Source organism: Triticum urartu, chromosome 5A (assembly GCF_056163025.1).
Source record: "Triticum urartu cultivar PI428250 chromosome 5A, HENAU_Tu73, whole genome shotgun sequence".
Taxonomy (NCBI): domain Eukaryota; kingdom Viridiplantae; phylum Streptophyta; class Magnoliopsida; order Poales; family Poaceae; genus Triticum; species Triticum urartu.
The window spans coordinates 239,757,800-239,829,888 of NC_141877.1; positions in this window are offsets into that span (position 1 = coordinate 239,757,800).

Consider the following 72,089-nt stretch of genomic DNA (forward strand, 5'->3'; position numbering starts at 1 on the left):
GCGCGACCACGGGAGGTCGCGGGCGCGACGATCACGTCCCCGGAGCGAGGCAGGGCGCGGCCACGGCGCGCACGGGCCGCGGGGACACGTGGGCAGGGCGAACAGAGGAAGGCCCGGGGCGCGGGCGGGCGGCTTGCAGGGCGCGACCGGCGCGGGTGTAGGTGCGCGAGCACGCGCGCGCTTCGTTGCGGGGAGGCCCGGTGAGCACGGTGCGATCGACGTGGAGCAGGCGGAGCGGAGGACCGAGCGGCGCGGTGGCGACAACGGGCGAGGCCAGCGAAGCCAGCGGGCGGCGCGCGCGCGGTGGCTGCCGGGGCGACGCACGGGTGCGGGGAGGGAGAGAGAGAGGAGGGAGGGGCGCGCGCTCACGGGGGGTTTGTAGGGCTCGGGGCAACGGGAGGGGGGCGAGGAGGAGGACGGAGACGGGTGCAGGGGAGGAAGCAGGCCGGCGAGGCCGTCCGGCGAGGCGAGCTCCAGGCGCGGGGCGGCGTCAGGCATCAAGGCGACCTCCTCCTCTCGATCCCGATCCAATCGGGGGAGAGGGAGGAGGAAGGAGATATTTTGCGGGGGGAGTGTGGGGGTGTCGGTGGAGTGGGAGGGGGAAGTGGATAAGGAGGAGTGGGGGAGTGGCCGGCTGGGCCTAATGAGTCAGCTAGCTGGGCCTTCTGGCTCAGTTGACCAGGGGGCCTTTTCTTTAGTTTAGTTTTTTTCTTTTGTATTTTCTTTTCTTTTATTTATTTACTTTTCTGTTTTAAATTATTTTAAATTATTTAGGCCTTTTATAAAAATGTGTTCACTACACCATAAATTCCTAGGCATTTATTTGCACACATCGAACATTTTTGTTTTAGTTTTTGAAAACTTTTATTATTTAACCTTATTTTAAATTTGAATTTGAATCGGTTTTGAACTAGTGATAGGTTAGCAACAGTAACCATGGTGACGTGGCTTGATTAGCGTTGGATTACTGTAGCACGATTATCCGGGCGTTACAACTTCTTATAGCCGACCCTTGGCTGTATTATTAACCATGCTCTTAGTGAGGTAGCTAGCATATCATAGACGACTAGCTAGTATCAGACTAGCCACAGTGGGAGTAATACTTCAGCAGTAACATCGACTCCAACTAAGCAAACTTTCTTATGTGGCAATAAGTTAATGAGGAGAGAGATAGTTTCAGTAACTTAGCTAGTTAATTTAACATCACATGTCCCAATGCAATATGAGTCTATAACCTAATAAATAAAGCTTTGCATGACACTACACTTACGTTACTACCCACTATGAAGATAGTAACATAGTTTAGGGATATGTGTATGTTACTCTCCGTTGTGGCTAGTCTCACACTCCCTCCTTTCCGGTTTAGGCTGGTTGTAATGGTAGCATCATAAGCGGTATCATGCATGCCAACTAGACTTTCTGGATGATATGGCACACAATTAAATGAGGAAAGAGAGGATGTGGTATCATATCATGATACCGTGTCATATTAACTGTTGTACTACTACTTTGTGTGATGCATGACAATTAATAAGGCAACCTAAGATACTAACTTATGATACTATGCATTATGGAAGTAGCTAGTATCATACACTATCATATGCATGATACTAGTATACTATGATACTCCCCATTACAACCAGTCTTATAGGGCTCAATTCAAAAATCTCACTAACCAAGGTAGATGGTGAGTGGTGGAATACTTGGTAGTTTGCAAAAACACCCAATTAATGCTTTTGGTTTCCTCAAAAAATTATGTTTTTCAATGTATTAATTGCAATACATGCATGCATATAGTACATGCATTGGTCAACTTTCTCTTAATACTTGCATGCAATGATATAATGCACCTTGGAATCTGGACATGTGATGGAGAACAACCAAATTAAGCCTTATAAAATGGAAAAACTAAAATTTTGAGATAAGCCTATAAACTGGAAAGGAGGGAGTATATATGCATGATACTAGTATATGATCGGCAATACCTCCGTAATGCGCGCATGCATAGTATCATAAGTTAGTATATTAGGTTGCCTTATTAATTGCCATGCATGACACAAAGTAGTACACCATTTAATATGATACGGTATCATGATATGATACCACACCCTCTCTTTCCTCATTTAACTGTGTGCCACATCATCCAAAAAGTCTAGTTGGCATGCATCATACCACTTGATACTCCCATATTACGACCAGCCTTATTAGGGTGGCCATAGTGGGGGTATCATAGCCGGTATCATGCACTCGAGAATAGAAAATATGATGATGTGGCAAAGAAGCAGTAACATAGGTAGATACCGTAACGTATATATATAATAAATGCTATACTACTTTGTGTCATGCATGGGCATAAATACGGTCATCTATTATATATACTACTCTATGATACTATATATGCACTATGAAGGTACGTACGTAGTATCATATACTAGTATCATATGCATGATACTATATATATAGTATATGATACTCCCCACTATATAAGGCTGGCCATAGTGGTGGTATCATAGTCGACGATGTCATGCACTCGGAAATAGCAAGTATGCTGATGTGGCAAAAAATTAAATATATATAAAGAGGGTTAGAGTAACCTATAGGTAGATACCGTATCATGTTAACTGCGATGCTAATTTGTGTCATGCATGGCAATAAATATGACCAATATATGATACTATACTCTATGTATTATACTATGCGCTATAATTAATTAAAGGTAGTATCATACATTAGTATCATATATACTGTATATTCATGATACTAGTATATGACACTCTCCACTATACTTGTGATTTCTTACTGTGGGAAAAAATTGGAGGCGAAACGATGAACTCATGTTTTCATTCGAACAAAAATATAATGTTAGGTAATGTAGATGTTTTCAAAGAGCCCACGGTTCACTCAGGAAAGCCGTGTGTCCACTAAACCGTGGCCGATGCACCCCCACCCCTCTGCCACATGCACGATCTAAGTCGTGCGTTCTGATTGGCCAGAACCCAAACCCCACGGATCGTACGTCTGCATCGTTGGATTCTCCTTGATCGAACGACAATCCTCATCCCTTTCGACAACACATGTAAATGTTTTCAAATAGCCCCTCCCAAAAATGTTTTCAAAGAGCACATGGTTCACACACGAAAGCCATGTGCCTACCAAACCGTGGCCGATGCCCCCCTACTGCGCGCGTGATCTAAGTCGTGTGTTATGATTGGCCAGAACCCAAACCCCACGGATCGTTCGTCTACACGGTTGGATGCTCCTAGATCGAACGACAATCCCCATCCCTTTCGACAGCAAATGCAGTACGTCTAGGAATTGATTTATATGCCAACATGCATGGTAAATGCCAAAAAATGTCTTACATATAGCACACGAGACCTGAAATGCGCCAGAAAATCAAATCCGTGGTAAAATTGTGATTGGTTTACGTGGGAAAAATTTAGAGGCGAAACGATGAACTCACGTCTTCATTTCAAAATTAGTACATCTTCATTTCAAACGAAATTATTCTGTTTGTGCACATGAGCGCTAAGAGGCAACCGTTGGCATAGGCCTTTCCGCGCGCGCGGCGACCGGGGATATTTTTCACCCTTTTCACCTAGGCCGCCAATACCCGGAGTCCCCAACACCCCCACCGTCCGCCCGCATTTCACTCAACTAGTCCACCCAATCTCCTTCGCCAGCTCCCCCTCCCCTAGATCAACATCAGAACCCTCTCCGGCGCCGCTGTGCTCAGCCCGACCGTGTTCCCGCTCTTCGGGGTCAAGCCTACCTCCACTGCCGTTCCCAACACACGGCGGCCCATGCCTCATCATCTTCGTTTGCTCACCAGCCACCCTCGAGCATATCGATGTAGTAACCCTCTGTAACGCCCACGATGCAGCTATATCTCCCACGTGTCGAAGCACGACTTAGAGGCATAACCGCATTGTAAGCAATGTCGCAAGTGGGGTAATCTTCACACAACCCATGTAATGAATAAGGAAAAGAGGTACATAGTTGGCTTACAATCGCCACTTCACACAATACACGAATAAGGCATTACAACATCCAGATACAATCAAGGTCCGACTACGGAACCAAAATAAAGAAGACTACCCCTAATGCTACAGATCCCCGATCGCCCCAACTGGGCTCCACTACTGAACAACTAGAAAATGAAACAACATAATGAACACGAACTTCATCGAGCTCCTCCTTGAGCTTGGTTGCATCACTTGCACGGTATCATCGGCACCTGCAATCTGGTTTTGGAGTAATCTGTGAGTCACGGGGACTTAGCAATCTCACACCCTCGTGATCTAGACTATTTAAGCTTATAGGTAGGGAAAAGGTATGTGAGGTGGAGCTGCAACAAGCACTAGCATATATGGTGGCTAACTTACGCAAATGAGAGCGAGAAGAGAAGGCAAAGCACGTTCGAGAATCTATGATCAAGAAGTGATCCTAGAACAACCTACGTCAAGCATAACTCCAACACCGTGTTCACTTCCTGAACTCCGCTGAAAAGAGACCATCACGGTAACACACGCGGTTGATCCATTTTAATTAGGTTAGGTTTCAGGTTTTCTACAACCGGAAATTAACAAATTCCCATCTGCCCATAACCGCGGACACAACTTTCAAAAGTTCAAAACCCTGCAGGGGTGTCCCAACTTAGCCCATCACAAGCTCTCACGGTCAATGAAGGATATTCCTTCTAGCGGGAAGACCCGATCAGTCTCGGAATCCCGGTTACAAGACATTTCGAGAATGGTAAAACAAGTCCAGCAAGACCGCCCAATGCACCGACATCCTGATAGGAGCTGCACATATCTCGTTCTCAGGGCAACACCGGATGAACACTATGTATAGCTAAAACCAGCCCTCAAGTTTCTCCGAGGTGGCGCCGCAAGTGGCTCTGTTTCGGACCAACACTTAGACAAGCACTGGCCTGGGGGGGAGGGGGGTTAAAATAAAGATGACCCTTGGGATGCGTGACTCCCAAGGGAAAAGGCTAGGTGGCAAATGGTAAAACCAAGGTTGGGCCTTGCTAGAGGAGTTTTATTCAAAGCAAACTGTCAAGGGGTTCCCATTATAACCCGACCGTGTAAGGAACACAAAATCAAGGAACATAACACCGGTATGACGGAAACTAGGGCGGCAAGAGTGGAACAAAACACCAGGCATAAGGCCGAGCCTTCCACCCTTTACCAAGTATATAGATGCATTAATTAAATAAGAGATATTGTGATATCCCGACAAAATAACCATGTTCCAACAAGGAACGAACTCCAATCTTCACCTGCAACTAACAACGCTATAAGAGGGGCTGAGCAAAGCGGTAACATAGCCAAACAACGGTTTGCTAGGACAAGGTGGGTTAGAGGCTCATGTCAATATGGGAGGCATGATAAGCAAGTGGTAGGTATCACAGCATAGACATAACAATAGAGCGAGCAACTAGCAAGCAAAGATAGAAGTGATTTCGAGGGTATGGTCATCTTGCCTGCAAAGTTCTCCGAGAAGACGAAAGCTTGATCCTCGTAAACATACTCAACGGATCCTCGAACACGAACTCGTCTCCCGGCTCTATCCAAAGCAAGAACACAAGAAAAGGGAGACACAATCAAACACGTGCAATGCACAAACAACATGATGCAAAACATGGCATGATATGCAGGATGCGAGATGCAATGCATATGCATGTTTCGGAAAGGGAAGATTGAACCTGGCATCAACTTGGAAATCCAAGAGTGCCACCGGAAATAGGAGTTGATTTCGGTCGAAATCGATATAAAGATCACCGGAAACGGATGCATGGTCTGGAAATGACAAGCAGAACAAATATGGCACAAAGCTGCGATTAACAACACGAGACCATCTAAATGCATCAAGAACAACAAGCTACTGCACTCTAACTTAGCAAAAAAATACATGGCAGGGATCCACTCAAGATGCTTGGCAAAAGATGAACACCGAGCTACGGCTAATTCACTCAATAGCAGGTTCAAACAAGCATGGCAAAAGTGCAAAGGATATCAGGTTACAGACTTTGTGAAAATAACATGTCAGGAATTTAACATTAGGAAGCAATGTTTAGAGCAAGATAACAACATGCTACAGGAACATATCATGGCAAGGCAAGGCATGGCATGAAGCTACTCAAAGCATACAACAAAAGTCCCTTACTGACCATAAGCCAAAAGGGATCAGAAAATACAATGGCAAGCATGCGAACATAGCAATTATCGTTAACAGATGCAGACTTAGTAGAAAACTGGAACATGGCAAAACAGATATTAAGTAGGCATGTTTACGAGCTCGATGCACTCACCACAAGTCATTGCATGACAAACTAAGCATACACCCAGCAAGTAGACATGGCATGGAAGCTAAACATGGCAAGAGTAACATCATAGCATGCATGGATCAATTACAACAAGCTCGGCAAAAATGCTTAACATGTAAACATTCTGCCAGAACATTTTATAGCAAAAGTAGAGCTAGATTGAGTCAAGCTAGGGTTCTCCATAATGCAAACAAAGACATGGATGGATAGAGCACAACAATATCTACAAAACATCCTTACTGATCATGCTCAAAAGAGGCATGGATCACTCTGTAGCAACATGAATACATGGCATAAAAATATTAACAGGTCTGAAAGTGCATTATATCGACTAGAGGGGGGGGGGTGAATAGGAGATTTTTATGAAAGTCTTCAAAACGTGGAAGTTATGAAGACAAACGATAGAAATAAACCTATTACCCTGCAGCAGAAGGTAGACTACACTAGGCAAGCCATAGTCAAGTATTCAATAGAGTGAAAGCACAATGACTAATAGCAGCAATGTAGTAAGGATCAGGTAGGAAGATATTATGAAGCCAAACAGAACACGCAGTCACTCAGTGAAGATAAAAGATAGTGCAATCATATAATGACTTCACAAGGAGTAACAATACGTAAAGAGAAGGGAAGGATGAAACCAGTGACTCGTTGAAGACAATGATGTGTTGGACCAGTTCCAGTTGCTGTGACAACTGTACGTCTGGTTAGGGCGGCTAGGTATTTAAACCTGAGGACACACAGTCCCGGACACCCAGTCCTGAACACGCAGCTCAGGACACCCAGTCCTCACCGTATTTCCCTTGAGCTAAGGTCACACAGACCTCGCCCAATCACTCCGGTAAGTCTTCAAGGTAGACTCCCAAACCTTCACAGACTTCGTTCACCGGCGATCCACAATGTCTCTTGGATGCTCAGAATGTGACGCCTAACCGGCTGGAGGATTCACAGTCCTCAAGTGTAATAAGTCTACAGATCACACAGACAAGAAGACTTAAGTGATGCCTAATTCTCTTTGGCTCTAGGTGGTTAGGGCTTTATCCTCGCAAGGGATTCTCTCTCAAGGGCTTCGAGGTGGGTTGCTCTCAAACGACAAAAGCCGTACACTAACTCTGAGCAGCCAACCGTTTTTGGTTGTAGGGGGTGGGCTATTTATAGCCACTAGGCAACCCAACCTGATTTGTCCGAAATGACCCTGGGTCACTAAGGAACTGACACGTGTTCCAACGGTCAGATTTCAAACTCACACGGCAACTTTACTTGGGCTACAAGCAAAGCTGACTTGTCCGACTCTGGATAAGATTCGCTCTCATAGTCTTCACTCGAAGACATAGGTTTTGGTTAAGCATCACTTCAGTCATTCTGACTGGTTCTCTTGGACCCCACTTAACAGTACGGTGGTTCCTATGACTCAACAAAGAAGAAAAAAAAGAACTATGAAAGATCTAAGTCTTCGAGCTCCATAGGCTTCATGCGATGTCTTCTCTTGTCATAGTCTTCAATGTGAATATCTTCATATACCACCTTTGACTTCAATGTCTTCATACATTTTTAGGGGTCATCTCTGGTAGGAAAACCGAATCAATGAGGGACTTCTACCTGTGTTATCCTGCAATTCTCACAAACACATTAGTCCCCCAACTAGGTTTGTCGTTAATACTCCAAAACCAACTAGGGGTGACATCTGATATTGCTCTTGCATCATATATCCAAACTCTTCACTGTACTTCTGATTGGTGCAGTCGAAGATAATGTCATCCACATATATTTGGCACACAAACAGTTCGCCATCATATGTCTTCGTGAAGAGAGTGGGGTCTAGGGAACCAGGTATGAAGACTTTGCTCTTCAGGAAGTATTTGAGTGTGTCATACCAGGCCCGAGGGGCTTGTTTGAGGCCATACAGTTCCTTGTTGAGCTTGTATACCATGTCAAGATGTTTTGGATCTTCAAAGCCAGGCGGTTGTGCAACATACACTTCTTCTTCAATCTTGCCATTGAGAAAGGCGCTCTTCACATCCATTTGATATAGAAGTATGTTGTGATGATTGGCATAGGCCAGCAGTATGCGTATGGCTTCAAGTCTAGCCACATGAGCAAATGTTTCATCGAAGTCAATGCTTTCCACTTGAGTATATCCTTGAGCAACGAGACGAGCTTTGTTTCTGACAACTTGACCATGCTCATCTTGCTTGTTGCGGCATATCCATTTGGTGCCTATTATGTTGTGCTTCCGAGGATCAGGACGCTTAACCAGTTCCCATACATTATTCAGCTCAAACTGTTGAAGCTCTTCTTGCATAGCTTGAATCCATTCAGGTTCCATGAAGGCTTCTTCAACTTTCTTGGGTTCTGTTATTGAGACGAATGCGAGGTGCCCACAGAAATTTGCCAGCTGAGTTGCCCTTGATCGAGTGAGCGGACCGGGTGCATTGATGCTGTCAATTATTCTCTCAATCTACACTTCATTGGCAACACGAGGATGTACAGGGCGAAGGTTTTGCTCTTGCTGATCATTGTCATTGTTAGTGGGATTGTCTTCAGGCTGAGCATTGTCTTCAGGTTGATCAGGTGCGGAGATGATAAGTTCCTCTTCAGGTTGAGCTTCAGAGGGTATGATTTCTCCAGTTCCCATAAGCTTGATTGATTCGCTGGATGGAACTTCATCTAGCATATTTGGGAGGTGCTCTCTTTGTGAACCGTTAGTCTCATCAAACCGCACATCCACTGTTTCAACCACTTTATAATGAAAGAGATTGAAGACTCTATAGCAGTGCGAATCCTTTCCATATCCAAGCATAAAACCCTCATGTGCTTTTGGTGCAAATTTTGAAGTGTGATGTGGATCCTTGATCCAGCACCTGGCACCAAATACTCTGAAGTAACTGACATTTGGCTTCTTGCTAGTAAGGAGCTCATAAGATGTCTTGTTCAGAAGCTTGTGAAGATAAACACGATTGATTGTATGGCATGCAGTATCAATGGCTTCAAGCCAGAATTTTCTTGGAGTCTTGTATTCATCAAGCATCATTCGGGCCATCTCAATGAGTGTTCTGTTCTTGCGTTCAACGACGCCATTTTGCTGTGGCGTGTATGGGGCTGAGAATTCATGTGTGATGCCCAAGGTATCAAGATATGTATCAAGGCTAGTATTCTTGAATTCAGTGCCATTGTCACTTCTGATGTGCTTTATCTTGGCGCCATAGTTGTTCATTGCTCGATTGGCGAAGAGTTTGAAGACATCCTGCACTTCAGTCTTGTAGAGGATTATGTGCACCCAAGTATATCTAGAATAATCATCAACAATAACAAATCCATAGAGGCAAGCAGTAGTAGTAAGAGTTGAGTAATGAGTGGGACCGAAAAGATCCATGTGGAGCAGTTCGAAGGTTCGAGTGGTTGTCATGATTGTCTTCGAGGGATGTTTGGCCCTCGTCATCTTCCCTGCTTCACAGGCACCGCATAAGTGATCTTTCTTGAACTTGACGCCCTCGATGCCTATGACATGCTTCTTCTTTCAAGGGTGTGGAGGTTCCTCATGCCGGCATGCCCTAGCCTCCGATGCCAGAGCCAGCATTCTGAAGCCTTTGCTAGAAGACATACGGCAAGCTGTGGTCCTGCCGAAAAATCTACCACGTACAAATCATCTTTCCGATACCCTTCAAACACTAGAGACTTGTCAGATTCCATTAGTACAAGGCAACAATATTTTCCAAATATTACGATCATGTTCAAATCGCAAAGCATTGAGACAGACATTAAGTTGAAGCCAAGGGATTCAACAAGCATGACTTTATCCATGTGTTGATCCTTTGAGATTGCAACTCTACCTAGACCCAATACCTTACTTTTACCAGTGTCAGCAAATGTGATGTGACTCTTGTCGGATGGACGTAAGGTTGAGTCCATAAGAAGGCTTCTTTTGCCAGTCATGTGGTTGGTACACCCACTATCAATAATCCATTCTGAAGACGCTGGTGTCATACCCTACAGTGCAGTTAGGGGGATAGGCTTCACGAAGAGAATTGTGAAGCAAAAACATTTGACGATCCAGTGGGTTATGAAAGCTTAGATCTAGATTAGGACTGATAGGGAGAGTAGCAAGCGATTCAGGAACGAAGTACATAGTAAGACCATTCGGGCATTTGATCTTGCGCCCTACAAGATGTTTAAGGTCCCCAACAATAGCGTCAGACGATTTTGGTTTTCTGCTGGAGACCTTTCCCTGCAAAAGAGAGTTAAGCTTTCTTAGCCACCCACATCTTCAAGGGTGGCTTAGAAGCAATAAGTCTAAGTGCTGCGTCTGAGAACTTTGGCTTTGGAGCCCTAGCAAAAAGTCTTGCAGGCGGACAATAGTACTCATAAGAATAAGCAGAATAGTTCTTGGTCTTATGAACATGGCGGTTTGATGAACCGCGCTCATATTCATAGGCCTGAGTATGGTTTTCCTGCAAAACATTTGCGTTAGTGCAACTCAGGTGTGTCCTCTGTCTGTATGAAGCCTTTGGACTGTATGAAGCCTGTGGTCTGAAGTTTGTCTTCACGTGTGGTGTCATGATGACATTCACAGGAAGATTCTCCAGACACTTTTTCGGAACCCAAATCTTCTTCATAGGCGGTCCATTCCTGCAGTTAGTACCAATGTACCTGGCAAACACTTCACCATTCTGATTCTTAAACAGTTTATAGTTTGCATCAAAGGATTCATCAATGACAATGGGATTTGCACAAGAGAAGCCAGATAGATTGGATAGATCTGCTGAAGATTCCTTTGCAGCAACCCTTGTGGTTTTGGGGTACTGCTCAGGTTTCCAGTAAGAGCCATCAGCATTCATTTTCCTTACGAACCCAACACCCTCTTTCCTCGGGTTTCGGTTCAAGATCTGCTTTTTGAGGACATCACATAGTGTCTGATGCCCTTTAAGACTTTTGTACATCCCTGTTTCAAGCAATGTCTTCAACCTAGCATTCTCATCAGCAATAGCAGTGGTATCCTCAGCAGAGGGGTTAGTTACCACATCAACACTTGAAGATATTGCAACAGTAGCAGCAGTAGAACATTTAGCAACAGAAGTAGCATTATCACGCTCAATGCATTTAAGACATGGTGGTTCAAATCCTTCCTGAGCAGAACTGATCTGTTCGGCGTGAAGTGACTCGTTTTCCTTTTGAAGATCTTCATGAGCCGCTCTCAATTTCTCAAGATCTTGCTTCCTTTGAAGATAATCATAGGAAAGCTTTTCATGAGTTGTTGAGAGCGTTTCATGACGACTTTCAAGTTCCTCATACTTAACGTGAAGATTTTTTATGTCTTCAATTAAGGACTCAGATCGAGTCATTTCAGCGCCCGACAGATCATCGCTTTTGTCTAACAGTTTTTGAATATGTTCCATGGCTTTCTGTTGTTCAGTTGCAATTTTAGCAAGTGTTTTGTAGCTGGGTCTTGAACCACAATCAGAGTCATCGTCACTAGATGTTTGATAGTGAGTAGTGCGTGTGTTTACCTTGGCACCGCGTGCCATGAAGCAGTAGGTAGGAGCGGAGTAGTCCTTGTCATTTGCATCGGTGTCGGTGATGAAGTCATTGTCTTCAGTGTTGAAGATGGACTTGGCAACGTATGCTGTAGCCAGACTTGCGATGCCAGAATCGGACTCCTCCTCAGACTCCACCTCCGCCTCCTCAGAAGAGGACTCCTCCTCTGAATCCATTTCCTTGCCAACAAATGCACGTGCCTTGCCAGATGAGCTCTTCTTGTGTGATGAAGACTTTGAAGAAGACTTGGAAGAAGACTTTGAGTATTTCTTCTTCTTCTTCTTCTTCTTGTCGTCAGAGTCATATTCCTTGCTCTTCTTCTTCTTTTTGTTCTCATTGTCCCACTGTGGACACTCAGAGATGAAGTGGCCAGGTTTCTTGCACTTGTGACATGTTTTCTTCTTGTAGTCATTAGCAGAAGCTTCATCATTCCTTGAGCTTGATCGGGAAGACTTTCTGAAGCCTTTCTTCTTGGTGAATTTTTGGAACTTCTTCACAAGCATAGCAAGTTCCCTTCCAATGTCTTCAGGATCACCAGAACTGCTGTCAGATTCTTCTTCAGATGAGGAGACAACTTTTGCCTTCAAGGCACGAGTTCGCCCATAGTTTGGACCGTAGATATCTCTTTTCTCAGAAAGCTGAAACTCATGTGTGTTGAGCCTCTCAAGTATGTTAGACGAATCGAGTGTCTTGAAATCAGGACGTTCTTGAATCATCAGGGCTAGGGTGTCAAACGAACTGTCAAGTGATCTCAGTAGTGTCTTGACGACTTCATGCTTGGTGATCTCAGTAGCGCCAAGGGCTTGAAGCTCATTCGTGATGTCAGTGAGTCGATCAAATGTGAGCTGGACATTCTCATTGTCATTTCTCTTGAAGCGGTTGAAGAGGTTGCGAAGGACACTGATTCTCTGATCTCTCTGGGTTGAGACGCCTTCGTTGACCTTGGAGAGCCAGTCCCAGACTAGCTTAGATGTTTCCAAAGCACTCACGCGGCCATACTGTCCTTTGGTCAGATGACCACAGATGATATTCTTGGCAGTAGAGTCCAGTTGAACGAACTTCTTGACGTCAGCAGCAGTGACACCTTCTCCAGCCTTGGGAACGCCGTTCTTGACGACATACCATAGGTCAACGTCAATGGCTTCAAGATGCATGCGCATATTATTCTTCCAGTAGGGATATTCAGTTCCATCGAAGACGGGGCACGCAGCGGAGACTTTGATTATCCCTGCAGTCGACATAGCTAAAACTCCAGGTGGTTAAACCGAATCACACAGAACAAGGGAGTACCTTGCTTTGATACCAATTGAAAGTGCGTTATATCAACTAGAGGGGGGGGTTGGTGAATAGGCGATTTTATGAAAGTCTTCAAAATGTGGAAGTTATGAAGACAAACGATAGAAATAAACCTATTACCCTACAACGGAAGGTAGACTACACTAGGCAAGCCATAGTCAAGTATTCAATAGAGTGAAAGCACAATGACTAATAGCAGCAATGTAGTAAGGATCAGGTAGGAATATATTATGAAGCCAAACAGAACACGCAGTCACTCAGTGAAGATAAAAGATAGTGCAATCATACAATGACTTCACAAGGAGTAACAGTACGTAAAGAGAAGGGAAGGATGAAACCAGTGACTCGTTGAAGACAATGATGTGTTGGACCAGTTCCAGTTGCTGTGACAACTGTACGTCTGGTTAGGGCGGCTAGGTATTTAAACCTGAGGACACACAGTCCCAGACACCCAGTCCTGAACACGCAGCTCAGGACACCCAGTCCTCACCGTATTCCCCTTGAGCTAAGGTCACACAGACCTCGCCCAATCACTCCGGTAAGTCTTCAAGGTAGACTCCCAAACCTTCACAGACTTCGTTCACCGGTGATCCACAATGTCTCTTGGATGCTCAGAACGCGACGCCTAACCGGCTGGAGGATTCACAGTCCTCAAGTGTAATAAGTCTTCAGATCACACAGACAAGAAGACTTAAGTGATGCCTAATTCTCTGTGGCTCTGGGTGGTTAGGGCTTTATCCTCGCAAGGGATTCTCTCTCAAGGGCTTCGAGGTGGGTTGCTCTCAAACGACAAAAGCCGTACACTAACTCTGAGCAGCCAACCGTTTTTGGTTGTAGGGGGTGGGCTATTTATAGCCACTAGGCAACCCGACCTGATTTGTTCGAAATGACCCTGGGTCACTAAGGAACTAACACGTGTTCCAACGGTCAGATTTCAAACTCACACGGCAACTTTACTTGGGCTACAAGCAAAGCTGACTTGTCCGACTCTGGACAAGATTCGCTCTCATAGTCTTCACTCGAAGACATAGGTTTTGGTTAAGCATCACTTCAGTCATTCTGACTGGTTCTCTTGGACCCCACTTAATAGTACGGTGGTTCCTATGACTCAACAAAGAAGAAGAAAAAGAACTACGAAAGATCTAAGTCTTCGAGCTCCATAGGCTTCATGCGATGTCTTCTCTTGTCATAGTCTTCATTGTGAATATCTTCATATACCACCTTTGACTTCAATGTCTTCATACATTTTTAGGGGTCATCTCTGGTAGGAAAACCGAATCAATGAGGGACTTCTACCCGTGTTATCCTGCAATTCTCACAAACACATTAGTCCCTCAATTAGGGGTGGCACTAGATGCACTTACAAGGTCAGAGACTTAGAATATTTCTAAGTCCCTGGAATCAGCAACATTACGAGGGCTACTTTGCATGCTTGTGCTAGTCACCACAGAGATCACAACCATACATGGCAGACACCCCTGTAAAGATGGCATGGCATACTTCAAAACACATGCAGGGCTCAAGTTCATAGGAGGCACACAACAATCATGGCAAAAATGACAAATGCCCAATTACTGATATGAATCTGGAACTAATATAAACTAGCACTCTTGCAACAACATTTAGTGCATCAAGATGAGCTCAAATGAACATGGTGCAATGGAATCAAATGAAGTACTCGTCGAGACAAACAATTTGATATGCTAAACGCCCGAAACCGAGCCACAGATGCAAAGTTATGATGCAATGAACAAGGCATAAAATTACTGAGATCTGGGGACTTAGAGAAATCCGGGGTCAACCTCGAGCTGGATCTGGGGCGCGGAAACCGAGGACGGCCGGAGCTGCTCATCAGAGAACTCACCAGTGAGGAGGATGGGGTCGCCGGGGGAGGTCGAGCTCGCTGGAGGAGGGCTGGGGCCGGCGCCGGCGAAGGGCGAGGCGGCGGAGGGGCGCCGGGGTTGCCGGCACGGCGACGTGGAGCGCGGATGGCGGCGCCGGCGGGAGCCCGTGCGGCGGAGCAGCGGTCGGCGAAGGCGCTCGGGGCGGCTGGCGGCGGTGTCAGCGGGCGGAGGGCGCGGGGAGGCGCGGGCCGGCGCTCGGGGCAGGCGCGCGGAGTGCGGGCCGGGAGGGCCGGCCGTGGGCTCGCGGGCCCGTGGCAGCGTGCGGCGGCGCTTGCCACATGGCGGCCCAGGAGAGGCTGGGAGCGGCGGCGCGGGGACGGGCGGACATGTCCGTCGGCGCGGGAAAAGTGTCCGACGGAGGAAGGTGGAAGATTGCTAGGGTTTCGCCCGAATTTTTGGAGGGGATCACCTATATATAGGTAGAGGGAGCTAGGAGAGTCCAAATGAGGTGCGGTTTTCGGCCACGCGATCGTGATCGAACGACCAAGATGATGGAGGGGGTTTAGGTGAGTTTTGGGCCACTTTGGAGGGGTGTTGGGCTGCAACACACACGAGGCCTTTACGGTTCCTCGGTTAACCGTTGGAGTATCAAACGAAGTCCAAATGGCACGAAACTTGACAGGAGGTCTACCGGTAGTAAACCAAGGCCGCTTGGCAAGTCTTGGTCCAATCCAAAAACGTTTAATGCCCGCACACGAAAAGAGGTAGAAAGGGACACCGGGTGACATAGGAGCGCCGGATTGCAAAACGGACAACGGGGAAAAAGCTCGGATGCATGAGATGAACATGTATGCAAATGAAATGCACATGATGACATGATATGAAATGCATGACACGCAAGCAAATGACAAGGCAACAACAGCGAATAACTGGAAGACACCTGGCACATCGGTCTCGGGGCGTTACACCCTCGCCTCTCCTGTGGTCCGGCCGGGTTTGCATTAAGAAGCATGTTAGTTACTGCTCTCCATCACGGTGAGGCATATTTCCTTGCAATCCCTCTTCTAATTTCGTTCCGTTTGTTCCCAAATTGGCTATAAAATAATGAAGAGCGTATATATGTTCATTATCTACCTTCCTTACTACATATAAGCTATATTTGTTCCAATAAGTTACTGCCTATTTATAGATCGCGGGCGCCCGAGTCACACAAACTTAACAAATTAGCCATACATTTTCTAAATTATTGCATGGCATGTTTAGAAAGCTTGATACCAAGTTGTTAGTTTTATGCTTATCCTCCTTTCCTGAGTTTCGCATGTGTTCTCTATAGATGCCGAGTAGTAGCGACAACACTCATTGAAGCCATGTATCTTTATCTGATTCGGACAACCCTAGGTCTTCATCAGATTGTGAGGGATCAAGTAGTCTTGAACGGGATAGAGCTGCAGCAATTACCCTTCCGGTCAGGACATGGAGGAACGCTCCAAGGAAGCCCACACACCAGCCTAAATGTGTATATGAAGTAACCGAGATTGATTTAAAGTCCTGGGCTCCAACTAAACTAGATAAAGCACACATGAGGTTCAGGAGTGTGTGTGGATTTGTTTGTAGGGCAAGGCTCAACATTAATCTGCCGGGGTTTCGGAAGGCTGACGCAGATCACTTCAACGTTCCAGAGCAGTGGAGAATGCAGGTGGAACACGCTGCACTGAAGAATGCTAGGGATGCTTGGAGAAACTAGAAGCACGTGCTATACAAGAAGTACTTGAGTGAAGGCAAGGACCCAATCCCCGCATACCCCCAAATTACAAAGGAAGATTGGGCAGAATTCAAAAGGTTCAGGGTAACTAAAGAGTTTGCTGAGAAGAGTTTCAAGCAATCGGAACTTCAGAAGAAGAACATACACCCCCACTGTATGGGTGTGGCAGGATACTACAACATGAAACTGATATGGGAACAGGAGGACAAAGAAGCAGTAGCGGCGGGAGGGAATCCGACCTTTAGTGAAATCAGGGGAGAGCACGCTAGAGACTACTTGCGGGCACGTGCAAAGAGGCGTGATGACGGAACTTATTACTTTGAAAATGCACGTGACGCCAAACTGTATGAAGTGATGTTAGAGGCTTCCAAGATCCCTGGAAGGTTCTACAGGAACTCAGGGCCATGTGACATTCTGTCGATTGCTCTGGACACAAAAGAGCCCCCTGGTCGTGCAAGGGGAATAGGTGTTAATGTCCCGCACAAGAGGGCGTTCACACTCAGCAAAGAAGAGAGGCTCAGCATGAAAAAAGTGAGGAGTGAAATGAATCAGAATGCATTGTATGGAAGGTTGAAGAAGGAGATTTATCCGGCTGTTTGAAAGGATGTTGAGGAGTCAATGATGATGCAGAAGAGTCTAACATTGACAGATAGCCAGCAGATGGGAGGGGAGCCGGCATGGAGGATGCTACTTATTGCGCAACAACACTGCACAAGAGTAGCTATGCATCAGCTGACCCCAGCGACACTGAGACTGCAGCTGCTCGTGATGATGCTATATCTGATCTATCTGGAATGAAAGACAGATTGGAGGGCGTGCTTACACATTATGAAGGTACATTAAAATGTGGAACAGCCTGGGTTTGCCCACCCTTCTTGGAAGATGGTCTCTTCTTGGACAATGTGCCATTGAAGCCGGGCTGTGTGAAGTGCTACGTGACTGAAGTAAAGCCTGGATTCAATGAATTTGCCCTGAAGAATGTCCTAGGAGACTTCAACAAGCAAAGGACCTTGGGAGAAACACGGTTACATCAAATCCAGTGGCCACGAAAGGAAATAGAGTTCATTGATGAGATTCCTGGAGCCCCGCCAAGAGCAACCACTGTCGCCCCTCAACCGGTGATGCTCTCCTTGCCACAACAGCTCTTGCGGGCTGATGCATCAACCTGTGATCAGCCGGCCCGAATTTGTGGCGTACAAGCCATGTCATCCTCCACCCCAAAGCAGCCAGTGGCAAGGCCTACAACTGCTAATGACGCACCACCGGTTCAGATGCCGGCCACTGAAGCAGTGGGGGGAGACTCAGCTGCAGCACATGCTCAGCATACCAACATGGTGGAATAGACTGCTAAGCAGTCTGATGCTTCAGAACTGCCTGCTAAGTAGTCTGTAGGTCCAGAACCAACTGCTCATCAGTCTGTCAGCCCACAGGCGCGTGATTAGCATACCAATGCGTCAACACTTCCTGCTCAGCAAACCAATGGGTTGGCATGGCCTGCTCAGCACACCCACAAGTTGGCACCACCTGCGCAGAAACCCGACATAGCTTCAATGCATGGTCAGCAGTCCGATGCCTCTGCTCCTACAGCCCAGCTGTCCGTCACAGCAGCACCACCAGCTCAGGGGTCCAGCATTGATAAACCGTCTGCTAAGCAGTCCGTCCAAGCTTCACCGCCTGCTCGGCAGTCTACCTTGCAGCCAACCAGGCATTCTGCCAGAAATGCTTCAAGTACCAAGAAGGAAGTGGCCAAAAAGGCTACACCCATGAGGAAGCGCAGCGGGAGAGTGAAGAGGAAAGAGAACGATTGCCTCTTATTTAAAGCACTCATCGCCCAGAACCAAATTAGCAGCAGCTTGTTCGAATCGGGGAGTAATATTATTCTGATGCCATGGATGATGAAGAAGTAGAATTGTTGCTTGCTAAAAGTAAAGCAGCTATACTTCAAGCATGAAAGTACGTCCATGGCCAGCCATTTCTTGTTGGTGAATACTTTGATGAGTGCAACTCCAGTTGCCGCGAGTTACATGAATATTGCATGTATCAAATGTCAGAAGGTCATCATGGTTTGCTAGTCCACTACAACAGAGATCATTTCTGACACGATGCTGGGTCCATCAATATGAGTTTCGAGGACTTACATCTCTTCTTCAACTTCAATGTGCTCGATGCCACTCTTGTTAGATGCCTGATTTTGTAAGTACTTAACAAACTCTGATCAACTTCTCCACACAAGGCTGTAAATGATAAACATCTAACTGCATTTTATTCCTCTCAGGTGATTGAACGAGCAGAGAAGAAAAAGGGAGAGTGTGTATTTCATAGATTCTGCATTAGTAAATGGCGCAACATTAGATGGTAAGGACTGACGGGACTGGGCTATTAACACGGTCGTCCGTATCTTCGAAAACACGTCCCATGCACAATCATTTCTCTGGCCATATCATGAACGGTAAGTCAAGTAAACAACCACACATGCACTGATTGTCTTTCAGATTTTGACATCATTTGTAAGTTCATGGCTTTCTTAATATGTAGCAATCATTGGATATTGGTATTCATTGTTCCAAACAAGAACACAGTTTACTACATCGATTCTCTCAGAGAGTGAACAAACACTCAGGATCTGACGCATGTTCAGCAATTCTTGGATAGGCATTGAATTCTATGATGTTGAAATTAATTTGCATTCATATCTGGTTCAATAATTGATGTTGTCAAAATTCATCATCATTTGCAGTGTGCTCGCATTGTGGAAAACTAAACTAGGGAACATGTTCAAGACGAAACAACCTCTGCAGCACGAGATCGTTTCTCCGTTAACACACCGAAATCCACTATTTTCAGAAAAATTTATCCAATAGTCTGCAAATACCTTTCCTTACACTAGTCAAATGTTCAAGCTTCTAAATAAACCTCTTTCTATTTTGTCCAAAGAAAAAATAATACATCTAACACCGGTTAGGTTGTTCCCAACAGGACAAATACATGACTAATTTTGTACAAAAAATTTCAGTCTCCTCAGCAAGAAGCTGGGACCAACCTTTGTGGATACTATGTTTGTAGACACATGATCTCCATTTGCAAATCCGCTGATAGTTGTGACGATCCTCGCGAATTAGTACGAGTAAGTCTATCTTAATTAATATCTTCTACTCCACTCATATGGCACATTCTGATTTTAAAAATACTGCAGCTCATCTTAAAACCGAGGACCCCTGAACCGCTCCAGACTGGTGAATTGCTGATGGTTCGAAGATTTATCAGCGACTTCTTCCCGGATCACTACATCAATCCCACTGGAGATAATGAAGATTCCAACATGCGTTCTCCTGAAACATTGAGTAAGAGTTAGCTGCTAAACATATAACGCATGGATCCATTGTTTTCCATCTGATGAGGTCTTCGTACTTCGTACACTATGATTAATTATGTAATGCATATATGTGTGGACAAATCATTGGAATTTAGCTACCATATGTTCAATTGCAATTGTTGCAAAATCTGATGAATGTTCTTCCTGTGGACACTATTTGTTCAATTGAATATTGTGGTGAATTTTCTTTTTGCGTGCCGATTCAAAATGAGATATTTTTGTTTATTTGTTCAATTGAATATTGTGGCGAATTTGCTTTTTGCGTGCCGATTCAAAATGGTATATTTTTGTTTTAACCTGGCAATTGCTCCGCACACAGTTCAACTAAATGAGTGTGTGCAATCCACATTCGAAAGCATACGTCAATCGTAGCAGAACCGTCGGTGATACACAGCAGATCGCAAACAATTTGCAGCGCTACTACGTGTGCGTAGGGTCTCCGGAACCATTTGTGATATCGCGTTATCGCACACGAGAACTGGGAGTAAACCGTGCCCAATGCAAAACACAATCCCAGTCGTAATTTTTTAAGGAAACGTGTGGGATCCCAAATGAAAAGCACACGTCACTCTTGCGGCAATCGTCGATGATACCCAACAAATCACAAACAGTCTGTAGCACTTGTATGTGTGCGAAGGGGCTCCTGAACCGTTTGTGATAGGACATTATGGCAGACGGTAATTGTTGGCAAACATGTGCGATAGACTCTAGCATGGCAGACGGGTTACGCAAAAAACTCGTGTGCGATGGGGCACAAATCACACATAGTTCATATATTGGCCCGTGTGCCTTACATACTGTTTCCCAAACGGTTCGTTACAACACAGCGTATGGTTTCACTGCGTCATTAGAAATGCTTAATCACCGATACCATACATGCGAAATAATTTAGTGTGTGCTGCATCGCACACGATTACATTTTGGAAGGCCTCTGGATCACTGCTCCATATCCCCGACGGTTTCTGGGTCGTGTGGGAACGACACCCTATCGCGCACACTCACTTGGCGACTGTTCCAAATGCCATCTCGGAAAGGGGTTAAAAACCGTTTGTTTAGGACCGACGCGCACCAGTGATAGCTAGTAGCTAGATGGCTTCTTCTCTCTCTCTTTGATCTTCAATTCAATGTTCTCCTCGATGTTCTTGGAGTTCTATCCGATGTAATATTCTTTTGTGGTGTGTTTGTCGAGATCCGATGAATTGTGGATTTATGATCAGATTATCTATGAATATTATTTGAGTCTTTACTAAATTCTTATATGCTTGATTTGATATCTTTGTATTTCTCTTCGAATTATCGGTTAGGTTTGGCCAACTAGATTGGTTTTTCTTGCAATAGGAGAGGTGCTTAGTTTTGGGTTCAATCTTGCTGTTTCCTCACCTAGTGACAAAGTAGGGGTAGCGAGGCACATATTGTATTGTTTCCATCAAGGGTAAAAAGATGGGGTTTTCATCATATTGCTTGAGTTTATCCCTCTACATCATGCCATGTTACTTAAGGCGTTACTCCGTTCTTATGAACTTAATAGTCTAGATGCATGCTGGATAGCGGTCAATGTGTGGAGTAATAGTAGTAGATGCAGGCTGGAGTTGGTCTACTTGACATGGACGTGATGCCTATATTCATAATCATTGCCTTGGATATCATCATAACTTTGCATTTTTCTATCAATTGCTCGGCAGTAATTTGTTCACCCACCATATTATTTTCCTTAAGAGAGAAGCCTCTAGTGAAACCTATGGCCCCCAGGTCTATTTTCCATCATACATTTTCAGATCTATAAACCAAAAAACCCAAAAATACCTTGCTGCAATTAATTTACTTTTAATTTGTTTTACGTTGTAGTAATCTTTTATATCTATCTCTACCAGATCTCATCCTTTCAAGTGACCGTGAAGGGATTGACAACCCTTTTATTGCGTTGGGTGTAGGTGTTTGATTGTTTGTGTAGGTGCCTAGATTGGAGACTTGCCTGTATCTCCTAGTGGATTGATACCTTGGTTCTCAAAACTGAGGGAAATACTTATCTCTACTTTGCTGCATCACCCTTTCCTTTTCAAGGAAAAAACCAACGCAAGCTCAAGAAGTAGCAAGCATGCGTTGGTTTTACACCGATGCTGATCTCCACAAAAGAATACTCCCATGAGGCAACCCCTTTTGTACCCCGATGAAGCCGCTATATCGTTAAGAAGTCCAAGCCAAGCAGGACCCATGCTACTCCAACATCGATTACATCAATGTTGTCAACACCGACGAGGCGCGACGACAAGGGCGGACTTGGCTAGCACAAAGCGGCATGCGTACCGACAAGGACACGAGATTTGCTGCTGCCCACACCTACACACACCATCATCATCATGCATGGAGAATGTGAAGCGAAGACGACGAAGACGACCACATGGCTTAGTCAGAGGTATCTCGTGGAGCAACACAAGGGAGTAATGAACCGGGAGTCTTTCGAGGCCCTAGGAACCAGGAGACCGCACATCACTAGTCGGGCTGGCCACACTAGTAGGCCACGGAGCGCATATTGATAACCCGCAAGTATAGGGGATCGCAATAGTTTTCGAGGGTAGGGTATTCAACCCAAATTTATTGATTCGACACAAGGGGAGCCAAAGAATATTTGCAAGTAATAGCAGCTGAGTTGTCAATTCAACCACACCTGGAAATTAATTATCTGCAGCGAAGTGATCAGTAGCGAAGTAATATGATAGTTTTGATAGTAGTAGCAACAACAATAGTAACGGTAACAGTGATAGCAATGATTTTGTAGCAAGTGTAACAGTAACAATAGTAGTAGTAACTTAGCAAGAACAATATAAGGGAAATTCGTAGGCATTGGATCGGTGCATTCGTTGGATGATATTCATCATATAACAGTCATAACCTAGGGCTATACGGCACTAGCTCCATCTTATAAATATAATGGAGGCATGTATTCCGTAAATAGTCATACGTGCTTATGGAAAGAACTTGCATGACATCTTTTGTCCTAATCTCCTGTGGCAGCGGGGTCCATATGGAAACTAATGGATATTAAGGCCTCCTTTTAATAGAGAATCGGAACAAAGCATTAACACATAGTGAATACATGAAATCCTCAAACTACGGTCGTCACCGGGAAGTATCCTGACTATTGTCACTCCGGGGTTTACGGATCATAACATGTAATAGGTGAATATAACTTGCAAGATCGGGTCTAGAACATGGATATAATGGTGATAACATAAACGGTTTATATCTCAAATCATGGCACCCGGGCCCAAAGTGACAAGCATTAAGCATGGCAAAGTCATATCAACATCAATCAACTCGATTACATGATGAATCTCATCCAACTCTGATGTCCACTACGCAACTTTATTCTTGTAGACTCGTGTTGGGCCTGCAAGCACAGAGTTTTGTAGAACAGTAGCAATTTTCCCTCAAGTGGATGACCTAAGGTTTATCAATCCGCGGGAGGTGCAGGATGAAGATGGTCTCTCTCAAACAACCCTGCAACCAAATACAAGAAATCTCTTGTGTCCCCAAAACACCCAATACAATGGCAAATTGTATAGGTGCACTAGTTCGACGAAGAGATGGTGATAGAAGTGTAATATTGATGGTAGAAATATATTTTTATAATCTGAATAAATAAAAACAACAAGGTAGCAAATAGTAAACGGGCACAAAAACGGTATTGCAATGCTTGAAAATGAGGCTTAGGGTCCGTAATTTCACTAGTGCAACCTCTCAACAATGCTAATATAATTGGATCATATAACCATCCCTCAACGTGCAACGAAGAATCACTCTGAAGTTCCTATATAGCGGAGAACATAAGACGTAATTGTTTCCAGGGTACGAAACCACCTCAATGCTATTCTTTCCGATCAATCTATCCTAGAGTTCGTACTAAAATAACATGAAGCTATTCTTTCCGATCGATCTAATCAAGAGTTCATACTGAAATAACAGCAAAGCAAATTCAGATTCATAATACTCGATCCAACACAAAGAACCTCAAAGAGTGCCCCAAGATTTCTACCGGAGAAACAAAAGACGACAACGTGCATCAACCCCTATGTGTAGATTACCCCAATGTCACCTCGGGAATCCGCGAGTTGAGTGCCAAAACACATATCAAGTGAATCAATATGATACCCCATTGTCACCACGAGTATTCATATGCAAGACATATATCAAGTGCTCTCAAATCCATAAAAGTATTCAATTCAATAACAACGAAATCTCAAAGGGAAAAACTCAGTTCATCACAACAAGATAGAGAGGGGAAAACACCATATGATTCGACTCTATTAACAAAGCCCGCGATACATCAAGATCATGACATCTCAAGAACATGAGAGAGAGAGAGATTAAACACATATCTACTGGTACAAACCCTCAGCCCTGAGGGTGGACTACTCCCTCCTCATTGTGGTGGCCGCCGGGATGATGAAGATGGCCACCGGAGATGATTCCCCCCTCCGACAGGGTGCCGGAACGGGGTCTAGATTGGTTTTCGGTGGCTACAGAGCCTTGCGGTGGTGGAACTTCTGATCTTGGTTAACCCCGAGGGTTTTCGGAATATTTGTGAATTTATAGGGTAAATAGGGGGTGCAGAAGGCCACCGAGGTGGGCACAACCCACCTGGGCGCGCCTGGGGGGCCTGGTGGGTTGTGCCCCCTCGGGGCACCCCCCAGGTGCTGCTCTGGCCCATCCTGGGTTTCTGGTCCATAAAAATTCTCCAAAAAGTTTCGCGGTGTTTGGACTCCGTTTGATATTGATTTTCTGTGATGTAAAAAACAAGCAAAAACCAGCAACTGGCTCTTGGTGAATAGGTTAGTCCCAAAAAATGATATAAAGTTGCTATAAAATGATTGTAAAACATCCAAGAACGATAATAAAACAACATGAATACTTCATAAATTATAGATATGTTGGAGATGTATCAGCATCCCCAAGCTTAATTCCTACTCGTCCTCGAGTAGGTAAATGATAAAAGAAATAATTTATGAAGTGAGAATGCTAGCAAAGTGCATAAGTTTGATCAATGACAATTTCAATCACTTTTCCTATCATCATACCATCAATTTTTTTCTTATAAAACTTCTCATGTTTTAGTAGCAACCAATTCACATGTCAAGGTTCAAACAATGAACGCTCTTGAAACTCAACAACCTATGTTCTTAGTCACCAAGCAATTACAATTCAACTTATTCAATGGAGTTTAAGTAAGAGCTCCACATACTCAACCATCATATAGTCTTCTATGATTGCTAACACTCACTGCGTACACATGAGCAAAACGTTTCAACCGGACACATAGAAAGATAGGGGCTTATTGTTTTGCCTCCCAACGTATTCACCTCAAGGGTGATGTCAACAATAATAACTCATGCTACCCATATCCAACTGGATATATGTGCCTAGAATTTTCCTCACCACATGATGCTTGCCAAAAGATAAAAATAAAAAGGAATAGAGAGAATAACTTTGACTCTTTGCATATAAGTAAATATTGAAAAGTAAAATATAGGCCCTTCGCATAGGGAAGCAAAGGTTGCCATGCGCATATTTGTTTGTATGCTCAACCCCTTAGTGCAAAAGAACATCACATTATATTGCCCCTTATGATAGCAACCTTTATTATGCAGTCTGTCGCTTTTATTCTTGTCCATCACAAGTTCGTACAACGCTCAATTTTCTATTACACTAAATGATCTAACATTTTAGAAGAAATTTTTATTGCCTTATTCCACCGATGATGATGTAGGGTAGGACCCTAATCGGCCGATCTTTCACTAAAGGAGCGGATCCCGCGATGAACACGAAGAACATGAGGAGGTAAACGAGGGAAATCACAAGGGGAAACACAAGAGGAACACTCAAACCAACAAGAATAAGTCACACATGTGCTAGATCCTCGAGTACATAAGGAAAGATACACGATCCACAGACAACTAAGGACGATACAAGGGTAACCGGTCTTCTCTGTGAGGAGGTCTTGAGTTCTTCCCTAAAAAGGGGTCTTGAATCCGCTTGGGGGATCTTCTCCGGTGGAGGCTCGAATCTCCGAGGAGAAGGTATCCAAGTGGATGAGCAAAGCTCTCACAAAAAATATGAGCTAATCCTTTGCTAACCCTAACTAGGAGGAGGTGGAAGAGTATATATAGTCTAGGGACACGAAGGGGTAAGTGGGGGATACATGGGCCTCAGGCCCGATCTCTGTGCACAGACAGGCGCCGGTCGTCCGACAGGTACCGGACGTCCAGTGGCTCGCGAGGGTCCGGTCGTCCGGTACTTGTCGGACGTCCGGCGTTTCGGCTCGGTTGAGGTGGCACCGGATTTCCGGGGGCGGTCAGACGTCCGGACGCTGGAGTGTGTCGGACGTCCGGGGCTTGTCGGACATCCGCTCATTTCGCTCGGGTGTAGGATCACCGGTCGTCCGGTCCGGGCCGGTCGTCCGGTGGGTCTTCAAGCGTCGGACATCCGGTCCCGGCCGGTCGTCCGGTGGCTGGAGCTTCTTCTGTAGCCCTTCTTCTTGTTCCTCGTGCTTGGTGTCCTCGCCTTCTGGTCCATGGGCTTCCTCTTGGTTCCTGGACATGCATAGCACACAAGTTTGAGGTAGTAGCCATGTCTCACATGTGGAAAGTGAAAGTTCGGAGAGGAGCGAGTTCACCTTGTGTCCAATGGTGTATAGTCGAGGTCTCATCTTATGTATCCTTGGGGCTTGGAGAGTAGTCGGAGTGCACATGGGGATGAACATGGGATGCTCCGCATCATCTCCCCCCCCTTGGGAAAGATCCGACCCCGGATCATGATCCTCATCACCATGGAAACGGTTGTCGTGGATGGACTTGTAGTTGGACGGAGTTGAAGGCATGGCGCAATCCAAGTACTCCAAGGTGTGTCCGATATGCGGTACATGCAAAATGAGCAAACACGAAGTACACTTGGAAATACAATGGTTAGCGCACACAAAGTGTCCATAAAGTAAACATGTGTCAGGCGACAATATTGATCATGACAAGGTGCATGAAGCTTATCCAAAAGAGATGGAATGGTATGCAAAGCATTCATGGGAGCAAAAGCATTCATTGCGCACACAAATGTGTTGTGAATATGATCAATGCAACCACGGTGAAAAATGATGTCATAATGAGACAGTTTATCAATAGCATGAATATGGTAATGGATGCTCAATGTGATGTGATCATGCAATTGATGGTAGGCAATAAGATCATGATGTATGAATATGCCATCAAGGTATATCACAACAAATTTGCTAAGGAAATGCAGAAGCTCATATATCATGGATGACATGGGAATACAAGATGCAACGAGGCAATCATAATATGAGTCAATCCATGCATAAGATGCAAATTTGTCATGAGTGTGAGATGTTAAATGAGCATGACATGTGTGAGCACAATCAACAAATTTGGAGGTGTTGGTGTACCAATGCTCAATGTCGTGGAATGCACGGAGGTTTGAAGGTGCTTCCAATAAGTCCGAGCGCTCCTCAATGTGAAGCTCCATAGAGGCAATCTTCAATGTCTCTCCTTCGCTCGCGAGATGTGCCATGTAGACAACAAGAAGGAAACAACAATGAAAGAGTGGCCCATCCAATATGCATATTTGAGGATGGCTCAAAGGGAAGGAGTTCACCTTTAGGAGATTGTCGCAAAAGTTGGTGTTGCACATCGTGTATGCCTTCGCATGACCAAGTTGTCGCATAACGACATCGCCTTGTGAATCCTTCAAAATGAAAGAACATGACAAACACTCGGAAAAACAAATGAGGTTAGCATAAGTGCAAAACCTATCATTTGTGTGGTAAAATACCCAACAAGTGGATGCATCATGCTGATCATAAGAAAGGACAAGGGAGCATTCATAGTATGGAGGCATATGATGCGAGAACAACCAAATACAATAGGCTCAATCAAGTAAGCATGCATCACAAGTAAAGTGTCCAAGTCTCCAAGATCAATAATCATAGATGCAACGATTGGGGGCAAGCGACAATGAACAAGATGTATCATGTGAGAGGCATGAATATATTTGTCATCAACCTAAGAATGCGAGTAAGAAAGGAACATGGGTGATGCAACAAAGCAAGCAATCAAGTGGTTTGAGCTAGTAGTGCAAAGATGCACCATACTAGAGGGAATCATGTCAAGCATGCCATGTGTGCAAATGGTGGTCATGAATAATGCACAAGACATATCACAAGAACGAAGGCAATATATGAGCAAAATATCATCAATGTATTGGCGAGAGGCCATATGTAAATAGCAATGGGACATCATGACTCTCCCAACACAACAAGCATCAATAGCATGAGGCACATGATAAACATGGCAATAGCAACAAGGATCTCCACCAAGCATGCAAATACACATAGGAGTAGCATAATGGTGAATCATGGGTAGATGCAAGCAAGGGTCACAATTGCATGGCAAAGGCATAGAAGCAAGCATATCATGCAAAGTGAACATGGTAAAATGAGCATGAAGCGACAAGCGGTATATAGCCCATAGCCGTGTGAGGGCCAAGTGAGAGAGATGCGCGTAGTCGTTGCGCGAAAGGAACGGTGGTAAGGATAGTCCACGGGATTCGAAGTCATCTTTGCTCTCAAGAGCTCGTTTTGTCAACTCTTGGGATTGAGAGGTTGACAAGTATACAGGAGTACCTACACAAAACAAAGACAAAGGGAAAATTGTGTGTGCGTGGTATATGTACACATCATCCATCATGATGCGCACGTGTTTGTGTTGGTTAGCACAAAATATCCAATGCTCGAATAAATGAGATGTGTGATATAGAAACATGTCATCCATCATGATAGGTTTGTTGTTATGTAAACCATAATGGAGACTCAAATTGTGTAATGCATCATGGGAAATATGTAGAGCATTGTTATTCATGGAATGCATATGGTGCAAGCAATTATGAGAATCATGCAAAGTATGGAATGCATAAAAATCTCCTAATATATATGAGGAAACTATGGGGCTCTCCTCATGATCATTAGTAGAAACATCACATGGAGAATATTGACAACATCCAAAACAATGCATATTTTTAACATTGTGATCATGGCATGGCATAGTGGATGAATTGCGCAAATCATGTAAAGGAAGCATGGCAATATCATCACATGAAAAACAAAAGCCAATGACCATCATCTCGTCATCTATGCCATAATTGCAAATGGGATTTATTTGAATGGGGCATGCATAGCTACTATGTTGAGATTGAAATGATGCGATATGGGAGATCTCATTCATAGCATATGACAAGTTCAAAGGATTATCAAACATGATGTGACCAATAGAGTTTTCACATGATATCCTATGGAGCATAGCATCACAACGAGGCAAATCAACATGCTCATCATCATATTTATCATAAATAGGTAAGTCATGACATGAAGAAGTCGCACTAGCATGAAGCATAGGAATAGGTGTGTCAACATCATGCAAGCAATCATTCGTAAAATAGTCCACTAGTGGGACAAGAGAAGCACCATCACCTATGTTACCTTTGGAGAATCTCTCATGTGGTGTAGGTGAGGTGTCGAAGACCAAGTCATGGTCATCTTCATCTTGATGGAACCATGTGGGGGTGTATCATCATCCACCATGGCCATCGTTGTCTCCATTGGGGGTATGGACTCGTCGAGGAGAGGCATGTCGTCATGTAGGAGACCTAGCACCAAAGAAGAAAACACACTCGGAGTAGAGATTAGGTCGTTAGAAATCATAGTGGCCTCACATGCCGTGTCAACTACCTCACTCACTGAATGTTGTGGCTCACTCACTCCCTCTTGGATGCTCTCACTCATATGGTTGGTGGAGTCACTCAAATGGCTCTCAACCTCACACAGGATGTGTGGAATGCTCTCAAGTGTGGGGCTGGTGGTGGTCACACTCATCCTCTCATAGGAAATGCACTCAATGTCATATATGGTGGAGTCACTCATCTCACTCATGGGGTGGTGGCTCTCCTCACATGGCAATTGGGGCATCTCATCATATGTGGGTGTCGGAGAGATGTAGGTGCAAATGTCTCCATGCTCAATCATGTCGTTGTCATAGCCGGGGATGAAGGCCGAATATGGCACATCACCACTCTCCTCCGAGACCAAAGATAAGGTCTCATGTGCGGTCTCGTATCTTGACTCAGAGTATGATTCCAATATGGGCACCGTCTTCATGTTGTTGAAGAGGTTCATGCTCGCCGCCGTGGTCGAAGGGGATGGCCCTTGGTCAACCTTCTTGTCACCGTCCTGTTGTTGGAGGCCCATATGATGTGGCACCTCGTAGCTCGTCTCCATGACCGAAGGGAATGTCCCATGCTCGGCCATCTTCCTTGGGGGGCTTCCGAAGATGCAAGTGTCGCCCTCGCTCGTAGGTGGTCAACCAAGATGCCGTACGTCCAAAGGAGAAAATGCCTTGATAGCACTTGGCGATGATGCCGAAGTGGTGGTGGTAGTAGCCGTAGCACTGTCTTGGTTGTGGTCGTCTTGCGATCTTCTCTTTTGCTCATGAAGCATGGATTTGGTGTTAAGTAGGGCTTGTTGGGACTTGTGCATTTGTGCTTGGTGAGCATCATCATGATGATGTTGGCGTTGTCGTGCTTGAGCTCGTAGTAGATGTCGTTAGTCATCTTCGTGCACATGATGCTTGGAGGTGACTTGCCCTTCATGATGAGGTGGATCACGAACGTGATGGTGGTCGCCATGGAGATGTGGACATAGACGACTTGCGCTTGCATCATTTTTGCGCTCCGAAGACTTGTGACTTGAACATCGCCGCCTTGAGGATGATGAAGGGGAAGAACGGTTGATCAACAAGGTCCGAATCTCCCCCATCCTTGCATGTTGCTCCTCCTTTTGTGCGGAAAGCTTGTTGTCGATGTAGTCCCTTTTCCTTGCTTCGGAGTGACGAATGTCGATGGAGAGGTTCTCGTTGCGCTCTCGCAATCTTGATTGTGCGCCTTGCATTTGTCGTTGTAGATCGAAGATTGATTCTTTGGTGATGTAGTTGTTCACGTCGTCGTTGTTGTGGAAGACCGGAGATGAAATGCCTTGCCTATCCATCACTCCAAGAGAAAAATGTGAGTGGTAGAAAGAGAACAACGAATACCAAATGTACCTTGACCGAAGTTGAAAGTGGATCAATGATCACTCCGATGTGGACAAGGAAATAGCACAATTGGTACCAATTCTTGTCGGTTTCTCACACCTACACAAATAATGCTTATGGTGGAGCTCAGTGAAGATAGTGGCACAAAAATGTGATGCAAATTGTTAGCAAGAGTCAATAATGTTGAAAGAGATTCACAAATTCACAAGTGAAACAAGTAGACCAATAGCAATATGTGGCACACAGAAACACACACACAGATAAATAAATGGGGTCGTGCAACCAAGGATGAGCACAAAATGTGGAATCCACGGAAAACGCTCGTGTTGTACAACTCAAGAGAGACGCTAGCACGACTGCTCAATAGGTGGATATGACACTTGTGCACAACCTATAAGATGCAATATGGATAACTTTCTATCCGAAGTATGCTATGTATGTATGGTTCCCGATGTTTCTCACAAGGTGATCCAATGTCACAGCCCTAGAATTGTTTGCAATAGTTGCATAAGAGAGCATCCATGCATCATGTCTAAATTCTGAAAGTTGAATTGAGGTTAGTTAAAACCCTCATAAATCACTTCAGAAATAATCAACATTAAAAATCTTTTCAAATGAGTCCAAGGAAATGTTCCTGTTATTCTGTAAAAATATTGGCAGGAGGTAAAATTCAAACCAACATTTTTGGGGTCTCAGAAATATTTATTTTGGGCATTTGAAATTAATTCAATAACTATTTGAATTATATATATATTTATTATATAATAAATATATGTTCAATAATTCTGAAAATTGTTGTGTGGCTTTGGATAAGTCCACTTAGCTATCACAATTATTTTCATGAAGTTTAAAGTTGATTTGGTGTTAAAACTAAATCGCAAACAAATTGCAAAAAAATAGAAAAACAAAAACATAATAAAGAGAGAGAGAGAGAGAGAGAGAGAGAAAAGCCAACCTGGGCCTACTTACCTGGCGGCCCAGCTCGCTGGCCTAGCCCACCTGGGCTCCCTGTGCGTTACTCCTCGCGCCAGTAGGCGAGGGCGCGTGCCCGGCGCGCGCAGCCACACGCCCGGCCACCTCCTGCTTGCCGCCGAGCCTCTGGACGCGTGGTTGAACGCCCCGGTGTCGTCCAGATCCGCCCGACCTCTCTCACTCTCCCCTGCTCTCTCCCTCGCTGATCCCCACCTCACCAAGCGCAGCCTACGCTGCTGTTCGCCATAGCCGCAGCCACCGTGCTCCCCTCGCCACGCTGATGTGTCCTAGTGCTCCGTCCCGTCCCCTGCTTCGTCATCGTCAAGCCACGCAACCGGGGACGCCCTGCTTCGACTTCGTCGTCGTCGTTTTCAACCGCGGACGACCGATGTCGTCGGCGACCTCCCATCATCACCAGTCCCTCCCGGAGCTCGCCATTCGCTCCCCTGCACTCGCAGTGAGCCATTGACCCTGCTCCCCCTCCCCGTTCTCACTCTCGTGCACCGTACGCGCCGCCTCGAGCTCGCCCGCACGCACCGCCGCCTGTGCTCGCCGCCGACGTGTCTCCGGCCATCTAATGGTCTGGCCATCGTGCCCAAATTCCTCCCTGTGCTGCATAGTGCACGTAGGTGCCCCGCACGAGCCACCACGACCGTCACAGCGACGACCCCGAGCTCCGGCAGCCGCCAAGGTCGTCGCCGGCGTCGTTTCCGGCCTCCCCGCGTCCAGCCACTAGCACCTTTGGATGCGGCGCATGCCTAGCTGCACGTAGCGCTTCTCCGCCATCGATTTGGTCGACGGTGGACCAAATCTGAAGCCCGCCGCCGCATCAGGCCTCGCCGGCGGCAGAACGCCGGTGGGTTTGACCCACTTTGACCACGACTGCCCCCCCCCCCGTGTCGATGACATGTGGGGCCGGCCTCTGACCAGAGTTAGTTTAGGTTTTAGTTAGTGCTAATTACCACTGTTAGAGGTTAATCACCTCGCTAACTAAACACTGTATCACTGACATGTGGGCGCATGCCCTAATTAAGTTAGGTTAGTATTTAACTTAGCACTAACTAATAGAGTTAGTTAGTTGTATCATTGACGTATGGGTCCCAAAGGTCAGGTTTGACCTGGCCGACCCAGTTGATCTGCCGACGTCACACCTATGTCATGCTGACGCAGTAAATCATTTTCTGGATTTAAAATAATTAGAAAATTCCAGAAAATGTCTAAAACTTCTAAAAATCATAGCAATTAATCTATAACTCAGAATGAAATAATTTATATATGAAAAATTATCAGAAAAATTCAATCTATCCATCTATACCATTTTCATGCATGTTAGAACAACTTATAGCTACTGTTTAGGACAAACCAAATGAATGACATTTAAATAACCATATGTGGAGTTTGAATTTGAACCTTGGGTTCAAACCAACTACACTTAATTGTGTTGCTAGTTGCATTAGGCCAAATCACATCATATTGCCATGTCATGATCATGCATCATATTGTGCATTGCATTGATTGTGTTTCTTCTCTGTTTGCCGGTGTTGTTCCCCCTCAGTAGACGTTGTTCCAACATTGTGATCGTTGACACTGATGAAGACCCAATGCTATCTTTAGAAGTGCCAGGCAAGCAAAACCCCCTTGTTCATTCCAATACAATCCCACTCTCTCACTCCTGCTCTCTTTTACCGCATTAGGACAACAACGCTTCAACTGTTACATGCTGCGGTAGTTGAACCCCTTTCCTCTGCATGACCTGTCATTGCCACAGTAAATAGATGAAACCCACTAGCAGGAGTAGGAGTTGTTTGAGCCCTGATGTGCCTACTCATTCATGCTTGTTTGTCATGCCTGCTATTGCTTAGAGTTGTGTCAGGTCTGATTCGTCGGGGATGAATTGGGAAGTTGTGAACATGTCCTACTGTTGGGAGCTAAGTGTGTGAACACGATTTGGTAAAGGTAGCGGTGAGAGGCCATGTAGGAGTACATGGTGGGTTGTCTCATTGCAGCCGTTCTCAGGAACTGAGTTCTGTGTTTGTGATCCATGAACAGTTACTACCACACATTGGGTTCCGGTAACTCGACCCCTCTCGACTTATTAATCAACTTGATCTCTGTCCAGGAGTTGCAACTAGTTTCTGGTGTTTGTAGGTAGTGTTAGTAGTCTACCAAGTGGCACCCGGTACAGGTGGGCTTGGGACATACTAGGCACAGTGGCACGGTGTACCAAGTGGCACCCGGATGGTGGGCTTGGGAACCCTGCTCACATCGTTTGGGGCCGTGAGCGACACCCCGGCCGGATCTCCTTGTGGATGGAACCCGAATAGGCGATAAACCTGGACGAGAGACTTGTGTGGTTAGTCAGGTCGTGGCCGACTCCCTCGCCAGGCTTCTGCTTGAAGGTTGCCGAGGTACACGACGTGTACATGGTGGTAAGTGGCGAGAGCATGCGTGAAGAAGTACACCCCTGCAGGGTTATCATTATCTATTCGAATAGCCGGATTCCTCGGATATGGAAACTTGGACCCCTTGCATAGTTCATAGACAAGTGAAAGTGGATACTCTAAAATGCGCAAGATAAGCGTGAGTGCTACGGATGGCCTTCTCGTAGGGAGGCGGGAGCGGATCCATAGTGGAGTATTGATATGGTGAATATGTGGACTCATGTGCGCCACCTCAAAGAGTTACTTGCAGTCTTAGTTCAGGTTAGCCACTGAGTCAAAAGCTGGCTTGCTGCAGTTAAACCCCACCATCTCTTTGTTGATAATGATGCATATGTAGATAGTTTTGATGTAAGTCTTGCTGGGTACATTTGTACTCACGTTTGCATAATTTATGTTTTTACAGAGAGACTTCAGTCTCGCTAGTAGTTCCACGTGGACTTCGATGTTTAGCTTGTTACCTCAGCTACGATCTTGTGCCCTCGTTAGGATCTGATAGATAGTCAGGCTTCTCAGCCTTTTTCTTTTGTAGAAGTCTGTACTCAGACATGTTAAGCTTCCGCTTGTGCTTTGACTTGTATGCTCTGAATGTTGGGTCCCGAGACCCATGTTTGTATTATCTGGCTCTTTGGAGCCTAATGAATAAATACTTGAGTCGTAGAGTTATGTTGTGATGCCATGTTGTATTTACACACATCGAGCATATTGTGTGTATGATTGAAATACTTGGTATGTGTGGGATTCGACAACCTAGTTGTTCATCCTTGGTCGCCTCTCTTATGGGGAAATGTAGTCCTGTGCTTCCATGAGCCATAGTAGTCCGCTACAGCCCGGTTCACCGGAGTCCTGCTAGCCCAACACTACTGCTCCAGAACACTTAGACTGGCCGGCATGTGATTCACTTTGTTCCTATGTCTGTCCCTTCGGGGAAATGTCACACGGTGACATCCGGAGTCCTGCTAGCCCGCTACAGCCCGGGTTCCCGGAGTCCTGTTAGCGTAGTTGCTACAGCCCGGATTCACACGCTGCTGACCGACATGCTCGATGTTGATTCATGTATGCATGTCCCCGTAAGTTAGTGCCACTTTGGGTTCATGACTAGTCATGTCGGCCCGGGTTCTCTGTCATATGGATGCTAGCAACACTATCATATACGTGAGCCAAAAGACGCAAACGGTCCTGGGCCATGGTAAGGCGACACCCGTGGGGATACCGTGCGTGAGGCCGCAAAGTGATATGAGGTGTTATAGGCTAGATCGGTGTAATTTAGAATCGGGGTCCTGACATCCAAGATGATCGGATATGACAATCTTATGCAATGTGGTATGATGCTATGGCACTTGCTTACAAGCTTGTTTTCTCACTCTTTTTCTTTGCTTAAAAGCTTATTCTTTTTTGTATGGCCACTTTTGTACAATGCACAAACCAAGATAGCAATTGTATATATGCGGGAACAAACTTGTGGCACAAAGAATGATATGATACCAAGATGATACCGATATGGTATGGTATGTATGCAATGTATGGTGTAGATCACTAACGTGCACAAGTAACGTTGGCGGCAATACTCAAAGGCTAGTCTCGATAGGCAAGTGACGCAAAATGGCTAGGGGTTATCAATGCAATGGCAAGGGAATATACAATGGAGGGATACCACGATACCAAGATGATATGGAGGTTACCGTCCGTGTCGATGATGAATGGCGGTGATCTTGATGGAGATACCAAGATGATGGAGACTCGTCCCTAAGTAGCTGAAACACCTTAGGAAACGGAAAAACCGCGAACTCAAAATCTCAAATGTCAAATGGTAGTGGGAATGCGCTGGTGGTTGCGGAAGCTCAATGGGACTGCGGAAATGCAATGATGGGTTGTGCGAGTAGGCAATGCGGAAATGGTTGCAGTAGCTCAATGGGATTGCGGAAATGCAATGATGGGTTGTGCGAGTAGGCAATGCGGAAATGGAGGGTATGGTGGTGGACTATACACGGGTGTCGGAGTTTAAAGCACGGTCCCTAAGCAGCCGAAACACCTTAGGAGACACAACTCACAACACAAACAAAATTTGGTTAAGTTGGGGTGGCGGAAGTGTATGGTGGGAAAGCCTATGCGGAAGTTATGGTGGTGGTTGATGAAGAAGCAACCGTTCCTAAGTAGCCTAGACACCTTAGGAGACTCAAATCACTCCTCAAGCAACCACTAATGCGATGGGGATCAATATTGGTTAGGTTGCGGAAGTCGATGGTGGAGTAGCGGATGATGTGGTGGAAGCCCTAGGCAAAGATGCCAAAATTGTCAAAATTTGATGGAGTCAAAAGATGTTGGTGGTATTTTTGTGGGAAGGGGGATGTCAAAAGCTTTTCAACGAGCTAAAGAACGCGAAAATCAGACTCCGGATGAATTAGTTATGGCCAAAACAAAAATCAGCCGAAATGGGAATGTACACGTATCGGACGTCCGGACAAGGTCAGATGTCCGGGGGCCGGACGTCCGCGCGGGCTCAGAAATCCGTAAATTCGGCTCGGGTTAGGGGTTCCGGTCGTCCGGAAAAGGTCGGACGTCCGGTCGTTCCAGGGGGTCCGGACGTCTGGAAAGTGTCGGTCGTCCGGGGGTCAGGGTCAACACGAGATGCGAGTTTCGGGACGCGATTTGGGGCGGAATTTGGGGATTTTGGGGTCAAAATTGAGGAGATTTCGTGGATGAAAGATGGGAAAACTCGGGGAGATGCTAGATCCACTGGAAACCAAGCAAATCCATGGATCAAATCCAACAAAACTTCGTCAAACCCACAAATCACAAAAAAAATTGGGGCTATTTTTGGTGGGGATTTTCAAAATTGGGGAAGAACACAACAAAATTGGGCTAGAAAGCAACGAGGGGAGGCTCCGAAATCGTGATCAACGTGGCTCATGATACCAAGATGATGTAGGGTAGGACCCTAATCGGCCGATCTTTCACGAAATGAGTGGATCTCGCGATGAACACGAAGAACACGAGGAGGGAAACGAGGGAAATCACAAGGGAAAACACAAAAGGAACACTCAAACCAACAAGAATAAGTCACACATGTGCTAGATCCTCGAGTACATAAGGAAAGATACACGATCCATGGACAACTAAGGACGATACAAGGGTAGCCGGTCTTCTCCGTGAGGAGGTCTTGAGTTCTTCCCTAAAAGGGGTCTTGAATCTGCTTGGGGGATCTTCTCCGGTGGAGGCTCGAATCTCCGAGGAGAAGGTATCCAAGTGGATGAGAAAATCTCTCACACAAAATATGAGCTAATCCTTTGCTAACCCTAACTAGGAGGAGGTGGAAGAGTATATATAGTCTAGGGACATGAAGGGATAAGTGGGGGATACATGGGCCTCGGGCCCGATCTCTGTGCACGGACAGGCGCCGGTCGTCCGACAGGTATCGGACGTCCGGTGGCTCGCGAGGGTCCGGTCATTCAGTACTTGTCGGACATCCGGCGTTTTGGCTCGGTTGAGGTGGCGCCGGATTTCCGGGGGTGGTCGGACGTCCGGACGTTGGATTGTGTCGGACGTCCGAGACTTGTCGAACATCCGTTCATTTGGCTCGGGTACAGGATCGCCGGTTGTCCGGTCCGGGCCGGTCGTCCGGTGGGTCTTCAAGCGTCGGACGTCCAGTCTCGGCCGGTCGTCCGGTGGCTGGAGCATCTTCCGTAGCCCTTCTTCTTGTTCCTCGCGCTTGGTGTCCTCGCCTTTTGGTCCATGGGCTTCCTCTTTGTTCCTGGACATGCATAGCACACAAGTTTGAGGTAGTAGCCATGTCTCACATGTGGAAAGTGAAAGTTCGGAGAGGAGCAAGTTCACCTTGTGTCCAATGGTCTATAGTCGAGGTCTCATCTTATGTATCCGTGGGGCTTGGAGAGTAGTCGGAGTGTACATGGAGATGAACGTGGGATGCTCCGCATCAGATGACAACTTACTTGAAGGATCTTGCTCAATCCTTAGGTAGGTATGGTGGACTCTTGAAGATAAGATTTGGGTTTAAGGGTTTTTTGGATGCACAAGTAGTGTCTCTACTTGGTGCGGAATTTTTGGCTAGCAAAGATGGGGGGCAAGCACCACATGTTGAAGGATCTATGACAATATTACTTCTATGTGAATATAAACAAACATAAACCATTACGTTGTGTTCCTTGTCCTACATCAACAACTTTGGCATATAATATTTTTACGGGGGCTCACAATCACAAAAGATTTCCAAGATAGTGTATTTGCACGTGAAAGTTCTCTTCCTTATACTAATTATTCATGAATTGCTTATATGACCAATATTGTGATTGTCAAGACTCAAAAGATTTCACTTTCTAAACCCAATGTGAAGCTACCACTAAGCATGATATGATTTCAACTTCATGACATTCAATTTATTCAACAATTTACTCATAGGATATAAGTGAAGCACAAGAGTAAATGACATAGAAAAGAGCTTCGTTGATGGGATGTGAATGCCACTTACTTAGCCTCCCTGGCAACTATTTAAGGACTCTATTTTATTTAAAAACTTCAGATCTAAGCATTTTTATTAAAACAACAAGCGAAAACAAAATAAAATGACATTATAAGAATAGCACACATCATGTGGAGAAGCAAAAACTTAGGCTCAACCAATAATTGTTGAAGAGGAAAGGTGGGATGCCTATCGGGGCATCCCCAAGCTTAGATGCTTGAGACTTCTTGAAATATTATCTTGCGGCGCCTTGGGCATCCCCAAGCTTGAGCTTTTGTGTCTCCTTAATTCTTCTCATATCACACTTTTCCTAAATCTCAAAAGATTCATCCACACAAAACGCAACAAGGACTCGTGAGATAAGTTAGTATAAGTCAATGCAAAACCTTATCATTCTCTACTGTAGAAAATCACTAAAATTAGTATTCAACATTGTATACTAAATGCCTCTGCATATTTAATACTCCTATACTCAAATAGAATCATTAAACAAGCAAACATATGCAAATAATGCAAACATAACAGTAATCTGCCTAAACAATACAGTCTGTAAAGAATGCAAGAGTATCAATACTTCCCTAACTCCAAAAGTTATGGAAATTTACCACACTATAGAAAATTTATCAGAGCTTATTTTGCAAAAAGTTTCAAAATTTTATCACATTCTGAGTTTTCTAGGGAATTTTTGCAGCAGCGGTAAACTTTCTGTTTTCAAACAACAACATGTATACTTGCAAAATAAGCATGGCAAAGGCTATCATTGCCACTTTTATTGAAATAAAATATGCAAGACATTATTATAAATAACAGCAGGAAAATCCTAACAAAATAAAATGACACTAAAAGTAAAACTCATATCATGTGACAAATGAAAACCTAGCTTCAAGTGAGGTTACCGATAATGTTGAAGACGAAAGAGGGGATGCCTTCTGGGGCATACCCAAGCTTAGTTGCTTGGATACTCCCTGAATATTACCTTGGGGTGCCTTGGGAATCCTCAAGCTTAGGGTCTTGTCACTCCTTATTCTCCTCATATCGACATCTCACCCAAAACTTGAAAACTTCAATCACACAAAACTTAACAGAACTTCGTGAGATAGGTTAATATGATAAAGAGCAAACCGTTTCACTTTGGTACTGTTAAAGACAAGATTCATAATTGTTCTCACACAATGCCTACTGTAGCATATAATTTCCACAATTTTATATTGAGCAATATAAGCCATGGAAACTAGAAAACAAGCAAACTATGCATTGAAAATAGAATATGTCAAAAACAGAACAGTCTGTAGTAATCTGTACTCCAACCATATTTATCCTACCCAAAAAATTCTGAAAAATTTGGAAAACCTGGGAAATTTGTCTATTAATCTTCTGCAAAAGGATCAGAATTTTATCATGCTTCTGTTAAAAATGAGAATTGTTTTTCTGAGTGCAAAAGTTTCTGTTTTTCAGCAAGATCAAATCAACTATCACCATAAGCCATCTGAAAGGTCTTACTTGGCACTTTATTGAAACAAAAGCAATAGAACATGATTACTACAGTATCCTAATCATGTGAACACACAAAAACAGTATGTAAAAGTGTTGGGTTGTCTCCCAACAAGCGCTTTTCTTTAATGCCTTTTAGCTTGGCATGATGATTTCAGTGATGCTCGCATAAAAGATAAGAATTGAAACATAAAGAGAGCATCATGAATCATAAGTTCCTCTCTCATAATAATTTTCAGTAGCATCTTGAGTATATTCATCAATATAACTATCACACAAAGCATCCCTTTCATGATCCATAAGCATAGTATTTTTATTACTCTCCACATAAGCAATTTTATTCTCATTCATAATAGTGGGAGTATCATAGGAAACTCGAATACTACAAATTGTTCCCACATTAAAAGAGTAATGTTCAATAAAAGGATATTCAAAATTATGACAATAATTATCACTACTTCTTATAACATAAGTATCATCACAATAATCATCATAAGTGGGAGGCATGCAATCATCATAGCAAATTTGATCATTCAAAGTAAGGGGACTAAAAAGATCATCTTCATTAAGCATAGCCTCCCCAAGCTTGGGACAAACATTAATTGCAGCAAATAAATTCTCAAACATGTCATTATCATTAAACATAGCATCCCCAAGCTTGTGGCTTGGCATATCATAAGCATGATCACTCTCATCATTAATAGTATGAATAGCACCAACGGTATAACAATTGCTATCATCATAATTTCCCAAGTTGGTGCCAAAAAGATTTCCAAGATTATAATAAGTATCATTATCTTCCCAATCATAATCATCACAACAAGCAATATACATAACAAAATCATCATCAATAGTGCTTTTAGACATTGTGCCATAAGACATAGAAGCAATATCATCATCAAGTGCATCATCCTCCAAAATTATTTTTGATTCATTTTCATGAGGCACAACAATAATAGGAGCAACATTATTTGGGAGAGATACCTTTTTACCTCTATTCTTTCTTCTTCACTACCTCACATGTGGGTTTAATTAATTTTTTCAAACTTCTTATTGATGAGATGGGTTGAATAGGGAGCTCCTCCTCGTCACCTATTTCATCATGAGAGACAATAGGAGGGAAAGTGGAAATATTTACCCTTTCATTAGTATTCCTTTTATATTCTATTAGTTTTCCCATCTTTCTATATTTGGCACTATAAACATTCTCATTGCAATTTCCCATGCAAAACATATAGATATTTTTTAGTTTAGTTTCAATGTCATCCGTGAGAATGAATACTTCAAACCAACTATTTTTATATGTCATTTCTTCACTCCCCAAGAATAAACAAAGTTCATTATAAAGTTCTAGGATGATCAAGTTATTGCAATATTTGGACACAATTCGATCATGAAAAAGCATGCATTGGAAATTAAGATGACCAACCTTATTGTAAAGTTCACAAGTAATAGGATAAAGAGAACATAATTTTGTAGCAAATTCATTTATAAATTTGAGCAAAGAATTGGTTCTATCATGTTTATGCTTCTTGCAAAATCTATCTTCCCTATAAGGCACGTCTTCACAAACTTTATGCACTCCACAAAAATTGACATGCTTATAAGAAACATTTTTGTCATGACTTGTGCAATCATCATTAGCATTTTGGATATTCAAATAATCCATACTAACAACATTGCAATCATGCTCATTATTCAAATATTTTGTGCCAAACATTTTATTGACTTCTTCTTCTAACAATTGAGCACAATTTTCCGAACCATCATTTTCAAGAAAGATATTATAAAGATGATCAATAATATGATGCAACCTCAATTCCATTTTATGTAGTTTTCTTTTATAAACCAAACTAGTGATAAAACAACAAACTAAAAGATTCAATTGCAAGATCTAAAGATATACCTTCATGCACTCACCGCCCCGGCAACGGCGCCAGAAAAGAGCTTGATGTCTACTATGCAACTTTATTCTTGTAGACTCGTGTTGGGCCTCCAAGCGCAGAGTTTTGTAGGACAGTAGTAATTTTCCCTCTAGTGGATGACCTAAGGTTTATCAATCCGTGGGAGGTGTAGGATGAAGATGGTCTCTCTCAAACAACCCTGCAACCAAATACAAGAAATCTCTTGTGTCCCCAACACACCCAATACAATGGAAAATTGTATAGGTGCACTAGTTCGGCGAAGAGATGGTGATAAAAGTGTAATATTGATGGTAGAAATATATTTTTATAATCTGAATAAATAAAAACAGCTAGGTAGCAAATAGTAAACGGGCACAAAAATGGTATTGCAATGCTTGAAAATGAGGCCTAGGGTCCGTACTTTCACTAGTGCAACCTCTCAACAATGCTAATATAATTGGATCATATAACTATCCCTCAACGTGCAACGAAGAATCACTCTGAAGTTCCTATCTAGCGGAGAACATAAGACGAAATTGTTTGTAGGGTACGAAACCACCTCAAAGCTATTCTTTCCGATCAATCTATCATAGAGTTCGTACTAAAATAACACGAAGCTATTCTTTCCGATCGATCTAACCAAGAGTTCATACTAAAATAACACCAAAGCAAATTCAGATTCATAATACTCGATCCAACACAAAGAACCTCAAAGAGTGCCCCAAGATTTCTACCGGAGAAATAAAAGACAAGAACGTGCATCAACGCCTATGAGTAGACTACCCCAATGTCACCTCGTGAATCCGCGATTTGAGTGCCAAAACACATATCAAGTGAATCAATATGATACCGCATTGTCACCATGAGTATTCATATGCAAGACATATATCAAGTGCTCTCAAATCCATAAAAAGTATTCAATCCAATAATAATGAAATCTCAAAGGGAAAAACTCAGTTCATCACAACAAGATAGAGAGGGGAAAACTCCATATGATCCGACTATATTAACAAAGACTGCGATACATCAAGATTGTGACATCTCAAGAACACGAGAGAGAGAGATTAAACACATAACTATTAGTACAAACCCTCAGCCCCGAGGGTGGACTACTCCCTCCTCATCGTGGTGGCCGCCGGGATAATGAAGATGGCCACCGGAGACGATTCCCCCCTCCGGCAGGGTGCCGGAACAGGGTCTAGATTGGTTTTCGGTGGCTACAGAGCCTTGCGGCGGTGGAACTTCTGATCTAGGTTAACCCCGAGGGTTTTCGGAATATTTGTAAATTTATAGGGTAAAGTGGGCACAACCCACCTGGGCGTGCCTGGGCCCCCAGGCCCGCCCTGGTGGGTTGTGCCCCCCTCGGGGCACCCCCCATGTGCTGCTCTGGCCCATCCCGGGTGTTCTGTTCCATAAAAATTCTCCAAAAAGTTTCGCGGTGTGTGGAATCCGTTTGATATTGATTTTATGTGATGTAAAAAACAAGCAAAAAACAACAACTGGCACTGGGAACTGGGTCAATAGGTTAGTCCCCAAAAATGATATAAAGTTGCTATAAAATGATTGTAAAACATCCCAGAATGATAATAAAACAACATGAATACTTCATAAATTATAGATACGTTGGAGACGTATCAAACTCCTCACCGACCAGCGAAACTACGAAGGAATTACTCACTCCCAGTGGGGAGCATCATGGAATTGGCGATGAAGGAGGGTTGGTCTTCACGAAGATCGAATATCTCCTCTCCGGAGCCTAAAATGGACTCCAGATCTGGCCTCCCGATGAAGAACAGGAGGTAGCGGCGGCTCCGTCTCGCGAAATGAGATAATTCTTCCTCCCTGATTTTCTCTCTCTGGAAAATAAGGTATTTATGGACTTGGATTCAGGGTCTGCGGGGCCACCAGGTGGGCACAACCCACCTGGGCACGCCTGAGGGGGGGGGGTACGCCCTGGTGAGTTGTGCTCACCTAGGGCCCCCCTCCGGTGGTTCTTGGCTCCAGTATTTTTTTATTATATAAAAATCCTGGCAAAGTTTCGTTCCAATCCGAGAACTTTTATTTCTGTACAAAAACAACACCATGGTAGTTCTGCTGAAAACATCATCAGTCTGGGTTAGTTTCATTCAAATCATGCAAATTAGAGTCCAAAACAACAGGAAAAACATTAGGAAAAGTAGATACGACGGAGGTGTATCAACTCCCCTAAGTTTAAACTTTTCCTTGTCTTCAAGCAATTCAATTAATAAACTGAAAATGAAAAATAAAAACTTTTACGAACTCTTTTGCTCTTGTTTACATAAATAAGCTTAAGTAGCACCCAGGTTTTCAGCAAAGATTATAACCAACCATGTCAACAATAACTCTTGAAAACTATATTAACTCATATCGATGACATAATCAACTAGCGAGCAATAATAAAATATCTCAAATGACAACATATTGTCAAAATAATCATGATATAATATGACAATAGTGGTATCTCGCTAGCCCTTTCTGGGACCGCAAAACATAAATGCAGAGCACCTCCAAAGTTCAAGCGGTAACTAAATATTGTAATTCATGGTAGAAAAGATCTAGTCATGATGCATCCAACATTAACTATACAGAATGCATGAGGATGACAAATAGTGCTCTCAAGATCTAGTGCTTATTTGAGAAGGTGATGACTCAACATAAAAATAAATAGATAGTCCGTTAGCAGAGGGAAGCAGGGATTTGTAGTGGTGCCAGAGCTCAATTTTTAAAACAGAGGTAAATGAAATTTTGAGAAATGCACCCTTCTTGTTTACTTCGCGACCATTAGTTATCGATATCTTCCATGCTAAACACATTAGTGGCGGTTCCCAAGCGATAGAAGTAAAGGTTTACTCCCCCTCCACCAACAAACTCACTCCACGGCTAAACGAATCCACGGGTACCATCCATACCAACATCAGTCCTGGGGAAGTTTTGTTTAATTATTGCAATTTCATTTCGTGACTGGGAATCCCTATTACTGCCCCTCTCGTGCAAGGACGAGTGAATAAACACTCATCATGAGAATAACCCGCTTTGCATGGAAGATACCGACTACCTCCTGTCGCTCTGTGAACAATCCATGCACGGAAAAAATGATATTTATTTGAAGTCTTAGAGGTGGCACATGCAAATTTACTTAGAATGGCAGGGTAATACCGCATATAGGTAGGTATAGTGGACTCATCTAGAATGACTTGGGTTTTAGGATTTTGATGCGCAAGCAGTATTCCGCTTAGTACAGGCGAAGGCTAGCAAATAGGTTGGGAAGCGGCCAGTAGAGAGCGAAAACGATCATGAACATGCATTATGCATAATGAACATTGGATACTAGCATGACTAGGATATGAACACCATGAACATAAATATCATATAGGCTATGCTGTTTTGATTCAACTACATGCATGAACATGTGTCAAGTCAAGCCACTTGAACATTTGGAGGAGGATACCATATCATCATACTACATCACAATCATTTTAATGCAATGTTGACATCCGAGATAAATCATTATCCACCCCTAGCTACTTAAGCATGGCATGAGAAACTATAATCTCCAATTGTCATTGCAAACATGTTCGATCATAATATGCTGAATCATGGATACTAGGTTAAACATATTTACAAAAATAGAACAAGTTGAGTTCATACCCTTTTCTCTCTGCCACCAGCCAGCTCACCAAATGTCATCATTATTGCCTTTCACTTGCACCACCAAACGATTTGAAAATAATAATAGTGCAAGAGTGCCATGGACTAAACTGGAATCTGCAAAATTTTTATTCAAATGAGAAGAAAAGGTAATTTGGGCTCTTAGTTAGATCAACAATAATGCAAATGAGAGCCACTCAACATTTTCATCGTGGTCTTCTCCTTGGTACGAATCAATAAACTGAAAAGACATTCAGAGAAACACACTAAAATATTTTTTGGAGTTTTTAGTTTTTCTAGAAGAAAGCAAATTAGAACAGGGAAAACAAAAACGAGAAAAACTATTTAGACGGGAAAGCTCCCAACAAGCAAGAAGAATCGATAAATATTTTTGGGTTTTCTTTTAATACTACAACTAATTTAAACTAGAAAGAAAACAAAAAAGAAGTAGGAAATATTTTCGTATTTTCTCAAAGTTTTTCAAACACACAAGAAGAAAGCGAGAAAATAAATCTAGCATTGATAATACAATGAAAAAGTGTGGACACCGACCACTGAAATGAAAGGTGTGAACATGAATGTAATGTCGGTGGAAATACGTACTCCCCCAATCTTAGGCTTTTGGCCTAGCTTGGTAATCACCACTCGTAGTAGCCATCAGGTCCTATGTTGAAGTGCTGTGGAGCGGGTACCCGAGCTTCCCACTCCTGAGGCTCCTCGTCTGCAACTGCCTGGGCGTTATGGTAGGCGACGATGTCTTCTGGCATGATCCTGTATCCGCCCCTGGTAATAGAATCAAACAAAGCAGGTGCAGGCAATGGAATAACATCACGAGTATTTTCACTAAAAATTAGGTTATAAGGAACAACAATAGTAGTGTTCTCGCCATCAATAAAGTAATGATCAGCCATTGCCTGACCATCTAAGTAAACCTTTGGCAAGCGATGGTCATGTTGGCGTATCTGAATGTTAAAGTGACTCGCTAAACGAGTAGCATAAATACCGCCATAAATACCCTTGGATCTATTAAGGTGAAGGCGACTTGCCACAATAGCTCCCAAGCTATAAGTGTCATCGCCATAGAGTGCGCGGCGTAAGACAACGAAATCGGGTGCACTAAGTGCACCAACCTTCTCTCTAGCAAGTAAACACTTCACAATGAATAGAGTAAAATAATGCACTGAAGGAAACTGCAAGCTAGTGGCGGTGAAACTTGACACCCCTCTCTCATCTCCCACTGACAGGGTACGATAAAAACCCTCAAACTCTACAGGCCTAGGCTCTCTTATTTCCCTGTCAGAAGGGATCAAGTATATATCACAAAATTCAGTAAGTGGTATCTGACGGGTTTCACCATGTAGATTAAACCGCACCTCAGGGGGGATATTCCTACTTATGAAATGAAAACTTTGCACAAAGGAATTTGTGAGGAGATGATACTGTTCACACTCAGCTGCAATGAAGTCAGTGAGGCCAGCATTGGCAACAAATTGTGCGAACTCTTAACGGATTCAGGCTCCATCCATGAAGGGGTTTGTAACGCCCACAATGCGGCTATATCTCCCACGTGTCGAAGCACGACTTAGAGGCATAACCGCATTGTAAGCAATGTCGCAAGTGAGGTAATCTTCACAACAACCCATGTAATGAATAAGGAAAAGAGGTACATAGTTGGCTTACACTCGCCACGTCACACAATAGCATAAATATCATTACATCCATCCAGATACAATCAAGGTCCGACTACGGAACCAAAATAAAGAACAACCCCAAATGCGACAAAGTCCCCGATCGCCCCAACTGGGCACCACTACTGATCGTCTCGAAAGGAAACGTAGTATCGTCCCGAGTCCTCCTCGAACTCCCACTTGAGCTCAATCGAATCACCTAGAGGGGTATCATCGGTCCCTGCATCTGGTTTTGGAAGTAATCTGTGAGTCACGGGGACTCAGCAATCTCACACCCTCGCGATCAAGACTATTTAAGCTTATAGGAAAGGTAAAATGTATGATGTGGAGCTGCAGCAAGCGACTAGCATATATGGTGGCTAACATACGCAAATGAGAGCGAGAAGAGAAGGCAAGGCACGATCGAGCAACTATGATCAAGAAGTGATCCTAGCACAACCTACGATCAAACATACCTCGAGACCGTGTTCTCTTCCCGGACTTCGCCAAAAAGAGACCATCATGGCCACACACTCTGTTGATTCATTTTTATTAAGTTAAGGTTAAGGTTTTCTACAACTGGACATTAACAAATTCCCATCTGCCCATAACCGCGGGCACGACTTTCAAAAGTTCAAATCCCTGCAAGGGTGTCCCAACTTAGCCCATCACAAGCTCTCACGGCCAACGAAGGATATTCCTTCTCCCAAGACAAACCGATCAGACTCGGAATCCCAGTTACAAGACATCTTGACAATGGTAAAACTAAACCAGCAAAGCCACCCGAATGTGCCGACAAATCCCGATAGGAGCTGCACATATCTCGTTCTCAGGGCACATCGGATGAGCCATACGTCGGGTAGGCTAGCCCAGAGTTGCCCCTGGTAGCCCCGGACATCGCTCAGGTTGGACCAACACTTAGAGAAGCACTGGCCCGGGGGTTTAAAATAAAGATGACCCTTGAGTCTGGGAAACCCAAGGGAAAAAGGCTAGGTGGCAAATGGTAAAACGAAGGTTGGGCATTGCTGGAAGAGTTTTATTCAAGGCAAACTGTCAAGGGGTTCCCATTATAACCCAACCGTGTAAGGAACGCAAACTCAAGGAACATAACACCGGTATGGCGGAAACTAGGGCGGCAAGAGTGGAACAAAACACCAGGCATAAGGCCGAGCCTTCCACCCTTTACCAAGTATATAGGTGCATTAAAATAGACAAGGCATAATAATGATATCCCAACAATAAACATGTTGCTACAAGGAACAAACTCCAAACTTCACCTGCAACTAGCAACACTATAAGAGGGGCTGAGCAAAGCGGTAACATAGCCAAACAATGGTTTGCTAGGACAAAGTGGGTTAGAGGTTTGACATGGCAATATGGGAGGCATGATAAGGAAGTGGTAGGTATCGTAGCATAGGCATAGCAAAAGAGTGAGCATCTAGCAAGCAAAGATAGAAGTGATTTCGAGGGTATGGTCATCTTGCCTGCAAAGTTCTCTGAGTTGATGTTAGCTTGATCCTCATAAGCGTACTCAACGGGTTCCTCGATCACGTACTCTTCTCCCGGCTCTACCCAATCAAGAACAACAAGCAAAGGGAGACACAATCAACCACGTGCAATGCACAAGCAACATGATGCAAAACATGACATGATATGCGGGATGCGATATGCGGTGCATATGCATGATTCGGAAAGGAAATGATTGAACCTGGCATCAACTTGGAAATCCAAGAGTGCCACTGGAAAGGGGAGTTGATTCGGTCGAAATCGATATAAAGATCACCGGAATCGGATGCACAGTTTGAAAATGGCAAGCAAAACGAACATGGCACCGATCTGCAATTAACATCACAAGGCCATCTAAATGCATCAAGAACAACAATCTACATCACTCTAACATACCAACAAAATACATGGCAGGGATCCACTCAAGATGCTTGACAAAAGATGAACACTGAGCTATGGCTAATTCACTCAATAGCAGGTTCAAACAAGCATGGCAAAAGTGCAAAAGATAACAGGTTACAGACTTTGTGAAAATAACACCATGCCAGGAATTTAACATCAGGAAGCAATGTTTAGAGCACGATAACAACATGCTACAGGAACATATCATGGCAACGCAAAGCATGGCATGAAGCTACTCAAAGCATACAACAAAAGTCCCTTACTGACCATAAGCCAAAAGGGATCAGAAAATACAATGGCAACCATGTGAACATAGCAATTATCGTTAACAGATTCAGACTTAGAAGAAAAACTAGAACATGGCAAAACATATATTAAGTAGGCATGTTTACGAGCTCGATGCACTCACCACAAGGCATTGCATGATAAACTAAGCATACAGCCAACAAGTAGACATGGCATAGAAGCTAAACATGGCAAGAGCAACATCGTAGCATGCATGGATCAACTACAACAAGCTTGGCAAAAATGCTTAACATGTAAACATTCTGCCAGGAACATTTTATAGAAAAAGTAGAGCTTGATTGACACAAGCTAGGGTGCTCCATAAATGCAAACAAAGACATGGATGGATAGAGCACCACAATATCTACAAAACATCCTTACCGATCATGCTCAAAAGAGGCATGGATCACTCTGTAGCAACAAGAATACATGGCATAAAAATATAAACAGGGCAATGACTTAGAATATTTCCTAGTCCCTGAAATCAGCAACATTGAGAGGGCTACTTTGCATGCTTGTGCTAGTCACCACAGAGATAACAAAAATACATTGCATACACCCATGTAAGGATGGCATGGCATACTTCCAAAATCATGTAGGGCTCAAGTTCATAGGAGGCACGCATCAATCGTGGCAAAAATGACAAAAGTCCAATTACTAATATGAATCTGAAACTAACAAAAAACTAACACTCTTCCAACAACATTTAGGGCATCAAGATGAGCTCAAATGAACATGATGCAATGAGATGAAATGAAGTACTCGTCGAGACGAACATTTCGGTATGCTACACACGCAAAACGGAGCCACGGGTGCAGAGATATGATGCTGTGAAGAATGCAAAAATATTAGGGTTAGGGGCAAAAAGTCAACCCGATCCAGATCCGGATTGCACGCGGATCGAGGTTCACCGGAGTTCCTGTTCGCCAGAGATCGAGGTGGCCGGAGCTACGCCGGGGACTTGCCGGGGCGGTGAGGAGGCGATGGCTGCGGAGGTGGCCGCGGGCGACGAGGGGCGCGACGTGAGGCGGCGGGGTCGGCACCGGCGGCGTCGGCGAGCGGGCGGAGATGGCGCGGAGGCGGAGCGCGCCGACGCCGGAGTCGATGGCGGAGAGCGGCGGCCGTTTCGCGCGAGGAAGGAGGAGGCGCGCGGGCGGCGGCACGTGGGAGCCGGGCCGGGAGGGCTTCCCGCGGGCTCCGCGGGCTGTGGCGGTGTGAGGTGGCCGGTGTGCCACGTGTCATGCAGAGAGTGGAGGCGGCGGTGTGTCCGGCACGGGCGGACGTTGTCCGGCCATGCAGAGGGAAAGAGGGCTAGGTTAGGGTTGGAAATGACCCGAAATTTCGGGGGAGTGTCTATATTTATAGGTAGGAGGAGCTAGGAGGCTCCAAATTGAGCACGGTTTTCGGCCACATGGTCGTGATCGAACGATCTAGATGATGGAGGAGGTTTAGGTGGGTTTTGGGCCACTTTGGAGGGGTGTTGGGCTGCAACACACACGAGGCCTTTTCGGTTCCTCGGTTAATCGTTGGAGTATCAAACGAAGTCCAAATGGCACGAAACTTGACAAGCGGTCTACCGGTAGTAAACCAAGGCTGATTGGCAAGTCTCGGTCCAATCCGAAAATGTTTAACACCCGTACAAGAAAAGAGGTAGAAAGGGACACCGGAGGACATAGAAGCGCCGGAATGCAAAACGGACAACGGGGAAAATGCTCGGATGCATGAGACGAACACGTATGCAAAAGCGATGCACATGATGACATGATATGAGATGCATGACAAAGACAAAACAACAGGAAGACAAAAACCCAACAACGAGGAAATAACATAACTTAGTGCCGGAAATGGCAAGAGTTGGAATACAAATATGGCAAGTTACATACGGGGTGTTACAACACTCCACCACTACGAAAGGATCTCGTCCCGAGATCTAGTACTGGAAAAACTCCGGGTACTCAGAATGGAGGTGGTCCTTGCATTCCTAGGTGGCTTCACGGTCGGAATGATGTGACCACTTGACTTTCAGGAATTTGATAGACTTGTTGCGATTCTTGCGCTTAGTTTCTTCAAGAATAGCAACGGGGTACTCATGATAAGACATGTCTTCTTGGAGATCAATCTCTTCAAAGTTGATGGTGCGGTCAGGAGTCTTGAAGCACTTGCGGAGTTGAGATACGTGAAACACGTCTTGCACATTTGCGAAGTTGGATGGAAGCTTAAGTTGATAGGCGAGATCGCCTCTTTTGCTGATGATCTTGAAAGGACCCACGTATCTAGGGGCAAGCTTCCCTTTGATACCGAAGCGACGAGTACCTTTCATTAGAGAGACGCGGAGGTAGACATGGTCTCCGATCTCGAAAGCCAAGTCATGATGCTTGCTATCATAGTAACTCTTCTGGCGCGATTGCGCGGCTTTGAGATTATCACGAATGACTTTGCACATTTCTTCAGCCTCTATGATCAAGTCATTTTCGAGAAGTTGACGTTCACCAGTCTCTGACCAGTTAAGAGGAGTACAACACTTTCTGCCATAGAGAATTTCGAATGGGGCCTTGCCCGAACTCGCTTGAAAGCTGTTGCTGTAGGATAACTCGGCATATGGAAGACAATCTTCCCACTTCATACCGAAAGAGATGACACAAGCCCTAAGCAAATCTTCAAGAATCTGATTTACTCGCTCGACTTGGCCACTGGTTTGAGGATGAAAGGCTGTGCTGAAGCGAATGTTGGTGCCCATGGCCTTCTGAAAAGAATCCCAGAACTTAGAGGTAAAGATGCTTCCACGATCTGAAGATATCACCTGCGGAATTCCATGCAGGGAGACAATCCTGGAGGTATATAGCTCTGCCAACTGAGCTGCTGTGATAGATTCTTTGATAGGAAGAAAATGAGTCACTTTGGTGAGCTTGTCGATGACAACAAAGATAGCATCATTGCCACGCTTGGACTTTGGAAATCCAGTCACGAAGTCCATCTCAATATGGTCAAACTTCCATTCTGGAATGGCAAGAGGTTGGAGGAGACCAGCTGGTCGTTGGTGTTCTGCTTTCACTCTTCTGCAGACATCACATTCATTCACGGACTGAGCAATCTCGCGTTTCATTCGAGTCCACCAATACGACTGCTTGAGGTCCTGGTACATCTTTGTACTTCCAGGGTGAATGGAGAGGAGTGAATTGTGAGCCTCATTCATAATGACTTTATGAAGGTCACCTTTAGGAACAACAATGCGATCCTCGAAGAATAGAGTATCCTTATCATCAAGATGATAGCACTTGTACTTGGGTTGACTCTTGGCAATCCCAATCTTCACCTTCTTCACCATAGCATCGAGAAGTTGAGCCTCGCGAATCTGATCTTCCAAAGTAGGAGAGACTTGGAGGTTGGAAAGAAATCCTTGAGGAACAACTTGTAGGTTGAGTTTGTGGAAAGCTTCACAAAGCTCCGGTTGGTAAGGCTTGAGAATCAGACTATTGCAGTAAGCCTTTCTGCTCAATGCGTCAGCAATTACATTGTCCTTGCCTGGAGTATATTCGATACTCGGATTATACTCTTGAATCATTTCGAACCAACGAGTTTGCCTGAGGTTGAGGTTTGGCTGAGTGAAGATGTACTTGAGACTCTTGTGATCAGTGAAGATGTCCACTTTCCTTCCCAACAAGAGATGTCTCCAAGTTAAAAGAGCATGGACAACTGCCGCCAACTCGAGGTCATGAGTGGGGTAGTTCTTTTCGTTGGGCTTCAACTGACGAGAGGTATAGGCCACAACTTTCTTCTCTTGCATCAACACTGCACCAAGACCTTGAAGGGAAGCATCACAGAAGACCTCAAACGGTTTGGATTCATCAGGAGGAGTCAGAACTGGAGCAGTGACTAACTTCTCTTTCAGGGTGTTGAAAGCGATGTCACATTCAGTAGACCAGACGTACTTCACATGCTTCTGGAGGAGGTTGGAAAGAGGCTTCGCGATCTTAGAGAAGTTCCCAACGAACCTTCGACAATAGCTTGCGAGCCCAAGGAAGTTGCGGAGTTGCTTCACATTCTGAGGTGGTTCCCAATTCACAATTGCAGACACCTTCTCAGGGTTAACAGCTATGCCCTTGGCGGAGATGATATGTCCAAGGTAGAGAACCTCATCGAGCCAAAACTCGCACTTTGAAAACTTCGCATAGAACTGATGTTCTCTTAGTTTATCCAGCACCAATCTCAAATGCTTGGCATGATCCTCCTTGTTCTTGGAAAAGACCAAAATGTCATCGAGGTAGACCAAGACGAAGTCATTTGTGCAGGCGTTGAAGATGAAGTTCATCATGCGAGAGAATGTTGGAGGAGCATTGACAAGGCCGAAAGACATGACAGTGTATTCATATGAACCATAGCTTGTTATGAATGCTGTCTTGGGAATATCTTTTTCACGAATGCGAATCAGATGATAGCCCATACAGAGATCAAGCTTGGAGAATACTTGAGCACCTTTGAGTTGTTCGAAAAGCTCATTGTTGTTGGGAAGTGGGTACTTGTTCTTTATGGTCTTTTTGTTCAATGGACGGTAGTCGACACAAAGTCGGTCCGTTCCATCCTTCTTCTTGACAAAAAGAACGCCACAACCCCATGGAGAAGAACTTGGTCGGATGAGACCCATACGCTCTTGAATATCGAGTTGCTTCTTCAGCTCCTTCAACTCTACAGGTCCAAGCTTGTAAGGACGTTTGCAAACAGGTTCCATGCCAGGCTCAAGATCGATGACGAATTCAACGGGCCGGTGCAGAGGCACTCCTCGAAGCTCTTCTGGAAAGACGTCTTGATATTCACAAACGACTAGAATCTGAGAGATGGCATCCAGCTCACCCTTCTCGTTGAGAGAAAACAGTCGAATGGTATCATCCCGAGCAGCAAAGACAATTACATCCTCAGACGAATGTGTCAATTGAATCTGCCTGGCAGCACAATCAAGCTGAGCCTTGTTCTTAGAAAGCCAGTCCATTCCGAGAATAAGATCAATATCCGAGTTACCAAGGACCACTGGAGAAGAAAGAAACTTATATTCGCCCAACGTGATAGTAACTTCCGGGATCATAGAGCTTGCATTCATGAATTTACCCAGAGAAACAACTGATAACTGTCTAGGCAAATCTTGGAAAGGCAACTCATGCTTAGATGCAAATGGTCTTGAAATGAAACAATGCGATGCACAAGTGTCAAAAAGAACTTTTGCAGGAATATCGTTAACAGGAAGGTTACCCATGATGACATCTGACGAGTCCTCTGCCTGAGCTGCATTCATCAAGTTGACCTTTGCAGACTTGGGGTTATGCTTGACCACTGCGGTACTAGCAGATCTCACAGGAGGAGGAGGAGGAAGACGCCTCTGATTGAAGCATTTGTTGGCATAGTCACCCTTCTGCTGACACTTGTTGCACGTGACCTCCGAGAGCGGACGGTGATACGGGGCACTTGATCTTGGAGCATGAGACGAAGTCTTGTTCTGAAAGCCTGGGTTGGGTGGGTGGGAAGATCCATTGCCACCTTTGCTCTTCTGCTGATAAGGCTGACGGAACAGAGGAGGAGGAGGCAACCAATACTTTTGCTGCTTAGTTACCACTTGAGTTGAAGAAGGAGTTGCATCTCTGACTCGCTTCTTGGAAGCATCACACTTGAGCTGAGCAGTCTCTTGTTTCAGTGCCATGTTGTAAAACTCATTGTACTTCTGCGGCTCAAAAAGCACGAGAGCTAGTTGAAGATCTTCTCTGAGGCCACCTCTGAACTAATAAATCATGCTCTTCTCATCAGGGACGTCTTGCTTAGCGAAACGAGCTAGCTTCTGGAACATGACGTTGTACTGGTAAATAGACAAGCTGCCTTGCTTCAGGTTGCGAAATTCCTCACGCTTGCTCTCAACAACACTCTGAGGAATGTGGTGAGCTTTGAAGTCTTGATGGAATTCATCCCAGGTAATCACACGACCTCCTCTGGAATCTTTGTATTGTTGATACCACTCTGCAGCTTGGTCTTTGAGTTGGAAGGAGGCAAACTTGACAAAGTCCTCAGGCCTGACGTTGCTGCACTCGAAATGCTTGCAGATATCCACGAGCCAATCATCAGCGTATGTTGCCTCAACACAGTTACTGAAGGTCTTTTGGCTGGTTTGCGAGGAACTGGTTGAGTGTAGCAAACTGATTCTGAAAGTTGCCATGGCCATGATTCCCTTGGTTGCACTCTTGCAAGAGTTGCATGAGCATCTGCGTGTTTGCATTGGTAGCGGCCATCACACCTTGCCATGCCTCCGGAGGTGGAGGTGGTGGTGGCGGATCAGGATTCTGATGCGTTGGAATCCTAAAGAGGGTGACATCCGTTAGCATCTTGAAAGACATATATTCAAGCTGAATCAAATGGATCGAAATTGCAACATATAGTCTTAACATCCGAACAAAATGAACGAATGCATTCCAATTGAAATGGTCACACTTCCATAAATTGAGAAGCCACTTGAATAGAGGTAGATGAATAAAACAACAAGGTATGGAAAAGAACAAATACTTGGTAAGGATTACCCAATCACAAACCAAATATCCGCGGAAGAAATACTAGAGCTACATGAATTCCAACCTATGAAACTCCCGAACCTTTCCGGTTATGCAATCAGGTGTTGGGGATACAGGGGAAGCATAATATCTCACCAAAAGCTAGCAAATCCTACATCCAGCTGTATCCATCCTTCAACACATAACCAAGAAACCTTCGGAAATCATTTACCTCAACCTTCGAAAAGCATCCGTTATACGAGTTATGGCAATACTCCCGAATTCCCGCCCCAATACTGGGTGGCGTCGAGGTTATCTCACCAACAACTGCATAAAAGAGATTTTCAATGTCGGCGAAACTCTGGTATTCCAGAATTGCAACGATAAAATTGTGACGACAACACCTTGGAGCTCAACTCCGCAGGACACTACCACAACCCCTAAATGTTAGGAGGCACCAAGAACAATGTTCTCGTCACAAAACCATCGAAACGATTCCAAGATACCCGCGTGATCCTAATTTTTTAGTGAAATTTGAGAAGAGAAGAGTCAAAACTCTACGTCAGGATACCTCACCAGAGCGACGAAGGGACCGAGGAGTAAAAAGAATCCTACTCTCCGATATATATAATCCAAAATGACTCAAAACATTTTTCTAGACTCAACAACGCCAATGATTCGATCAAGCAGGGGGCTCCTAAGGTCGGGGAAGGCTCTGATACCAACTTGTAACGCCCACGATGTGGCTATATCTCCCACGTGTCGAAGCACGACTTAGAGGCATAACCGCATTGTAAGCAATGTCGCAAGTGAGGTAATCTTCACAACAACCCATGTAATGAATAAGGAAAAGAGGTACATAGTTGGCTTACACTCGCCATGTCACACAATAGCATAAATATCATTACATCCATCCAGATACAATCAAGGTCCGACTACGGAACCAAAATAAAGAACAACCCCAAATGCGACAAAGTCCCCGATCGCCCCAACTGGGCACCACTACTGATCATCTGGAAAGGAAACGTAGTATCGTCCTGAGTCCTCATCGAACTCCCACTTGAGCTCAGTAGAATCACCTGGAGCGGTATCATCGGTCCCTGCATCTGGTTTTGGAAGTAACCTGTGAGTCACGGGGACTCAGCAATCTCACACCCTCGCGATCAAGACTATTTAAGCTTGTAGGAAAGGTAAAAGGTATGATGTGGAGCTGCAGCAACCGACTAGCATATATGGTGGCTAACATACGCAAATGAGAGCGAGAAGAGAAGGCAAGGCACGGTAGAGCAACTATGATCAAGAAGTGATCCTAGCACAACCTACGATCAAACATAACTCGAGACCGTGTTCTCTTCTCGGACTCCGCCGAAAAGAGACCATCACGGCCACACACTCTGTTGATTCATTTTTATTAAGTTAAGGTTAAGGTTTTCTACAACCGGACATTAACAAATTCCCATTTGCCCATAACCGCGGGCACGGCTTTCGAAACTTCAAATCCCTGCAGGGGTGTCCCAACTTAGCCCATCACAAGCTCTCATGGCCAACGAAGGATATTCCTTCTCCCAAGACAGACCAGACTCGGAATCCCGGTTACAAGAGATCTCAACAATGGTAAAACTAAACCAGCAAAGCCACCCGAATGTGCCGACAAATCCCGATTGGAGCTGCACATATCTCTTTCTCAGGGCACATCGGATGAGATAGACATCGGGTAGGCCAGCCCAGAGTTGCCCCTGGTAGCCCCGGACATCGCTCAGGTTGGACCAACACTTAGAGAAGCACTGGCCCGGGGGTTTAAAATAAAGATGACCCTTGAGTCCATGAAACCCAAGGGAAAAAGGCTAGGTGGCGAATGGTAAAACGAAGGTTGGGCATTGCTGGAATAGTTTTATTCAAGGCGATCTATCAAGGGGTTCCCATTATAACCCAACCGTGTAAGGAACGCAAACTCATGGAACATAACACCGGTATGAAGGAAACTAGGGCGGCAAGAGTGGAACAAAACACCAGGCATAAGGCCGAGCCTTCCACCCTTTACCAAGTATATAGGTGCATTAAAATAGACAAGGCATAATAATGATATCCCAACAATAAACATGTTCCTACAAGGAACAAACTCCAAACTTCACCTGCAACTTGTAACGCTATAAGAGGGGCTGAGCAAACCGGTAACATAGCCAAACAACGGTTTGCTAGGACAAAGTGGGTTAGAGGTTTGACATGGCAATATGGGAGGCATGGTAAGTAAGTGGTAGGTATCGTAGTATAGGCATAGCAAAAGAGCGAGCATCTAGCAAGCAAAGATAGAAGTGATTTCGAGGGTATGGTCATCTTGCCTGCAAAGTTCTCCGAGTTAATGTTAGCTTGATCCTCGTAAGCGTACTCAACGGGTTCCTCGATCACGTACTCATCTCCCAGCTCTACCCAAGCAAGAACAACAAGCAAAGGTTGACACAATCGACCACGTGCAATGCACAAGCAACATGATGCAAAACATGACATGATATGCGGGATGCGATATGCAGTGCATATGCATGATTCGGAAAGGAAATGATTGAACCTGGCCTCAACATGGAAATCCAATAGTGCCATCGGAAAGGGGAGTTGATTTCGGTCGAAATCGATATAAAGATCACCGAAATCGGATGCACGGTTTGAAAATGGCAAGCAAAACGAATATGGCACCGATCTGCGATTAACAGCACGAGGCCATCTAAATGCATCAAGAACAACAATCTGCAGCACTCTAACATAGCAACAAAATACATGGCAGGGATCCACTCAAGATGCTTGACAAAAGATGAACACTGAGCTACGGCTAATTCACTCAATAGCAGGTTCAAACAAGCATGACAAAAGTGCAAAAGATAACAGGTTACAGACTTAGTGAAAATAACAACATGCCAGGAATTTAACATCAGAAAGCAATGTTTAGAGCACGATAACAACATGCTACAGGAACATATCATGGCAAAGAAAAGCATGGCATGAAGCTACTCAAAGCATACAACAAAAGTCCCTTACTGACCATAAGCCAAAAGGGATCAGAAAATACAATGGCAACCATGTGAACATAGCAATTATCGTTAACAGATTCAGACTTAGAAGAAAAACTGGAACATGGCAAAACATATATTAAGTAGGCATATTTACGAGCTCGATGCACTCACCACAAGGCATTGCATGATAAACTAAGCATACACCCAACAAGTGGACATGGCATAGAAGCTAAACATGGCAAGAGCAACATCATAGCATGCATGGATCAACTACAACAAGCTCGGCAAAAATGCTTAACATGTAAAAATTCTGCCAGGAACATTTTATAGAAAAAGTAGAGCTTGATTGACACAAGCTAGGGTGCTCCATAAATGCAAACAAAGGCATGGATGGATAGAGCACCACAATATCTACAAAACATCCTTACTGATCATGCTCAAAAGAGGCATGGATCACTCTGTAGCAACAAGAATACATGGCATAAAAATATAAACAAGGCAATGACTTGGAATATTTCTAAGTCCCTGAAATCAGCAACATTGAGAGGGCTACTTTGCATGCTTGTGCTAGTCACCACAAAGATAACAAAAATACATTGCATACACCCATGTAAAGATGGCATGGCATACTTCAAAACTCATGTAGGGCTCAAGTTCATAGGAGGCACACATCAATCATGGCAAAAATGACAAAAGTCCAATTACTGATATGAATCTAAAACTAATAGAAAACTAACACTCTTCCAACAGCATTTAGGGCATCAAGATGAGCTCAAATGAACATGATGCAATGAGATGAAATGAAGTACTCGTCGAGACGAACATTTCGATATGCTACACGCGCAAAACGGAGCCACGGGTGCAGAGATATGATGCTGTGAAGAATGCAAAAATATTAGGGTTAGGGGCAAAAAGTCAAACCGATCCAGATCCGAATCACACGCGGATCGAGGTTCGCCGGAGTTCCTGTTCGCTGGAGATCGAGGTGGCCGGAGCTGCGCCGGGGACTTGCCGGGGCGGTGAGGAGGCGATGGCGGCGGAGGTGGCCGCGGGCGACGAGGGGCGCGACGCGAGGTGGTGGGGTTGGCACCAACAGCGTTGGCGAGCGGGCGGAGATGGCGCGGCGGCGGAGCGCGCCGGCGCCAGAGTCGATGGCGGAGAGCGGCGGCCGGCTCGGGGGAGGAAGGAGGAGGCGCGCGCGGGCGGCGGCGCGCGGGAGCCGGGCCGGGAGGGCCTCCCGCGGGCTCCGCGGGACGCGGCGGTGAGAGGTGGCCGGCGTGCCACGTGTCGCGCAGAGAGTGGCGGTGGCGGTGTGTCCGGCACGGGCGGACGTTGTCCGGCCGCGCAGAGGGAAAGAGGGCTAGGTTAGGGTTGAAAATGACCCGAAATTTCGGGGGAGTGTCTATATTTATAGGTAGGAGGAGCTAGGAGGCTCCAAATTGAGCATGGTTTTCGGCCACGCGATCGTGATCGAACGATCTAGATGACGAAGGAGGTTTAGGTGGGTTTTGGGCCACTTTGGAGGGGTGTTGGGCTGCAACACACACGAGGCCTTTTCGGTTCCTCGGTTAACCGTTGGAGTATCAAACGAAGTCCAAATGGCACGAAACTTGACAGGCGGTCTGGCGGTAGTAAACCAAGGCCGCTTGGCAAGTCTCGGTCCAAACCGAAAATGTTTAACACCCGCACACAAAAAGAGGTAGAAAGGGACACCGGAGGACATAGAAGCGCCGGAATCAAAACGGACAACGGGGAAAATGCTCGGATGCATGAGACGAACACGTATGCAAAAGCGATGCACATGATGACATGATATGAGATGCATGACAAAGACAAAACAACACGAAGACAAAAACCCGACAACGAGGAAATAACATAACTTAGTGCCGGAAATGGCAAGAGTTGGAATACAAATATGGCAAGTTACATACGGGGTGTTACAGGGTTATGTGGCCATTCGCATGGCCGCACTTCCACCATTCTCTGAGTTTGGAGGTCACTATCCGATGATTCATCCACAACTCCCTTGGAGTTCTTCTTGGAAGCAAACTTCCTAAAGAAACTCATCTTATTCCTATGAACAAAATTCTGAAATTTTTAGTCCACAACATTTTTCTCAACAAAACTGCACAAGATTGATAGCAACTACACATAAGCAAGCATAGAGGCTATATTAAGCATTCAAACTACTTACAACTCTAAGAAATCAACATGCAAGCTCATCTACAGCAGCACCAAGAGTAGCTAAGTATTCAAAATATAAACTACTAAAGCAAAAACTAATTGGACTAATAGAGGAGTCACATACCAAGTAGCAATTCCCCAAAGCAGTTTCAGAAATGGAGCTTCGAGCAAAGAGATCGAAATCCGTGGGTTTGAGAGAAAGAACATGAGAGAGATAGAGAGACCAATGGTGAATTTTTTCTGGAGGTAGGTGATGACATGGGCTAAAGAGATAAGTGAGGGGGCCCACATGGGGACCACAACCCACCAGTGTGCGCCTGGGGTGCTGGCGCACCCGGGTGAGTTGTGCCCACCTGGTGCACCCCCTCTGATGTTATTTGCATAAAAAATTCTTAAATATCCAGAAAAAGACCGTATTAAATTTTCAGGACATTCTGAGAACTTTTATTTTTGGGTCATTTTTTATTACACGGAAAAACCAGAAAAGAGGATAAACATGTCATTTTATTTTATTTAACTAAGAAAAACAGGAAATAAAAGGGGAGGACAGAAGGTTGTGCCTAATAGATTCATTGACTTCATACCTCCCAAAAGTGATCCATTAATAAGGTCGATCAAGTCTTATTAACAACCACCTTCGCTTAACATGAAACCGAAGAACTTTCGTAGAACACTAAGTTACCTCAACGGGGATATGCGGGTCCCCAACAATAAGTATATCATATTTCCTTTTGGTAGTAGGTAGAGGTATTTGAAAACTTCCAATAGTGAGTGTCGGAGATTTTTCAATAATAGTTATACCATTCAATGGAATTGTTTCTTCGGAAAGTGCATCGTATGCTCATTACCATTGATATGAAAAGTGATCTTGCTTTTATTGAAATCAATAACAACCCTTGCAGTATTCAAAAAGGGTCTACTAAGGATAATCGACATGTTGTCGTCCTAGGGCATCTCAAGTATAACAAAGTCTGTTAAGATAGTAACATTTGCAACAACAACAGGCACATCCTCACAAATACCGATAGGTATGGCAATTGATTGGTCAGCCATTTGCAAAGATATTTCAGTAGGTGTGAGTTTATTCAAATCAAGTCTTTTGTATAAAGAGAAAGGCATAACACTAACACCATCTCCTAAATCACACAAAGCAGTTTTCACATAATTTCTTTTGATGGAGCATGGTATAGTTGGTATTCCAGGATCTCCAATTTTTTTAGGTACTCCATCTATCATGGGAAACCATGGCCACCAATGGGGCCATGAGCCCCTTTGTGGTTCGGCAGGGGGATGGGCACGTTGCACAAAGAGCGGAGAAGCGTAACACAGCACGACAGAGATCACACGGGCAGTTTTACCCAGGTTCGGGCCGCCGTGAGGCATAAAACCCTACTCCTGCTTTGGTAGATTGATGGGGGATTATTGTGGAAAACGCAGCGCCCTTGTCCAGTAGGGTTGCCTTGGGGAGAGAGCGACTATGCGCGTATGAGTGTGTGAGGGTCTAAACCTCTCTACGGCTGCCATGGGCCTCCTTTTATAGGACAAGGGGTCACCATGGTGGCAAATCATTCATTACGCACTGATTAGATAGCAAACAGTGCTATCATATCTAACTCTCCAGGTGGACATAGTGCATTAAATGCGCCGCTTAGTGTCCCATCACAGCGTGCCCGGCAAGCCTTGCCGGGATGTTTTGCTAGCTTCGTGCCTGCTTGCCTGACACGTCTCAAGACGGGTGTCATTTGGAGGTTTTTTCCATAGGAAGTAGCTGCCATGTGGCAAGAAGTAGCCACTTAGTCACTTAGGGGCTTGACACTGCACTGATCGATGACTTGCATCGTTGTGAGGTGGAGCAGTGAAGCTTTGGCGAGGCAGTCCGCCCTTGCTGTGCTTGGCAAGCCTGTCGGGGCGGTCTGGAGGCTTATCTTCGGGGCAACCTCATCCTTGCCAGGCTCGCCTGCCCGACAAGGGAGGATTTTTACCCTTAGCAATATCTTGTCTCTCTGCTTGACTTAGTCTTCTTGATCTGCACTTTGATTCTTCAAAGAATTGATCTCTAGTGCCTGGTCTGATCTTGGGTGCTGCAATCTTGATCTTAGGCCTGTGCGGGGTCTTGGCAATAGACCCAGGGTTTGTTGCACCAACAGGAGCCCCTGGGCCTGGCCCAAACGCGCTGCCGGGCATTGTCGGGGTAGGCCCTAATTGGTGCACAGGCAGGAGCGTAGCGGTGGCTCGCCCTTTGAGATCTTCTTTGCTTCTTCATTAACCTGAGTCGAGGTCAGTTTCCTGTTCTCCCGCTCGTCATGTAACGCCAACTATAGTGGGGCCACTTTTGTAATGGCCCGTGAATGACTTTAATGCACAGGCGAGTAACAACCAATTCACTCTTCGCACCATGCTCTTATCCTTAGCCACGTATGCTGCATGCATTGAGTGGGGTAGGTAACGGAGGCGCGTGGCGCGGGAGAGCATCAAGGAAGGGGCCCGGTCTTCTTGGATTGGTGGAGGAGGAAGGTGGTTTCCCGTCGGGGAATCAGCCCCCAGCCCTAGCCCGCCTATAAAAGGAGGGGTGGGGGAGGAGTGGGAGTACTCATCCATACACCTCTCCTCCTCCATCCTCTGCTATCTTCTGGGTATGCTGAGAGGGAGAGTCCGGGGCCTGGCCCTGGACCCTGGCTTGGGGTCGGCAATGTCGAATGCTTGTGCTGATGCTTGGGGAGTGAGTCTGGTCGTCCGTGGCGAAGATGAGCGGCGGTGATGTTGATGGCGAACCGTACCTAAATAGCCGAAACACAATAGGACACGGAACCGCAACTCAAATTCTCAAAGCGCAATGTGGCAAAAACGTATCGGAGTGTGAAACGAGTAAGCAAAGGTGGTTGCTGAAAGTGGTGGAGCTATGGGGATGTGTATGCGGAAGTGGGGCGATGGCTGCAATTTGGGGGGGGGGTCAGTTTCGTCAGGTTTTTGCGGACGTCCGGTAGCTGACGGACGTCCGGTGCCTGGGCAAAAATCGGGCATTGGATGAACAACTCGGGTTCTTCAAGTAGACGTCAAAATTCGTCGAATCTAGGCGATTTAGTGGATGGAAAAGGTGGAGATGAAGGGGAGAGCTAGATCCACTCAAGGCAAAGCAAATCCACGAATCAAATGCAACAAAATTTCATCACACCAACAAATCACAAAAAAATTGGGGCTATTTTTGTGGGGAATTTTCGAATTAGGGAAAAATCGACAAAAACTAGGCTAGAAACACAACGGGGAGGCTCCGAAATCGTGATCAACGTGGCTCTAGATACCAAGATGATGTAGGGTGGAACCCTAGATGGCCGATCTTTCATGAAAGGAGCGGATCCCAACGAGGAACACGAGGGGAAGTATGAGGGAAAACACGAGAGAAACACTCAAACCAACAAGATATGGTCACACATATGCTAGATCCATGAACACAAAAGGAGATACATGATCCACTATCAACAAGGGACGATACACGGTAACCAGTTCTTCTCCAAAGGAGGTCTTGATGGGGCCACCCAAAAGGGGGTCTTGAATCCAAGGGGATATTCTCCATAGAGGGGCCGCGGTCTCTCTCAAGAAGTAGATCCGATGTGGATGAGCGAGGCTCTATCTCTAATATGAGCTATCACAACGCTAACCCTTGCTAGGAGGAGGAGGAGGTCTATTTATAGTCTTAGTGCAAATGGGGATGAAGTGAGGGGATACATGGGCCTCAGGCCCGAATCCTATGCGCAGACAGGTACCGGACGTCCGCTGGGGACCAGTCGTCCGGTGGCTTGTGGGCGTCCGGATGTTGGTGGTCGCCGGACTTCCGCTATTTCCGTTCTATGAAGGTGATGCTGGACGTCCGATCACTTCAGTCTTCCGCTAATTTTGGCTCGGGTGCGGTGACACCAGTCGTCCGGTCCGGGCCGGACGTCCGCTTGCCGGGGCTCGGTTGAGGCTTCAGGCTCCGGATGTCCGGTCCCGACCGGCGGCTATAGCTTCGTTGGCCTTCCTTCTTCATGACCTTGGCGCTTGGTGTCCTCGTCGCCTTGTCCGATGGGTGTAGCTGCTCCGTGGCTCTCCTCCAAGTACCTGATCACGCATAGTGTTTCCCATTGAGGTAGTAGCCATGTCTCATGTATAGAAAGTGGTAGTTTGGAGAGGAGCGAGTTCACCTTATCTTTGATAGCCTTTGCTCGTGCCCTTGTCATTGGTCCAAGTGGTGTCGTGGGAGATGTAGGTAGGTCCATGGGGATGATCTTGGGATGCTCCACATCATTTTCTTATGCACAAGTCCTTACTTACAGAACACGCATGGATAAGAGAAGGAATTTATCTGTTTGGCTTGCCGGAGATCGCAATGTAGGCTCGTCTTCTCATCTCCTCTTTGGGACCAAGTCCAAGGCAGGAGCCTACAGTGTATGCAGATGAAAATGATGCCAAATGCGACCTTATCTACATGAACATGCAATGCTCGTGATATGCTTATGCATGCATGCAATTTGTCGCTCCCCCCCCCCGTGCTTCATTTATTTCTCTGTTACCCAGGGTCTGCTCCTGGATTTGTACAAGGGGTTACATGCAACTAAGGCAAAGCCTGTACAAAAGGGTGGCTACCGTGCAGGGCCCGACAGTCGTGCCTTACGGGTAGAACTTGCGGAGATGTTCAATATTCCATGAGTTTTGCAACTGAATGCCCTCTCCGGTCTCTAGACGGACTGCGCCTGGTCTGGTGGCTCAAACTACCCGATAAGGGCCTTCCCACTTTGGCGTCAACTTGTTTGCACCCTTGGTAGACTGAACACGCCTAAGGACAAGGCCGCCTTCCTCAAAACACCGGGCACGAACCCTGCGGCCGTGATAGCGACGCAAGGCTTGTTGGTAGCGTGCAGCATTCGTAGTAGCCCGGAGACGGTTCTCCTCGAGAAGCACAGTGTCGTCACGCCGGTGCTGTTCCTGCGGTACTTCATCGTAGGCAAGTACTCGAGGTGACCCATAAATGAGTTCTGTGGGGATAACTGCTTCTGCCCCATAGACTAGGGAGAAGGAAGTCTGCCCGGTAGCTCGATTTGGTGTCGTTCCGTGTGACCAAAGAACCACCGACAGCTCGTCGATCCATCGCCTACCACACTTCTGCAGTTTATCAAATGTTCTTGCCTTGAGTCCTTGCAATACTTCAGCATTCGCCCACTCAGCTTGCCCATTGCTCCTAGGATGTGCAACAGAGGCAAATGTGATCTTGCTTCCGAGGGCATGAACATATTGCATGAAGGCGTGGCTCGTGAATTGGGTGCCATTGTCAGTGATGATCCGAGCAGGGACTCCGAAGCGGCACACCAATCCTTTCAAGAACTTGATAGCTGACTGAGCAGTCACCTTTCTCACGGCTTCTACTTCCAGCCACTTTGTAAACTTGTCGATTGCAATGAACAAGAATTCAAAGCCCCCGGTAGTACGTTGGAAATGAACGAGGATATCGAGCCTCCCGACCGAGAACGACCATGACAAAGGGATTGTTTGAAGAGCTTGGGTAGGCAGATGGATATTCTTGGAATGGAACTGGCAGGCTTCACATTTGGTGACTAGCTCGACCGCATCTTGGAGGGCTGTGGGCCAATAGAATCCTTGCCGGAATGCTTTCCGAACCAAAGCCCTTGATCCAATGTGGGAGCCGCACATGCCTTTGTGTATTTCTGCTAGCAATTCCTTTCCTTCTTCACGGCAAATGCACTTCAATTTCACACCGTTGGGCCTTCTTCTGTATAGTGTGTCATCGACGAACTGATACATACTAGCCCTCCAGGCTACTCTTTCAGCTTCTTCTTGCTCTTCGGGAATTTCTCCGGTTTGGAGGAAATGAACTATGTGCCGCGCCCAAGTTGGAGCCTGGGGCTCAGCAACGAGGACTAGCGGCACCTCCTCCTTCGTGGGAGCGCACCCCTCGACCATGGGGACCGGTGGTCTGGTGGGAGGGGGCAGCTCAACAGCTAAAGGGGAGTTGTTCCCATCAAACTCTCTGCCGGGAGTCTCGACAGGCTCTACTGGGAGAGGCTTGCTGGAGTCCAGTTTCCTCCTCTTCCAGGCCATTGTTGTTGGGGATACGGAGGGCTGAGTAAGATGGAGGACAAAAGTTCCTGGTTCCATAGGGAGCTTTTGCGCAGTGCACTTTGACAGATGATCAACAATGATGTTTTTCGCATGGGGTACGTGCTCTGTTTGCAATCCGTCAAAGCGCTCCTCCAGCTTTCTCACTTCCTCAACGTATGCCTCCATCAATGGACTTTGGTAATCCTTGTTGACTTGTCTCACCATGAGTTTTGAATCTCCGCAGATGATCAACTTCTTGATTCCCAACTGCGTTGCAATCCTGAGCCCGACAAGGAGTCCTTTGTACTTGGCAGTGTTATTGGTCGCTTTCTCCCAGGGAAAATGCATCTAGACAACGTACTTTAGGTGCTCTCCAGTGGGAGCAACAAGAAGCACGCCAGCCCCTGCACCTTGTAGGGACAAAGCACCATCAAAATACATGATCTATTCTTGGGGCGCTTCCTTGCCGGGAATAACTGTCTCCAATACCTCTTCATTAGGGGTTGGCGTCCATTCTTCAATAAACTCTGCCAATGCCCTGCTCTAGATTGTTTATGTGCTTTCAAACTTTAAACCAAAGCTGGATAACTCCAATGCCCACTCCACTATCTTGCCGGTAGCCTCAGGGTTTCAGAGTATCCGTTGCAAAGGAAAGCGGGTGACAACCGTGATCTTGTGGGCTTGGAAGTAGTGGTGCAGTTTCCTTGAGGCCATGACAAGGCCAAAAAAATCAACTTTTGCACGCCAGAATACCTGGATCTAGCCCCCTGCAACAGGAAGCTGACGAAGTATACTCAGTGCTGCACCACCTTCTTCCTTGCCGCGTCCTTGGGTTACCTCCACTGTCGTGCTGTCCTTTTCTTGATCTACGTCTGGCCTTGCCGGGCTATGCTCACTTTCTTCCCCGGAAGGGACACTGACTGAGGCTGCTGCTTCTTCCACTTCCCGCTGTGCCACTAGCGCTGCACTAACCACTTGATTAGTTGCCGCCTGGTATAGCAACAACGACTCTTGTGGTTTGGGAGGAACCAAAGTGGGCACAGAGGACAAGTAGGTCTTCAAATCTTGCAGTGTTGCGTATGCCTCCGGAGTCCACTTCATGGGTCCTGCCTTCTTCAAGATTTTGAAGAACGGCAAGGCGCGCTCGGCAGACTTGGAGATGAATATGCTAAGCGCGGCAACACACCCAGTGAAACACCTCACATCCTTAACTGTACTAGGTACCTAAATCTGCTCGATAGCCTTAATCTTATCGGGGTTGGCCTCTATCCCACGGTGGGACACAAAGAAACCAAGTAGCTTGCCAGAGGGAACGCCAAACACACACTTCTCCGGGTTCAGCTTCAAGTTGATCTTGCGCAGATTAGTAAACATCTCTTCTAAGTCCTGGATGAGGGTCGATCTGTCCTTGGTCTTGACCACAATATCATCCATGTAAGCTTTAATGTTTCTGTGCAATTGTGACTCAAAACCAATCTGGTCCGCCCTTGCAAAAGTGGATCTAGCACTCTTCAACCTGAAAGGCATTCGCACTAAGCAGTATGTGCCACACGGGGTGATGAACGAGGTATTCTGTTTGTCTTCCTTGGACATAAAGATTTGATGATATCTAGATTATGCATCCAGAAAGGAGAGCAAATCACATTCGGATGTGGAATCCACAATCTGGTCGATGTGTGGCAAGGGAAATGGGTCTAAGGAAATGTCTTTTAGCAAACTCCAAAGTTCATGAAGCAAGTATGAAGAAACTCGATACTCTCATGGTCTAAGGAATTATGCAAACATTAACTATCTCTGTGTTATTAACCATTAACTTGTGACAAATGTATCTCATAGCAAAACATCATTCGGGTCGATTCAACACAAATGTTCTTCTAACAATGTGCCCTCAAAGTTGCTTGCATAGACATGCCCATGATTAGGAAAATAGAACTATCATGCAACACTTGATCTAGTCTTAGAAGCCAGACTAGGAATACATATTACCATTTATTATTCCACAGGTGCATATGAGTCTTCCTCTGAGCCTCGTGGTTATTGTAGACTCGAGAACCACAACAGTTATAGCATGAAAAATAAACATAATTATGAACAGGGAGATAATCAATAACATTTATTATTGCCTCTAGGGCATATCTCCTACAAATATAATAGTAGCGAATTTTCTCATCATGAGCAAATAGGGTGGCTATGTCATTCAGCTTAGTAAGATGTGCCACAACAGTTTCAGTTTCATAACCATGGAAAGGATCAGATTGAACCAAAGTAATTAACTCTGGGTCGACAAAGAATTCATAATCCTTATCATCAAAAAGATAGGTGAAGTAGAAAACTTAGGATCACATTTCATTCTAGCATTCAAAAATTTTTCTTTCAGTTTGCACAACAATTTCTTTAGATCATCTCTATCATTGCAAGCAAGAAAGTCTCTAGTTGTCTCCTCATCCATAACATAACCTTCTGGTATGTTAGGCAATTCATATCTAGGAGGACTAGGTCTAATTAGTGTCTCAAGATTTTTAGATTCAGGCATTTAATCAGTTTCAGTAATTTCATTCTCTTTGGCTCTAGCAATTTGTTCATCAAGTAAATCACCTAGTTGCACATCATCATCAAGCAAGGTACTAGCATCATCATAAGCATTGTCCACAACAGAAGTAGTATCATCAATAACTTGCGACATATCAGAATTAATAACATGTGGTAGTGTTGCAAGTTTACTCAAAATAGAAGGCAAATCAAGTGCAGAGCTAGATGGCAGTTCCTTACCTCCCCTCGTCTTAGAGGGAAATATCTTAGTCTTGGTATCCTTCAGATTCTTCATAGTGGTAAATTAATAATAATCCCAAGTGACTCAACAAATATAGCTATGCTCCTCGGCAACGACACTAGAAAAAGGTCTTGATAACCCACAAGTATAGGGGATCGCAATAGTTTTCGAGGGTAGAGTATTCAACCCAAATGTATTGAGTCGACACAAGGGGAGCCAAAGAATATTTACAAGTATTAGCAGCTGAGTTTTCAATTCAACCACACCTAGAGATTAATTATCTGTAGCAAAGTGATCAGTAGCATAGTAATATGATAGTTTTGATAGTAGTAGCAATAGCAATAGTAACAGTAATAGTGGTAGCAATGATTTTGTAGCAAGTGTAACAGTAATAATAGCCGTAGTAACTTAGCAAGAAAAATATAAGAGAAATAGTAGGCATTGGATTGGTGGATTCGTTGGATGATATTCATCATACAACAGTCATAACCTAGGGCGATATGGCACTAGCTCCAGTTCATAAATATAATGTAGGCATGTATTCTGCAAATACTCACACGTGCTTACGGAAAGAACTTGCATGACATCTTTTGTCCTACCCTCCCGTGGCAGCGGGGTCAATATGGAAACTAAGGGATATTAATGCCTCCTTTTAATAGAGAACCGGAACAAAGCATTAACACATAGTGAATACACGAACTCCTCAAACTACGGTCATCACCGGAAAGTATCTCGACTATTGTCACTCCAGAGTTTACAGTTCATAACACATAATAGGTGAATATAACTTGCAAGATCGGATATAGAACATGGATACAATGGTGATAACATAAACGGTTCAGATCTGAAATCATGACACCCGGGCCCAAAGTGACAAGCATTAAGCATGACAAAGTCGTATCAACATCAATCTCAGAATGTAGTGGATACTAGGGATGAAGCTCTAACAACACTAACTCGATTACATGATGAATCTCACCCAACTCCTCACTGACCAGCGAGCCTACAAAGGAATTACTCACTCCCGATGGGGAGCATCATGGAATTGGCTATGAAGGAGGGTTGGTGATGACGAAGACCAAAGATCCCCCTCTCTGGAACCCAAAACGGACTCCATATCTGGCCTCCCAATGAAGAACATGAGGTGGTGGCGGCTCCGTATCGCGAAACGAGATAATTCTTCCTCCTTGATTTTTTTTCTAGAAAAATAGGTATTTATGGAGTTGGATTTAGGGTTTGCGGGGCCACCAGGTGGGCACAACCCACCTGGGCGCGCCCGGGGGGGGGGGCCCTGGTGGGTTGTGCTCACCTAGGGGCCCCCTTCGGTGGTTCTTGGCTCCAGTATTTTTCTTTTATTATATAAAAAATTCCCGCAAAGTTTCATTCCAATCCGAGAACTTTTATTTCTGCACAAAAACAACACCATGGTAGT